This window comes from Colias eurytheme, chromosome 11 (genome assembly GCF_061535395.1).
Source record: "Colias eurytheme isolate Ceu_HAF_F1 chromosome 11, ilColEury1 Martin Lab GWU primary, whole genome shotgun sequence".
Lineage (NCBI taxonomy): Eukaryota > Metazoa > Arthropoda > Insecta > Lepidoptera > Pieridae > Colias > Colias eurytheme.
In genome coordinates, this window is record NC_142990.1 from 6,629,544 (window position 1) to 6,691,895 (window position 62,352).

General features: G+C 32.0%; 5 protein-coding genes and 1 long non-coding RNA gene across 6 annotated transcripts in view; 1 reads left to right on the forward strand and 5 right to left on the reverse strand.

The window, feature by feature from the left end:
- The window catches only part of LOC149904668 (endocuticle structural glycoprotein ABD-4-like), a 2,744-nt gene extending 902 nt beyond the window's left edge, over nt 1-1,842 (reverse strand). Inside the window, exons 1-2 of the mRNA XM_090106985.1 lie at nt 1,780-1,842; nt 815-969 (exon numbers count right to left, since the gene is read on the reverse strand). Coding sequence (XP_089963111.1) covers nt 815-969; nt 1,780-1,791 — 167 coding nt within the window. The 5' untranslated portion in view covers nt 1,792-1,842. The remainder of the gene's footprint in view (nt 1-814; nt 970-1,779) is intronic.
- Nucleotides 1,843-3,267: 1,425 nt separating this feature from the next.
- On the reverse strand, nt 3,268-5,525 carry LOC149904669 (uncharacterized). The gene is made up of 5 exons (XM_090106984.1): nt 5,476-5,525; nt 4,827-5,086; nt 4,628-4,718; nt 4,397-4,472; nt 3,268-3,578 (listed from the first exon to the last, which is right to left on the reverse strand). Exons 2-5 carry the CDS (start codon nt 5,084-5,086, stop codon nt 3,346-3,348), a joined length of 660 nt encoding a protein of 219 aa, XP_089963110.1. The 5' UTR covers nt 5,476-5,525; the 3' UTR covers nt 3,268-3,345.
- A 4,961-nt stretch (nt 5,526-10,486) lies between these two features.
- LOC149904670 (larval cuticle protein 1-like) lies at nt 10,487-11,600 on the reverse strand. Its single transcript, XM_090107170.1, has 3 exons — nt 11,494-11,600; nt 11,283-11,407; nt 10,487-10,879 (listed from the first exon to the last, which is right to left on the reverse strand). Exons 1-3 carry the CDS (start codon nt 11,500-11,502, stop codon nt 10,663-10,665), a joined length of 351 nt encoding a protein of 116 aa, XP_089963296.1. The 5' UTR covers nt 11,503-11,600; the 3' UTR covers nt 10,487-10,662.
- Nucleotides 11,601-19,617: 8,017 nt separating this feature from the next.
- Nucleotides 19,618-26,933, reverse strand: Orc3 (origin recognition complex subunit 3). Its single transcript, XM_090107350.1, has 13 exons — nt 26,710-26,933; nt 25,998-26,144; nt 25,736-25,914; nt 25,230-25,338; nt 24,895-25,118; nt 24,648-24,795; nt 24,099-24,224; nt 23,556-23,870; nt 22,964-23,353; nt 22,693-22,789; nt 22,193-22,329; nt 20,381-20,565; nt 19,618-19,774 (listed from the first exon to the last, which is right to left on the reverse strand). The coding sequence occupies exons 1-13, from the start codon at nt 26,734-26,736 to the stop codon at nt 19,678-19,680; spliced, it is 2,181 nt and encodes a 726-aa protein (XP_089963476.1). The 5' UTR covers nt 26,737-26,933; the 3' UTR covers nt 19,618-19,677.
- A 5,359-nt stretch (nt 26,934-32,292) lies between these two features.
- Nucleotides 32,293-33,892, forward strand: LOC149904672 (uncharacterized). Its single transcript, XR_016457250.1, has 2 exons — nt 32,293-32,804; nt 33,295-33,892. It is a non-coding gene; the product is annotated as an uncharacterized LOC149904672 (long non-coding RNA).
- A 3,790-nt stretch (nt 33,893-37,682) lies between these two features.
- Nucleotides 37,683-52,893, reverse strand: byn (T-domain transcriptional activator brachyenteron). Its single transcript, XM_090107426.1, has 8 exons — nt 52,669-52,893; nt 42,930-43,092; nt 41,191-41,311; nt 40,779-40,922; nt 39,671-39,947; nt 39,254-39,370; nt 38,392-38,731; nt 37,683-38,168 (listed from the first exon to the last, which is right to left on the reverse strand). Exons 2-8 carry the CDS (start codon nt 43,088-43,090, stop codon nt 37,919-37,921), a joined length of 1,410 nt encoding a protein of 469 aa, XP_089963552.1. The 5' UTR covers nt 43,091-43,092; nt 52,669-52,893; the 3' UTR covers nt 37,683-37,918.
- Nucleotides 52,894-62,352: the final 9,459 nt, after the last annotated feature.

The following is a 62,352-nucleotide window of genomic DNA, read 5'->3' on the forward strand; positions in this document are numbered from 1 at the left end:
TTATCGAAAGAATCGACTGCACAATATGAAATTTAATAATACATGTCTTTCAAAATAAACGACCAAAAAAATAAAGTTATAAGGTAAGGTATAGAGTGAAGACGTAGAAATTACAATACCACGTTCGTAACATTTTTGTTCTAAATGAAGACTATGAATCTTATTTTAAACTCATAATAATATGTTTCTACATATATTTCAAGTCTTTAGAATTTTATAAAAACTTCATTTAGTAGAAAATTAATTTAAATCTTTGATTGAAAATATGATACGAATGTATGCAATAAAATTGTTAAAAATTCTTTTGAAAAGATGTTATAGCACTGAACTTTAATCATACGAAGTTAAGCTACCTACTTCTTCATGACAAAAAATTTAAACAAGTTATACAATATTTTAGATAATATTTAAAGATAAACTAAACCTCATCATCGTTTAAATATATGTAGTAACAAGAACTGAAAATTACTAGGTGTGGTCGAAGGTCTCGTAGGCGTAAAGTTGTTACTTATTTCTTCAACGATTTAAATTTAAAAGCTATCATCAAATTGCATAACAAAACACTGATACTATTAAAATTCAAAAGAATGTTTATTATTTTTTTACCAAACTTGTAAGGATGAATATACGCGCACGAAAGCTTTCACATCGTAGTCACGTACTGAAAGCTCTCGTGCGCTCAGTTTTCGAATTTTAAATGTAAAAATGTATACTTACTCTAAACAAATAGTTATGAAGACTTGATACTAACAAACATTTTTACTACTTTAAAATCCCTATGTAAACTTAACCGGTCCTGCTGGAAATAACTTACTTCCATCTATAAGATCCATCGGGATTAATTACTTGTTCCTGTCGTACAATCGGTATCGTTTCTGTTGTATAGGCTTGTTGTTGTTGCTGAGTATAGTAGGGTTGGAAATTGTTGACGTCAGCAGCTACCAGGCATATCCCCAACGTTAAAATTAACTAAAATAAAATAATCTCATGATTATTTTGTTTAGTAACAAAAATTAATGTTATGAGATGAGAATCAATAATTAATTAATTAAGTAGTGTTATTTTTATTAAATTATACAACAATGTATAATTTAATAAAAATAACACATATAATTAGAAAACTTAACTGCAAAGTTTGCAATATTACAACTGGCGACAAAGAATAGATAACAGCAGCGTAAAGTGTAAATATTATTATAGTATTAATAATATTTACATAGTTCAAAGTTATGACAATATGGTATGTACATAGTATTCTATACATAATTGCCAAAATAATTCTGTTTGTCTGTCTTAGTATCTTTGCTATGTTTTTATAAGCATTCGTGGATCTTTCGAGAAGCTTTGGCTAATTTTTTTTAGAATTTAAAAAAAATAAACAATCACGCGGCGGGATTCGAACGGGAAAGAACGCAAAATTTAGGCGAAAGACTACGGTTCGAATTCTGCCTCGTGATCAATTTTTTTCTATTCTTCAAAAATTATGGAACTTTGGCTAGTTGGGTTCCTCGTATAAAAAATGGGGCTAAAGTACGCGAATCAAAGTTTATATTCAATATTTAACTCCAAATAAAAACACATTACAAGCTCTGGACTGAATAGATTCTCCGATCTTTCCAAGATATTATGATAAGATTGTTCTACGAGGAAAGAAATGTTATAGGTTTATCAGTAGTAAAAAAAATCAAGAATAGTAATCAATTCATAACATAAAAGTAGGCATTGAAATTCTATAACTACGCTCTATCCAAGAAGGAGATATCATGTAGGTATACTCACAAAAGATTTCATGGCGATTTTTATGATATCCGTTTACTATGGTTGAATGCTCACAAAATGCAGGAAGGAGAATGATGCACAGCAGATTAACCCTCGTATTTATATGAAACTTTTGTAGCAATTACAGTCTGCCACGTATGCAAAATTCATATTTTACGGTCGGCTGTTGACAAAGACTGGATACCGAGGGGCGTCCCTTATCGAGATTCTACATGCAGCATGTCACTTGAATATGAAACCAGTCTCTGTATGATTGACATTGAAATTTCAATCTTATTTTTACATAATGTAAGTTTCATAGATGCAGTCGACACATCATAAAAAATAAAGACAATAGCGTGTAGCAGGAAAACAGAAAGTGAAAATTTAATGTATGTTTCGTTTTTAATATTCTATACGAAATTCTAGATGTGACCATAAACATTTGTTAAGATAAATGGACAGAAACACCGCTGAAATAGAGCTTTTCTATATCCATTATGGATATTTCCTGCAAATGGATTGTATTGAAGAAGCTTATTAAGTTGCTTTATTATTTATTAAATATAAAATAATAATTAAGAATATGATTACCTACTAAGAGATTTTTAAGATGTTACTAATTAAGTAATTAGTTTCAAGCAACTGGAGTCATGAAACAAATCAATTATCACATTTTAAAAAAAAGCTTTGTGCTTTGCTACCGTGTTAAGCTTATGTTCCCATATAATAGGTACATAGCTATTATATATGATTATTGCTATGTTGACAATAAAGCGAAATTATGACTACAAAAAACCGCTTTATGGTGCATCACTGCAAACCAGTCGCAAGACAAGCGTGTGACATACTTCAACAAGGTTTTTTTAAAAGAAATATTTATTGATCTTGCCTCATCAAGCCTTCATACACGGTAATAAAATATTGATCTTGGACGTTTATTAGCCTGGGGTCAATTTTTATGAACTCATCTTGCTTCCCACTTGAGAATGTGTTCCTAACTGCGGTTGTTGTAATTATTTATTAATTGTATGGTAATTGATTAGATTCCATGATGAATTACGTCATAATATTAAATTTTCTAGCAACAATAGTTTTATCAAACTCGTAATGACTTCAGTATTTCAAAATGTTGTATTCTATTGTCAATAAAGAATTTTTATTTATTTATTTTAATGCTTGCAAAACAGCTTCTAAATCTATATATCTATATATATAAAACTCAAAGGTGACTGATATAGTGATCTATCAACGCACAGCCCAAACCACTGGACGTATCAGGCTGAAATTTGGCATGCAGGTAGATGTTAGGACGTAGGCATCCGCTAAGAAAGGATTTCCCGAAATTCTTTCGGGAACGGGGAAAAACGGGGATGCACGTACAAAGTCGTGGGCGGAAGCTAATATGTAATAAGATTTAATGCTATTATGATTAAATACAGGTAAAAACTGTTATATCGAGGGACTATTAAGCTAAATTTACAACAATTTAAATAAATAAATCATAAGTTTCATAAAAAGTCGTCTTTAATAAATCCATCTATTCCCATATAAAAAAACAACGTAAAGTTAATTGTTGGTTAAGAATTACAGAGCTTTTTTATATCCGTAGGCGATATTTCCTGCGTATGGATGGTATTGATTATATGTAGAATCATAAGGTCTTAGAGGATTATATTGATTGTTATAAGGATTACGATAGTTTATAGGATTATAGCCATTGTAGCGCGGATCGTAAAGGTTATTATTGTAGCCTGCTGGTAAAGCGGCGGGAGACGCTCTTCCGTCCGCAGGTATGTGCACACCGACTGGTCTGAATCCTGTAAACGAATAGTATTAGATAGTTACTTTCTATATGTAATAGATAGAAGATTTGGAGCAACTTAGAATATGATAAATGAATGATTGAACGCTTTAATTTATATAGAGAACAGATAAGAACAATAGATTTGCTCTATATTTGCTCTATCTATCTAATATATAAAATTCTCATGTCACAGTTTTCGTTGCCATACTCCTCCGAAACGGCTGGACCGATTCTCATGAAATTTTCTGTGCATATCGGGTAAGTCTGAGAATCGGCCAATATCTATTTTTCATATGTACCACGGGCGAAGCCGGGGTGGACTATCTAAAGTCTATGTTATTGTTATTGCGTAAAATTATTTCGGATCCTATATAAATCAGGAAGCTCCCTTTAGTAAGTTTTATTTTATCGAAAACTGTGATTTTCTGATTATATTCCCGGTGGATTAACATGAGAATCTCAATCAGATTTTTTATCTATATCCAACTAGCTTTCCACCCGCAGCTTCGCCCGCGCAGTCAAAGAAAAACTCGCATAGTTCCCGTTCCCGTGGGATTTCCGGGATAAAACCTATCCTATTTCCCGGGATAAAAAATAGCCTATGTCCTTTCTCGGGTATCAAAATATCTCTATACCAAATTTCATGCAAATTGGTTCAGTAGTTAAGACGTGATTGAGTAACAGACAGACAGACAGAGTTACTTTCGCATTTATAATATAAGTATGGATAGTTAAGTATTATTTAAATCGTTGTTTGTACAAAAGCAGACATGAACATTATAATACGTATTCTACTGTGCCATTAAATACAATAATTATATATTTTTTTACCATTTTCATCAGCAACGTAGCTCACTTGAATTGGTATACCTTCTGGTGAGGTATACGCGTAACTTCCTTCTACCACCTGAAATTTATTTAAGAATTTCTCACTAATCTCCTTTTAAAAGTTGCGGGTTTTTTAAATGCGGTAATTCTTAATATTGTAGACTATAATTTCAAATTTTAATCTACTTATTGCAATAATATATAAATAAAAATAATAAAAATTCGGAAGCATACCTGTGTTCCTTGAGGAGATCCATGATTATCAATGAAAGCGTCTTTCAAAAATCCTCTTTCTTGCGCTTGTTTTCCATCACCAGTAGCATAGCTGTCCATCAAAATATATTTGAGTCATTTTGAAAACATAATTTCTTCAAAAAAATACTCACATATATTATAAATTAAGTACCTTTTTTGGTGCAAAAATAATACAAACCTGTATGAATAACTTCCATCAATGGCTCGATTATTGGAGTAGCTCAAAATGGGAGCGGTTGCACTAGCTGGATTGTAATAGGGGCTTCTATAGCCATTGTATCCTGGGTATGCGTTATTCAAACCAGCGACATAAGGATTGACTCCTGGAGTGATTGCTCCAACACTAGGAATTGGAACAGGTGCAGTAGTGACTGCAGGGAGAGATTCACTTGCTACCACTTGATAGGATAACGCGCAAATGATTATCGTTCGAAACATCTAGAACAAGGAGACGTTCACTTGATCAGCACATTTTTTTTTTCATAAATTAGCACAAGAACCACTAATACTTAAGGAATTTTGTAACTTTAACAAGACCCAAACCAATATTATGGACCCTAAAACTTCTAATCGTATTCATATTCTTTTTGAATAATTAGGAATTTCCGTAGAAGATCCGACTAGAATGATAGATGAAGAGCATTAATTTAATTGCAATGCCAGTTTTAATTTGAATCACATTTACATCAAATTTTATACTAAATCAAATTAATTAGTGTAGGCGGAAAATCGTAATCCGCGTGGAATAATAACAATGTTTGAATTGAAACAATGCGTAACAATTTCTGAGATTATGAACTAGTGAATAATAATTACATTTAAATTACCTTTTTAAGATCGTTATTTGGAGCCGTCTGCTCTTGTTATGTTCACTTTGCTTCTGTTGCTGTGGGATCTGATATTCCATTTATATTAACAATGTTTCTTGAAGCTGATATTTTTTACTATAATATTACTCAAACGTGACGTTAACTCATATCCCTTTTACTAATCATTTACTATTATCCTCATTTAACTCCAATTTGCTGAACGTGGGTTAAGGTACATTTTACACCTGAAATTGGTTTAAGTGTTGCATGCAGAAATAAGACGATCATTATTATTGGAATAATTTTCCATGCTCCATATTAAGATACATTTATACTGCACCTAGAAGCAATCAGGTAAGTACGTTTTATTTCGTAACATATGAATGTAAGATAAGGCAATTTTCTGCAAATACTTATGACATACAGGGGGGGAAAACGTGAAAATGCTTTTGTTAAGTATTTTATTTTAACAAGAGTAATTATATTTTATAATATTTTTTTAATATTTAGTTTTATACAACAGCAGGTACGAATCCCGACTATTTCTATTCTTTAAAAATTTGTCATAATTTTGTATTTTCAAACAAAAGGAAGATGCGATCCCAATTTGCTCTCCATTTGGAAAAAGAGGAATCGCTTACAAGAACAAATTGTAAATGAATAAAATTATTGTAACCCTTGACCAATAATTTAATGTATTACCCACTCTATTTGTGCGTTCATAGCTCCAAAATCGATTCACCGACATGATAGTTTTTTTTTTTAGTTTTAATCTTAATATTTAAGTTAAATATTCCAGTTAAGATTTATGATTGTTGTTAAGTGACGTTTTCCAAACATATCCTAAATAGAGTTTTCTACTGACCAACTAATTTATGAAAGATCTCCTTGTTCTCGTAAACTTATTACGCAAGCATTTTAAATATTTTTTCTAATAAGAATAGCTTTTTACACATATTTGATAGAGCCATCATAAAACAAATGCAGATGTTATAATAATTATTCTAATCAAAGAAGGTCAAAACATTTGTTCTCATTCATTTCGGCACTTGAACATGATAGATAAAGATCTAAATGTCAATTTAATTACATAATTACATGAGGCTTCTCTTAATTTACTATACCTTGATTAATTTTTTAGTAAAAACTTTACATTGTTGTAATTGTCTTTTTAGTAACTTTTTGTCAGATTATAGTTTTGGTAACTTTTTGCGTAAGTTTGCTTGGGAGTAACATTTTTTATGTGCATATAAAAATAAGCCTTAGGTAACTTAGCCCTTCAATGCAACATGGGAACAAAGTTACTTATCTAAAAGAAACAATTTTATCCATCATTTGTAGGAAGAATTAAGGTATTCTGTATATGATAAATTCTGCGTTATTACTGCGGTAATTTTGATATTTTTAACCTTTTTTTACAATGATTATTATTAATAGGTTATGTTTTTCTTGCATAGGTATAATAATTTTAGAAATTGATTCAACATTTGAGAATTTTTTTCAAAAATCCCCTCGATGTAGAAAATGTAGGTCTGAGTAAAGTTTCATTTACAAAAAAATATAAAAAGTATGGCAGTCATTAATTTAGCAATGACTTCGAAGTCCCAATCTTTTATCTCTACTTACGCTATTATACATATTCAATCATACCGATAATAATTACAACAAAATTCCTTCACAGCATATTTTAGATATGGCATATGAGATATTTTTTTTTCAATGTGACAATATTTTCTAAGCTTTGCGAATAGTGTAATCACAAGCATCCATATTTAAAGTTACGAATTTAATAATTCTACTGCAGACAGAAACAGCGTCCTACTACTAAAAGCTCGCATGAAATAATATTTCAGTACATTCTTAAAAGCTTTTGCACATTTACGCAGTGTTGCTCGTCTTAAGTTGGAGGCGTTGTAAATTGCCTGAATAATTACATTTAAATATTTTAAAGAGCACTAAAAGAATTCTTATTATTTTTTATTATGACTTTTGCAAGGACGGGATTTTTTTAATATTTTATGACCCATTTAAGTACTCTAATCATAATATAGTGAGCGTGAGGTACCATATATTCAATATCCTTTAATTTATTTTGACGAGCTGTAAAATTAAAATATATAAAGGGCTAACATTTTTATATAATGGACTTAATTATACATATAATATTAAGAAACTTAGCGCTCATCGCCAGCCAGCAGGCATAGCCCTAGATTGGGATTTCAATTTCAATTATTAGCAATACTAGCTAATTAAATAATGAATTTAAATCAGTCAATCATAAAATAATCATTTTACTTGTAGATAATGAAAAAAATTCAATAAATTATACTATATAGCAACTAGGTACATAATAAAGATGGCAACATGGCAAAAAAAATCATCATAGCGGTTTGTATGTTTTAATTTTATTTAAAAACGTTTGCATAATATATAGAAGCCAAACATTTGTTAGGTACATAGCATATTTTACATTAAGTAGAGCAATCACAAGTAAAATGTCCCCCTAATGGTAAATGGTCACTATCGCCTATTATAACACTACACACGTATTGCTACTATGGTACTAATACCATAGTAGTAATACAAATACAAATCACTAATGATTTGTCAGTGTTTTATGAATTTAACTACAGGCTCTTTTCATGTAGGTCCCAATATCGTAATGTTCGGGAACACACAGTTTCAAAACTTCCGAAGGAAGTTAGATGTTCGCGTTCTTATACACATCCAGATGGATAGGTAGATAAAAACGTAATAAGTAACTAACTATGTATTAATTACATTCACTATATTAGCATGCAGGTTTCTAACTTGATATTAGACATATTTATTTAAATTCTACACTTCGTATGTTAATAAAACATGCTTCAATTACCTTCAAGAAGGAAAATACTAATTTAATATGGCGCCAGGCGCAGTTCTAAGCCGTCATCGATATCATTGTTTTTTTGTGCAATAAACTAGTTCTTTAGAGGACAAAATATAGGTACATAAAATAATACTTCGATTCTATTTATTTTTTATTTATTACTTAGATCCAATTTATTAAACACAACAAAACAAAAAACTTACATAGCATCTAAGCATTGCATGAACTTAATTAATAAGAGCTGATCTGAAGCTGAGAACTATACCTCATGCCCACAATGGGCGATGACACTTTTCCAAGTCCTGTAAAATGTACTTACTTACTTACTCCTCTGGCGCTGAAACCCCAAAGTGGGTCTTGGCCTCTGAGACGAGAACTCTCCATCTTCCCCGGTCCTGAGCGGTCTCTTGCCAATTATTATTGGCTCGTAGCACGCGCAGGTCCGCCTCTACTCGATCGCGCCAGCGATACCTAGGTCGTCCAACCGGCCGTCGGCCCAGGGGTCGCCCCAAGTATGCCCTCTTCAGTCCTCGTTCCTCACCCATTCTTTCTACATGACCGAGCCAACGGAGCCGTTGTGCTTTTATTTCTCCAAGTATATTTGGCTCGGCCATTAGTTTTTCTAGATCGGCATTTGTTCGGACTCTCCAGCTTCCATCCTCTCGTCTGGTGGGACCAAAGATCTTTAAATTGTATATATACCTAATTCCTCATGGGTATTTTTTTCCTTGTGCCAAAAAACATTTCATACTTTTTTAATAACACATTGAAGCACACAAATTCTACCTAAAAAATTAATGATTATTTATAATTACTATGTTGGTACTTAACATTGTTGATACTGTTCATTTAATAAATATAAAATTTAACATTTCATTGAAGAATACTATACCTAATAATCAATATCAAATAGGAAAGGTTCGTATCCACAACCTCAAACAATAAGTCGCATAAATTAATGTAATGTATTCATAATTCACATATATTTATTACTAAGCCAATAATATTCTTTACTCAATGTATTGACCTTTTACCTTTAAAATAAGGTGTTATTCTTTAACAAATAATATTTTAATAATGTTTGAGTAATTAATATCAGTTTGGACATCGCATCATAGCTTCGGTATTAGATAAATTACGTAACGATTAGTCAACTATTTTAAGTCAATACCTATATTGTAATCACCAGCTTAAATAAATTGTAAAGTTCTTTTAATAAATTACATTCACATTACTTACCATTCGTCCCGTAGCATAAATAATAAATTAAAAGTATTTTATGTGACTCTACTATAAGAAATACATAGTTATTGATTCTGAGGACTCACCTGTATAATAATAATTAATAATATATTATTTATGTTTGTTTTATCTGATTTAGAAACGAACTACTGCTGCTATAAACTCTTATATTAGCTAATTAGCACGAAAATAAAAGTTCGATTTAGGTACCCATAAATACAACATGACGTACAAGACTTGTATATTTTTGCCCTGCATAGTCAGAAGTCAGAACATGGGAAGTATTTATGATAAAATCAAAGATACTTAAAATGATTCTTGTATAGTTATTTATATAGAGGTGGATAAACGGATTAATAGATAATTGGATATCAATTAAAATTTTCTGTCAATATCTACTATGTATATGTATATAAAAATAAGTCTGGTTTTCCTTCCTGACGCTATAACTCCAGAACGCACGAACCGATTTCCACGGTTTTGCATTCGTTGGAAAGGTCTCGGGCTCTGTGAGGTTTATAGCAAAGAAAAGGTGTCTCTGGTGGCGAAACGAAGTTCGCCCGGTTTGCTAGTTTGTTATAAGTATGTATGAGCCTATAGAATAAGGTCTAGCTAGCGATAGAGCGGTTGGATTATTATTGTATAATTTTTCTAAATATAATAAGTGTAGGTCGTCAGTTATAATCAATTAATATATTTTTTTTTAATATGAGGTAGGTAATTTTTATCTGTATTGGTATTTGTATATTTATTGTTTTGTATTGGTTGTATTTATTTATTGCCGTGTGAGTGAGATGAAAAATTTTGTGTTATTGCCATTTTTGTATTTTTTCTATGGTCAATCAATATTTAATATGTATCTTGTTAACTTATAATATTAGATCAAGAGAATTACAAGCGGGAAATTAAACAAGTAAATAATTATACTTCAACGTGTATTTCTATACAAACGTATATCAACAGTAAAAATGTACAAAATATGGCAGTAGGCATCTTTAGTGAGCGACATTATATAGCGGATGCCTCGCTACATAAACTATGGCAGAACTGTACACTGTACAGCCTATATTACAGATCATTCAGTCGGAAAGCGTTTATCTCCTGGCGGCGGGAGACTTGGGGATGGAAGGTCCCTCGGCGTGGAAACCGGTTTCGTCAGCGTAGTAGGTGATGGTTTCAACCTTGCCTTCTTTGTCTACATAGGAGAATGATCCACGGACGACGACAACTTGGTGGGGCTTGTTTTCCTCATCAAGGGCTTCCTTCAGGTCTCCGATCTCTTCACGTTTGGATCCATCTTCAGACTCGTAACTGAAAATTAAAATATGTATAAGCGTTACCCTTATGTTTGTGTGTTTATAAGTGTTTATTACTCAATTTGTGGTGTCACTGTTTATATCCCCAGATTTAGTTTATGAATTTATGATGGACACCGTTTATTTAACAATCGAAGCTTCAAAGTTCAAACGTTATTTGTATGTTTGATCTCAACAGCAAGCTTAACTAACTCATGACAGTTAACGTTTATATTTATTAACTAATTATATATGGATACCTATTATCTGTTAATGTTATTGATATTATTTTATAATATCAATAACATTTTTCAGTGTTATCAATAAAACACAGGATATCTGAATCCCAATATTGAAACCGAATACAATAATAAGATTTACAGTTGAATATTTCTATCGCTTTCGATCAAACTATTCACCTGAAAGCGTATCCTCCCTCGGGTTGTTGATTGAAATCGGAACGGACGATCTTTACTGGCTCCTTCACTACCTCCGGGACGGGGCCGGCAGCGACGATGGCCACGAAGGCGAGGGCGACAATGAGCTGTGGATAGTTAAGATTTCAATTAATAATACTACAAATTTAGTTTTTGATTGAAAATTTTAAATATAGTGTAGAACACCACGTACCAGTTTCATTTTTAATTGATTTGTTATGGTAGCTTCCAAGTGAGCGACTGATGCCGAAACGCTCGGAGCTAATTCTTTTATACATTTCTCCCGGCTTCTTTATCTAACGTAATGTCAAATGGCAGCAAACATACGCCTTAGTCCGACTCCCCGGATGTGTTCACGTATGATCACAAGCATGTGCGTGTTTCTTAGTGTTGGTGTAGGTTCCTCGTTACTTACATATGTCACGCATTCACACAGTGATACGAAGGCTTTTATTCATGACTGTTTACTTTATAATTTGTCACCAAATTCGTAATATCTACTTGAACGGTTTTTCATAATATGTATTATCTTCGGGCCAAGGATTTTTATAAGTTTTTCTGTCATACAAAGGTAAAATTCAATATTGTTTCAAATTTAATGTTTAGTCTTGAGTTTGGAAATAAATATAATATAATATATTATTTCATGCAAACCGTGAATTGAATTTTATTTTTATTCTTAAATTATTTCAAATAAGGTTGAAATATGGTAAAAATGGGAAATATTAGAAAATGTGAATTTCTAAAACGTGAGCTCGTGCAAAATTTTCATTTGCTTTACAAGTTAATTCTTTAAGTATTTCATTCACGTGTGATTGCACTTTGCATGCATCTATTCGAGAAATTGTTTTTTTTTTTTTAATTTAAATTTCATACCTACTAGTTTTTAGATAATGTTTATGAATAATATAACATAAACAATAACTGCATATTTAAGTAAAATTATTGGTGTAAAGAAATCATACTCTAATTATAGGAAAAAATATTGACATTACATAATATTTAATGTTAACTTATATTTAACAGCTTAGTTGAGGACCTAAAATAGCTTTTGGTCATGGGTTATTCTAATAAATAACTTAAAATTACTTTGAGTACCTACAGTAAAGTTTCATCCAAATCTATACAGTAGTTTTTACGTGAAAGATTTACAAACACATACCTACTTATATTATATATCCATCCTTTTAAGCTTTTGTATTATGATATCTATTAGTAGGAAAGGATTAAGGCAGCGAAACTGGGGAGACTTTAACTATGCTTTCCCTTGCAAAAGATAAACATATCAGAACTTTTATTGATTTCGGATTTGCGTAGATGTTAATGATATACATAATATAATAGGTATCTACTTGACTGCATAATATTTTGTTAAATTGTGTACATGATGATCGAAAAATGAATATATGTAATTATAATATTATGTCTGTGTTTGAACACGGAATCACTGATGGCCATTCGACAATTCATCCCCCTTATGGGCCCTCTTCACAATGGGCAGCGTTGGGCGAGTAGCGGCAATCACGATAGTGTAGAGAGCCTATGTCTGAACGGCCGTCGTTGTTGATGTTTATTCGTAAATTCGTAATCGCCGTAATAACGGCAAATATCAACGATCATTTGTTGGACCAACGCTGTCGATACATTACGTTCAAAATGCGTTGTCATATTTTTTAAGAACAATGTAACATACCTACTCTTGTTTAAAAATTGCATAAAAAATAATTATGCGACCAGTTTTTATTATGAACCTATCAATATGTTTTTGTAGACGAGCAGGTATCTTTTATGAGGGCAGGTAAATTCTTTATTAAAATTCAAGTTTTATAGGTCTTAATAATATCTCAAATGCTATCCTATGACCTGCGTGACCTAATAATATCTTAGAATTATCATGTCTTATAGCTCACGAATTAATAATATTAGGTACGTTTGATGCTTGAAATTTGCGGATTACAAAAGTATTACCTATGTACCTTTTCTGTAGGCTTCATTTTGAAGAAAATAAATTGTTATTTTTTACAGAATTTTGGAAGTAAAAAAATCTTGAGTTCTTGTTCCTTCATCCTTCCATTCTATTTTCTTGGAAATTTGCCTAGTATGCAACAAACAGAATAATGGGAAATAAATATTATCTAGTTTAAATTCAAATTATACCTAATTGCCTCATTAAATTAAAGGAAGCCTGAGAATATTCGAAATTATTAATATCTTTCACAATTTACAATTCAGTGCAAGGCAATCATATTGGTTTTTAGTAGGTACTTTTCAAAGCCGATGAGTCTAAAAATTACAAGAAATAGTTTTTATTTTTCTTGCTCATTTTTACCAACAGGAGTGAACAAAGGAGAATGGCGAAACTGGGCCTAACAAAATTAGGGCCTTACAGATATCATAATATATTTAAAATTCATTATGTTATTTTTAATAATTCTTGGTAAAATATTGACTTCTGATTCTATGGGAAAACAAATGTTTGAAAAAAAAGATAATGTGTTCACTCGGCATTGTTATTTAGATTTCTATGACTACCGGTCTTATCAAGCAGAGATTGTCAGTGCTGTCAGGAGTAAAATAGTCGATATATCGATTAAAACGAATGAATATTTATTTTCATTTTTAGTTTTATATAAAATTCAAATGCTTTATAAATCAGAAATATAAGTTAACTGCGATACATATTTTATTTTTAACTTTTTAGCACGCTATTTATTTAGGTAATTCTACACATTTTTACTCATGGCGGCCGCACTTTGTAAGAATATTTCTGAAATGTAGCTGGCCGCTTCAATTTTAATTACAATGTCATGTTTGTCGTTTGACTTTTGACATTTGATTGAGGTTTTTCGTTTCGTGGTTAACTTATTTTCTTCATCTTTATCGACTTTCGCTACGTATTACGGACACTGACGATCTCTGTTATTACTACCAACCAACGCTTGCACACCGGACTTTGATTACCTGCCTTTACGACTCACTACTACTACCCTACCTGGACACCGACTTTGCATCCGATTTTTCATTTACAAATATGAACTGCATCAACTGTGGTATTAATGCTAATCGTAACAATGCTATACGTATGCATTTGTTACAAGATAACGCAATAATATCAATTATAGATACAAGGGTGTGCTGCTCCTCTAACGGTTAGTGGATTAGTATTATCTAAGGTATTTAGTACTAGCTATTGAAATCAAACAAAATCGTAAACACACATTGTTTTATATATATACTAGCGGTCCACCCCGGCTTCGCCCGTGGTACCTACATGTTTAAACTATCCTATCTCTCAAGTTGGATCGAACTCCACATGGTGTGCGAATTTTATTATAATCGGTTAAGTGGTTTAGAAGTCAATTGAGGACAAACATTGTGACACGAGATTTATACAGGGTTAGGTACTTGTAAAACACCGGCAATATTCACTTTCTTTTGTCCAATTGTAATATTAATTCTTTATTTGTAGATCACTCACTCTGATCACATATGTGATGCATGCTGGAAACTTACAAATGATTCTTTGAGGATTGAAAATCATGAAGAAGACACTGTAACTCTTGGTCATCAACGTGTATGCATTTATTGTGGACGTTCTGTATTGCGCACACGGTTTCATTTACTAAGAACTGATTCTCAACGCGATCAAAGAATGAGAGCAGTGGCCAGTGATATTAGAGTGGATATTACCTCGTCATTTAAGTTATTGAGTGTTTTGATAATATTTTAAGTAAAAAGTTGCCAATAATCTTCTTTTTAAATCTCAAAGTAAAAATAAAAGGTGTTTTAACAAAGTATTTCTTTACAGATTGGAAATAGAGCAACATATCTATGTCATTCTTGCTGGGTGAGGGCTCTCATAGGAAGGGAAGCAATAACAGTTTATTATTGTAATTGTTTAGTAGGAAGAAGAACTGTAGGTTGCTGCTGGCACGTTATGTGCATAATATGGTACCTTAGCTGGGCAAGATTTAATGCTGCCAGCACAGTTTCTGGATGATGTGTTAATTGTTTATGATGATAATGATGAATAAACGATTTATGAAAAAACGTGTTTTATTTTATATATAAGTACTTACCTACGATGTTTTGGTAGGTAATCTAAAAGAATAAAAGTTCGATCCAATATCTCTATTACCTAACTGTTCTTCTGTTACACTCTTTATCTAAATAATGTATATTATAGGATATAAACTTACCTCTACTTAGAAAGAAACAAAGCTATTCATTGAACTCGTGCAAACCTAACCTCAATTTTAGTGACGTTACATGCTCAATATCTCTGCTATCCCATAGAACAGATCTTTAATTGTTATATATATAGAATCTGTATATTTTTATCTATTTAACCCCACATAAATCATCAGTGTAACGATCAGGCCCAAAGTCCTATGGCAGTTTGCCATTCTCCTTTGTTTTGAATGTGATATCCGTACTCCGAATGTGAACCGTATAACATATAATAACACTGTAGTCTATTTCCGGGTTTTACGCAAAAATTACTGGACGGTTTTAAATAAATTAGGTAATGGTCTGGTCCGAACTTCCTCGGTCGAAATAATAGCACAATAATAGGGCGCAAATATTAAAAGCACGTAATTTTAAACAGAAATTATCTGCTTAGAATTTTATTACGAAATTCCTACTTTTAGCCATTAACTGCTATAGCTAAGTAAATTATGAAATAAAGTAGGTACCTACCACAGATCACATAAATAGTACCTACCTAGGTAGTAAGTGTGCTACTGTTTTCGAATCTTCAACCATTTCAAAAATTGACCTATATCAGTCAATTTTTGAAATGGTTGGCCACGCTGATCCCATACATAATATATTTTACACCACAACTTCTTAAACTTAGTAGTTAAGTAAATTGCATAAAATTTATGTTTAGGGACGTCTTGTAAATTACTTCTCCCAAAGAATCCCCTAACAAGGGAACTCATAGTGCACTGAAAGAAAAACGTCGTAAATAGGAAGTAAACTGCGGACATTATGTCGAATTCGAAGGATGTTTCTTAGTTTTATTTAAAACTAGCGGTCCGCCCCGGCTTCGCCCGTGGTACATGTTTACGTTTTCTCTACATAAGAACCATCCTCGTACTTCAAGGAATATAATAAAAAAAGAATTATCGAAATCGGTTCAGCCGTTCTCGAGTTATGCGCTTACCAACACATTTTGCGATTCATTTTTATATATAAGAAAGATTACGTAGACCGCGAGAGTGGTATAGAGATTTGGTTGTGGGGAGAGGTGACTCCGCCAGGGCTCCCACATACGCACGTACTGGTAATCCTGTACGTGCCTGTCATTCACCATCTCTGGGAAATCCTGTATAAATAGATGTCACCTTAAATTGTAATCTGTTATACATTACAATTTACATAGTTACTGGCTACGGCTAACAATTTAATGCGTTATTTTTCGGTAAATTAACATCTAAGAATCTTCGCAGCATCAGTACACTTGACCCACTTTTGGGATAAATAAATCGGTTATAATAAATAATCTCAGTTTTACAATCACATACATGACATAGACACATAAAATATGATAAAATATGATTAGCCGTGCCCGCAGTTTTCCCGAATTGCTCCGCTCCTATTTGTCTAATATATATATATTATATATATATACAATAGACTGTGTAGACATAGACATATTTTAAATATATGCAAATGTATCTCCAGGTATTTGTAATTTTTTTTTCTTATTGAGACAGGCTGACGCGCGCTCTCTGCGGTCCAGTTTTTATTATTTGGTCAGATACACGTTAATCATTAGTTATTACTTATTACAATAAGATTATAATGATTAAATTACCAATATTGATGTACTTAGGTACCTATACTTGAAATAGTAAATTGAACTGCTAAAAAGGGTTTCCTTTTTATTACTAGATACACATAAAGATGTCTTTATGTGTTCATAAAGGTATTTATAAGGTATCTCTTCTGAGCGTGTATTTGTCACTGAACCCCTTCTTAACGGCTGAACCGATTTTAATAAAAATTTTTAGTGGTTTCAGATAGATTCGAAAATGGTTATTTTTTAAATTCCAATATATTATGCGGAACAAAGGATTATTACTTATAGAAAAAATCATTTACAATGTCCAATATAGTGTAATAAAATTGTTAGCAATTGATGACCTCAACAACCAGCAAAACAAAACTTTGTGTGGCGGTCATCATAAAAAAATAACATATTTCATAAGACATAATATGTATTTTTATAACGTGCTTGGGCACAATATTGTATCAAAAGCATAATATCAATATGACGCACATAATTTATAAATTTTCCACAATAATATTTTTACATTTATCTTAGGCAACTAGTTTGATTTTTTTTTAATTTACTAATAGGTTTAATAAATGGTACCAAGGCCCATTATGTAAAACAAAAAAAAACTTATAGCTATGAACTTAGCTGTGAAATATTCAAACCTTGATTAACATTTAATTATGTTTTAATGATATCATTTATATCTTGTAGGTATCCTCGTCTTACAGCGGTGTTGCTGAAAACTCTAGCTTAGCCATTAAACTTTGACTAAGAGCTTATTTTTCAATGCTTGGATAAAACTTTATCCGTCCAATAAAGTATTACACGATAATATTAAAATGTCACCTGTAAACTGTCAATTGCGGGCAATAAGAATACATTTTGAAATGGTAGTTTTATACGATATTCGACGAATAAGTTTTAACCAAGGATTGAAAAATTAGCCCTTAATCGTTAACTTAGGGCTTACTTATCTTTTAACCAGGGTTTAAAAAATCGGCCCTAAAGGAAATAAAAAAAATGAAAAGCTTGTTTGTCTACACTAATATTGTTTATTTTACGAACTACGTATTTATATGTACCTACTAAAATCATTCATCGTCATCATCATCATCATCATCAGCCAGTAATTATTTATTTACAGCCCATTATGTTCCCACTGCTACTGCCGGCATAGGCCTCCTGATTTTTAATTAATGTGTACCCTCTTAGAAGCTCGCATCGGGGAATTACGTCGATAGAAGATGGGCATTATAATATGATAGTTTAATTTAAATTGGAGCGAATTCCTATTTGTTATTTAATTTTATTCAAGTAAATTTTCTTAATAATCACAATTCTTACAAATAACAATGTGAATGATTTTACATTAAGACTACTGTGCTTATGACAACTTGTGTATGTGTGTCTACTGGATTAGGTACCTTCCAAGTATAAAAAATATAGATATATATTATATATATTTTGGCGCATGTTTTTTACAAACTGTAAAAAAATCCAGAAAAAGCGTTATCCGCAATATATCTATTGAATTAATAATAGGTACCTCTCGTATCAATAAAACTTGAAAAGGTCAAATGTCAAAAAAAGGTAAAAACGTATAAAATATAATTATCAACTACGCATACGTCGCGGTCGATGCATAATTTTAAATGTTAGAAAAACTTGTCCAGAGAGACGCAAATAAAAGTGATGTGCTCTTAACCTTTCCAAAGGTCGGGTCCATTCTTTTTTACGTGAAATTATAATTCAAGGTCGTTTCGCATATACCTACAGTCAGTACGTTGACAAATGTGTGTCAACAAAGTTGTGTAATTTGACAGTATGAACAAATAACAGACATTGAAAATTACTTATTCAACTATTGACACGAGATGTAATTAAAATCGTCTGCTCGAATGATAAGTCTAACCAAGAGTCTAACACATATTTTATCGTCTTGTTTCAAGAAGTTATTGACCTACACACCTAATTCATATTAATACATACTGCCTATGAATAGTAAGATTGATGCTAATATAATTCATGATTTGTCGTTGTTTAATGTTGTTAACCAATAGATTAATTTTAATTGCTTTGTAACAAGTAGTTCAATTATTCTTGTTGCCAACATTATTATAGTTAAAAATCGTCTAATGGAATAATCACTGAATATTATAATACAAACTTCACGTTACCACTGTGACTACTCTACTCTGTCCAAGTTCATCCATAAAAAAGTAATTTATAATAATTAATCCTTCTCTATGTTTGTATCTGTCTATATTTTCTTCACTTTCACTTATTCAAATGTCGTAGACAAATTGTATTTTTATCGCATTTATTTTTAAATTATTTAACATAAGATATGTATATACTACCTATTTATTGTAATAATGTGAGGTGAAGGACACTATTGAAGTCAAACCAGGGTTATCTCGAGACTTGAAATTTACATAATTTTAAAATTAAAGATGAACTTATGAATAATTTCTTCAAGCCAGATTATAGTTTGATAATAGAATTCTAATCGAAATGAAATAAAGCACGTGAGCAAAACACAATTTATTAAAATAAAGAATAAATAAGTACACACAAAAACTTTCTGTATCACCAAGTGAGACGCATTACATGATCTGTCTTTCGTTTAGAAGTCTTGATAAAACCAAGGAACTGCAACTCGGCCACCGCCCGCGTGAACCTGACCCTGTTAGAAAATAGAAACATCAAAATACTATATTATTACATATTATTAAATAAGATTGGAATAAATAAAAAACAAATCCATATACTTAATTCAGCTTGGCTTTACCGTAGTATATTTTTAAGGAGCTTTTAGAGCCTTAGCCTAGATGCCTACCGCCTGGCTAAATGGTATGACTATAAGCTTAATGGTAATCAAATATAAATAGATTTTAGATTTTTCCTTCAAAAGACACATAAAATAACTTGACATTTATAACATTTGTATTCTCATTATAAATGCAGATCGCAACATAAATTCTAAAACATTTTACCCCCTGTGGCATCCTACTATTCTACTAATATTATAAATAAGATAGTTTGACCGAGATTTCGGTCAGCGCTTCCCTATCGTACAATAATAAAAATAAAAAAAATAAAAGTTTGTTAGGATGGAAGGAGTTTGTAAGAAATTACATATTATGTATGTTTCCTACTCTTTCACGGAAAAACCACTGAAAAGATTTTGATGATATTTGGCAGTGATGTAGCTTATGTACCAGAATAACATATAAGCAATACGAATACTTGCTTTTGCTAAACACACACAGCTAATATAGAAATAACTTACTGAATATTGACATCCTGAGCTCTATTTTCTTCCTCACTTTCTGGGCAGAGCACGGCGGCGAACGCTTGCAACCAATCATAGAGATTTATGTGTTTCCCACACTCCCGGTGCAGTTTGTACGCAAGGCTCACATCTGGCAACGTATCTGATACGCTTTCAACCGAAGGTAAAATACAGCATGAACACTGAAATATAATAAATAATAGCTAGTTAATAAAAACTATAAAACACTTTACCAAAATTGAAATATTACTACATATTATATTGTTTGAATTAAATCTGTCGTTTTAAAGTGGATCACATTCGAGTCTAATGGAGTTAAAAAAAAGCTAAAGAAACAAACACACTTTTTATCCAAACTCTTTGGGTTAACTACTTCATCATCAGAAAAGCTCAATGGTAAGGTACATTGTGATTGGCGATGTGGATAAAATTTTCCTTCCTAAATTATATTATTGAGTTGCATAGTTACAACTCGACGCATAGATAAAAGCAAGTTAACCCTACAGTAGTCGCGTATCTAAAAGTGACGTGTGAGGTCGCGTAGTCTACAATGGTGTAACATTTTTAAAACAAGTACACAAATAAATTAAAAAGTCTGTTTATTTATTTATAAATCTTCATTACTATATATTTTCTATTTAAAATAATCAACAAAACATACAACAATATCTTCTTTGATTAGAAAAAACATCTACAACAAAAAATACCTCTTTTTCAGTCGTAATACCACATAAATCACAATATATGAGGTCAAAAAAAAACATATACATAAAAACCTAGTCTAATCAGTATTTTGCTAACAAAATAACAATACAATTTCAAAATGGTCAGAACATATAAACTTTTTGCAGCCAGGAGGGGTTCTTTTTTCAGCTTCCAAGCCAGCGTCGTCCATAAGCCGGCCGTGCCGCCGTCATTTCCATGGCACTTGCATGGCACTTGCATGGATTTTGTATGGCATTTGCATGGCACTGCGAATTTTGAGGAGCTCCTGTTGCACAACTACGCGCACCCGACTCTCCGCGCTGCACAGAGTGCATGCAGCAATTATTCAACTTAGAGTACACGAAGGATGAAATAACTAGAGCAATTAGATTTATAGAAATTTGCAATTTTGTATCACTGGATTACACGTGTAGACCACGCGACTACAGACTGTAGGGTTAACATATTATTCAAAGTGTAAGCTTGAACGATTTATTTTTTGAATAAATTTGTATAGAAATTGAATATTATTCTTAGAAAATATTACTTACGTATTATAAATGTGTATAAAATAATTAAATATGTAAAATTGTTAGATAGAGCATGAGCTTGTACAAAATGAACATATTTTACTTAATAATCTATACTAATATTATAAAGAGGAAAGGTTTGTATGTATGTATGGTTTTCACGCATAAACTACTGGACCGATTTTGATGAAATTTGGCACAGATAATCTTTAGACCCTGAGAAAGAACATAGGCTACCTTTTATTGCGAAATATGTACCACGGGCGAAGGCGGGGTGGACCGCTAGTTATTCATAAAGCTGCATAATACATATCTTACTAATAATGATAAACATGAAAGTTTCTGAAGATGGATGTGTTTGTTTCACGCTACTACAAAACAACTGAATTTCAATAATATCTATGCCAGCCTGCAGATCCGGCCGCGGATGAAACAAAATAAACCAACTATTAACAATATAGAGATAAAGTTAATTATTTAATAACATATTTTAATAGTCATTCAAATGTTTATGAATGATTTATAACTACTATAAAAATATAACAATGAAATATTATATTCTACATTAACATACCTGTAAATAATACGATGGGTTACTGAGTGCCATGTGTAGAGCACCGCGCGGTGAACCAACAATCTGCTTCTTTACATTTGACACTTCGGTGAAGAATACAATTTCATGAAATGTTTGCGTGTGCGGCGGAAGAAGACCTTAAAATATAAATAAAGATATTTTTCCTTTTTTCAATTTGCATTTCATGATTGTTACTTTGTAAGTCTTAATTACATAAACATAATTTTATAACGAAAATAATTAAGTGAATAGTTAGGTGTAATACTGTAAAAAAATCTTAGTGAAAATTTAATGTTGAAGCAGCTGCTGCATAATATAATACTAGTGTCATTTATAATTCAATGATTCATTCAAATTTGTTTGAAAAGCGTTTATGCACAATACCTGTGAGTTTTAACTAGCAAAAATGCACGAGAGAATAATTTGTGACGCCTATAAAATTTTATCATTTTTATTATTGTAATTTTTATTTTTTTGTTACTTTTTCATTACATTATTACCTTTTTTAAACATTCCCTCCAAATAACTGACAAATCTTGATCTTATCATTTCAAATTCCGATTGTATTCTATCCACTCTTGTTGCTTTGAGCAGTTTCTGTAATATAAAATTTTCAAGAATTATGATGTATTCAAAAATGCTAGTTTTGAAATGGAATGCATAAGACACTTCACATAAGACATTTCACTCAGGGCTTTCCTCATTTAGATTATTTTTTTTCCAAATCTACCCTGCTTTTATAAGTATTTGAGATATTATAGCATTCCTTACCTCTTTCAATTTATAACGATTCCCCGATTTGAGGTCCATATTTTCCAAATCATTTTCAATTTCCATTTCATCATTATTACTTGATTGTATAGTTTCATTACTTGCATTTTCGATTTGCCTCAGAAACGTTATGAGGTATACTCTAACACTTTTTACAAAGTCCTCCCCTAACTCTGTACTAATATTGACTTGATTATTTTTCGATGGCGTGGACCGTAGAGGTTTTACAGGCGATATTGTTTGTAGAACATTGTTAACGACTTTAATAGCACTTTGAATGCTATCTATCAATTTGACTTGAGATTGAAAACCTAATAGCTGCATACATTCTTTGAAACCTTCTGTTTCTGTTACGTGTTCCACGGCGCATCTGGCGTATATTTCACGTATCTGCAATTCAAACATTTTAAATATAATCAGTATATGCTAGCTGAAAAAAAAGTGACTGATAACATGACTCACTATCTTACTGATGATGAATCAATGAAATTGATTGATTCTTCAGTCAATTTTACCAACTATTTTCATAATATAAATTACTTTTAGAATAAAAGTAACTAAATTCAAGAGTAGTAGCCGAGTAAGTACTTACTGACTTCCCTAGTATATTTTTCGGTAGATCCTTCAGAAAAGATGCAAGCAATCTCACACATAAATAAAAACTATAAACATAGTCATGCAGTTTGTGCATTTCCTTCTTTAGAACTTCTCTGAAAAAATTATTGTCTTCAAAGAGCCCAATCTTAGTGTGACAATCTTGCACTTCTAAAAATGGTCGGAAAGATAATAGTTGTCTTATGTTTTCTAAATCTTCAGAAGATAAACTCGCAACCGCTGCATCTATACTCTCTCTGTCACAGCAAAGTGATTTTATATTGTCACCGTAATAATGATCCATCATGCAATACTGAAACATGAGAAGCAATTATTTATTTATAATTATTATAAAAAAAACCTAATAAGATACAATTTCAATAAAATTCAAGACCTTTTAAACTTTACCACATCTCTATTGATTGGAATTAAAATTTTAAACTAACAAAAATGCAAATATTATGAAATTCTTAACACAGTCTATTCTTATCTATTTAGATTTATAAAACATTTTTTCATTGAATAAGTATATAATATTTACCTTAATACTTTGAATAAGACCAGTAACAGAAAAATCGTAGAACAAAAATACATCTGTCAACAGTTCAAAAGCTTTTCCTGATAAGTGAAACGGGCTGGTATGAGTCAGAAAAACATTCTCTAATACCTGTAAATACCATATTATACAGTAAATAAGGGATGATAATTATAACATATACAGACAATATTAATTAATGCAACAATTTTTTTTGAAGTGAAAACTTCTTTAGCGGCAAAAAATGCTCAACTTTTTCTGTAATGGGTATAAAATCTTAAACTCGCGTCAGGACACGTGACGCGAGTTTAAGATTTATTATTAGAAGATACCATTCCAAAATATCAAACATGCTCAACGTTAATAATCAAGTTTTCACTTCTGCCCGCAACTCCCGGAGTGCAACCCGTCTTTTTTGTTTTTTATTTAAACATATGTTTTAATTAAAAACATTAAAAACTTATAAAAAATAACTAAAAATACAACTACAACTAAAAATAATATAAAATCATATAATACCAACTAAAATTAAACAAACATACCATGCAAACTTACTTGATTCATATAAACATGGGAAGGATGGGAATGAAATACTTTTATCAAAAGTTTGGAGGAAACTTGATATGGGAACGACTTATGCAATGCTGACACAGATGTAGCAACACCAAAAACTAATACTATGGGCAGTACAGCTACATACGAACTAAAAAGAAAAAAATCATAAAAAAACACAAAGTATAAGTATTTACTAAATGCATACAACAAATTAGATATCAGACATAGGTACCTTACGATCTCTTACCTTACGATCATAACAAAGTCTTGTAATATATTACAGTTAAAGCTTTCAAAGTCAGGTATTATAATAATTAAAGTTTGCTGGACAACAGTATGCTTCTTTTTCTTTGGTGAACATGTTTCCTGTTTGTTTTTATACCAATTAAACAATGTCTTCATAGTACAGTGACTCTTCTTAAGCTTAGGCTTTGGTACAGAATCCTCATCAACACTCTCCACAGAATTATCCTGTAAATAAATGAAGCATTGCTGGTTATACTCATTATCATTATTAACAATACCCTTAAACATAATCTTGGGTATATTTTTACATAAAAATATGTATATAGTTTAACTTACAAATTCATTTTCCCCATTGATCAATTGCCAAACTGCACTTTCCACTAAATGTTTCACAGATGAAGCGTCTTGAGAATTTACCATAGCTACATATGGAGTCACTTCTTCCCTATAAAAGTAATCCAGATTGATGTAAAGTTTTTATTTTTGAATGTAAATAATTTGTCTTCTTATTAAACAAATTTAAGACACAGTAAAACAATAAAGCGCGTTACCTACGGTGAAGATACTATAATATTTTATCTTAAGATACGGTAATATTTTATAATATAGTATCTTAAGGTATCCGGTATCAGCTTTCGGACCATCATTTTTCTTTTTGTCATTGCGTACTAAGACCCCTGTAGAACCGCCATCACACAAATGACCCACAAAATTGCGGGTCAGTAGATACCTTAAGATACTTACTGTAATATAAAATATAACAGTATCTTAAGATAAAATATTATAGTATCTTCACCATGTGTCACGCGCTTAAGCCCATGCAATAAAGAAGAAATTCATACCTCAATATACTAATGAGAGATTTAAACTGGTTCACATGATCAGGTTGGTTGACTCCCGTTAATAAGGTTGCACTTGGTATAATTCCCTCTAAACTATTTAATTCATTGTCTTGATAAGATGTTTTCAAATAACTTACAATATCATTTAGTAAAGTACTGTATGTTTTTTCATGTAGTTCCTGTTAATTGAGATAAAAATAAAATAAAAAATCCAGTTACTTAGGTCTACCCAATATTTATGCAATGTGATTTAAAGTATTACCTTCAGCTGCATCTCAACAGAATCCCAGTTATTCTTAAATGTAACAAACCATTGTTCTTTTGAAAAAATAGCATCAAACATAGAAAGCCGGTGCTTTTTCTTAGACTTCTTTACATTTTTGAATCCATTTGGAAATAAAAAGACTCCCTGTAATTATAAATAATTTGGAAAATCCAAAAGTGCACGCCTCATAATTTTTTTTAATAAATATTTATTAATTATTATTTTTGTTTATTTAATAACAATTAAACCACATCGAATCAGACCCTGAAAAATGAAAGGGTTCTATTCCTGAGCATACTCAAGCGTAAGAGAAAAAAAAAGACTCGATTAGTAAAGTATTTCGGTCGCTATCGTGTTAACAAGAAAAAGGATCCGCACATACAGACACACGGACGTCCAAGACAGAACTTTTTTAAACTGTTTTTTAACTAGTTTAAATAACAAAAATGACATCAAAAATATCATGAACGTTAAAAATAGTGTTTTTTCTTAATATGTGTGTGTATGTATTATCTTACAAGTGCAATGTATGATACATAAAGACATTTTAAGTTTGAAAAATCAGATGTTTTGCGCGAAGTGACAGTAGTACCCACCTCAACGCTTCGCTTATGAGGCGTGCAAAATCCAGATGAATCATACAAGTATAATAAAAAAAGGGTTCATTTAATGATTATTAGCTCATAATAATTATTGATGATATTTTTACCTTAGACACTGATATTGTGGATTCCATGACAAAAACATATACTTCTAACGTATAATTATTACAATACAAAACATTGATTCTTAACTTCTTTTGTACATAAAAGTTATATTAGCAAACGTTTATTTAACCAATAATGAATAAATACAATATACATATTATAATGAAATAGGTTTTAAATTTAAATTTTATACTCGCACTCGCAGCCAGTTTCTTCATCGCAGCCAGTTGCAGCTTGATATTTTGTTTTGACATTTGACAGCTTGACAATTGACATTATGATTACATAGAATATACAAATAGGAACAGAGTGTGCTAGTACGTTATTCTCTGATTTCGCCTTCCAAGCACAAAACATGTAAAAGCATTGAGGTATTATTACTAAGTATAGAGGGGACACCACGAACAAAATCTGTGCGAAGACCGCGGCCGCGTGCGGCGCGCATGGGGCGGCTAGTGATGCACTTTGTAGATATTCTGCCTCATATCCATACTAATATTATAAATGCGAAAGTAACTCTGTCTGTCTGTCTGTTACTCAATCACGCCTAAACAGTAAACTACTGAACCAATTTCCATGAAATTTGGTATGGAGATATTTTGATACCCGATAAAGGACATAGGCTACTTTTTATCCCGGGAAAATGACGCAATCTCGGAAATCCCACGGGAACGGGAACTATGCGGGTTTTTCTTTGACTGTGTGGGCGAAGCCGCGGGAGGAAACCTAGTTACTTATAAATTAAAACCAATCAATGTAAAAAAAAATATTGTTTATCTTATTAAAAAAATATGAATAAACTTATCAATTAAAACCAATCAATGCAACAAAAAAAAATTATTGTCTGTAATATTACTGACGATTGTTGAACGTGACAACGTCCGATTGTGCTTCTTTGTCGCTCGTTCTGCGCTCTCGCTTGCACTTCAAGCCTTACCTACATGGAACGCCTCAGAGCGAGGTAACGCCGCATTAGTCATGTTTTTTCGTGCGTGCAGCCGGCTCTATCGAATTATAAGACGTTGTAACGTCAAAAAAATGGTTTGAGACTATTGGCTCGTGTTTCAAATAGTATAATAGCGATGTCCTCTCTCGTAGTTCGTACTCGTAGTACATAGTAACTCAATGTGTAAAAGTGATATAGTACGACATAAAAGAGATGAAATTAATTATTTTGGAACTAATTCGTTTTTCATTACCTGGCAACCCTGAATTGGCAATGTAGCTGTCAAGTTGAATAAAAATTTGTTGTTTTTTTCGTGAAGTGGAGAATTATTGAGATAAAATTGTTATTTAGAACAAGAAATTTAAATAAAAAAGGAGACATCATGAAAAAGGTTAAACGTAGCGGTGTCCGTGATGTGGTGTATAAAGTTTTTATTCGGTGTTTGTCCGAATTTCAATCTGGAAATTTATTGACTGATTTGGAAAACATTTACAAACGTACAGCAGAATATACCGGTGAGATTCTATTTATTTTTGCTCAGTACTACGTAAAATAGAATATTCCATTAGTGACGAGTGTTTAATGTATGTATGTATGGCGATTATTACGTTTTCGCAATTTAATTTGAGGTTATTTGTATGTAAACAAAAACTAGTTTTTATAGTGCGACCAGCACAATTTGAGTCAAGAAGTTATATCCAATCCAACCAGCCTGAAATAAAGTACCTAGTTTAGATTTTACTACATAGTATAGTGATAACTGTTTTCATACAGCTATCTATCTATTAATCAATAAAACCATAAGAAAAAAAAAATCATATTTACAGATACTGAAGATGCCCCGTACCCTCTTGCCAGTACTTCGAAACAGAGTGATGATCAGTCCTTTGAAGGAGTAGAATATTTAGATTTTGATGAATTATATTAATGTACAAAATTTATCTACAAAAAAAATAAAAATATGTGGTTTTCAAATCGCCTTGTTTTTTTCTACCCGACGGACCCAGAAAGAGGGTAATGTGTTTGAGCTGCATGTATGCTTGTTTGTTTGTATGTTTGATTCTATGTGCGCCTCTACAGTCTAAGCACTTGATCGATTTTTATAAAATAACTAATTCCAAACACATTTAAGTAAAATTTGACCTAGGTAGGTCAATTAAAATACTAATGTATTTTTGTCTTAAATTTACACTATACTTGCTATATGAGCGACGGTGGCGCCCTCATTTATTTTCATCTCTTTTGTGTCGCACGTACGACTTACGAGACAAGTCATATTTAAAGTATTTCAGTTACCGGTAGTTTACCGATATGGAAGATGATTGTAATCGCGAATAAATTCAGCTTTTTCACAAGGATGTCGATTGATACCTATTTGAAGCATCTGAGTTTTTTCGTAGTCAAAATTTCTTCACACTGCATGAGCACAATAACCTAAGACTAGATTACTAACATAACTAAGCTAAAGAACATGTCCACTTTTTGTATGGAGTTTGGTTTTTTATTAAAATTATAAAAAAAAGACGTGTGGCACTCGATTACTGCCGCGGTAAAGCTATTGCATAGCGTGCCTTCAAGCCACACCTCCGTGCCCGTCGGAGTGGCGAGCGTGAGGTTGTTTTTTACGTTACGGAATTTCTGGAGTCAGTCCCCGCGCTCGAGGCCCGCGATAATTATAAATCTAAACATAAAGAAAATAACAAGTAAGAAATGTGATAAAAATGTAATACATAATTAAGCATAATTGAAATAGCTTAATATTTTTAATATTTATATTTTCATATCAGACCATCAAAACTTATCAGTCGAACTCACAGATTGAACTCTATGTTTTGCCAGATTAATATGTGTGTATGCGGAGCGTCTGTAGATGCATTAACAGTTGCGTCCTCCTTTTATTTTTCATGGCTTTCTTTTCAGACTGTAAACTTAATTTGACAAGTCATCCATATAAAACAGGTCTAGGATTTGCCCTCCACCAATGTAAATTGTGACCTATAGAAACAATATAGGCATCTGAAAGTGTGAGATTATGTGAAACGAAGGTTTGCAATTGTGTTTGCAATGAAATATTCATATTTAACCTCCTAAGGACCAATGGCCTCATATAAGTACATAAACACCATCACCATTACAACCCAAAGCACCAAGAAGTTTTAACTAAATTACCAACCACTGTCCTCATCCGTTGACAAAATCGAAAATTCGAAATAACTTAAAAAATACCGCGCTTTTCTGCCTATGATCACTGTGTAACGCGATTGGCTGAATTGAACTATTAGGTTTGATAGGTAAATGGGTTATCCAATCACAGAATTTTAAAATACTTTAGTTAAAGTTTTTAAAATGGCTGGTCAACATAACAGAGGTATTTAAAGTTAAATCGTTAATTATCATATTAATCTCTCACTTGATTTTCATTTGGTATTGAAAAATGAATAGTAAAAACAGTACAGGAACGTATTTTAATTAAATTTAACGAAACAATTCATATTGTATTTTTTAAATTCACGGATAATTTTTATGTGATCATGTGAGAACATTGGTCGTTACTTACAATATTATTTTCATTTTTTTGTACTCAGTTGAAGACATTGGTAGTCTGCAATGACTATAAAACATTTAATTAGTTAATAATTTATTTTGTTGTTTTACAGTAATTTTGAGTGTAATTGTCCTGTTTTATGATTATAATTTATTTAAACTGTCAACAGGAATTACTATTGCAATCAAAATATACAGTTATCTTCCTTATTTTTTCAGTTACTCGTGACGATAATATCATCGATTTCCTAGCCGACTGACGGAGATTTTATTCCTAGTGATGAAGACTTAGGAGACCCACCATTTGTTTCCGAATCGATTTTTAGTTAGCTCATTGATATTTCAAGTTCCTAATATTGTACTTCCAATGTTTTTATTTCTTTTTTTAACATAATATGTTAAGATAGTTTAGATATTTTATTACCTAATATGTAGTAAACTTACACATTTAGAATTTAAGAAAAACTGTTTTTAATTCTTTTATATACTTTGTAGAGGTTTTTGTATGATCTCATATGTTATAAGATAAGTAAATAAAAAAGTCTATAAGTAAAACCTTATTTTAATAAAAAAATTTTTGGATCCACTTAGGTCTGATGTGATCACATGAGAACAAAATAAATCGAGTTTTTTTTTTCAGAAATGTATTCTATAGCTATATTTTACACAGATAAAAAATCCCACAAGTAAATTTTAACTCTAACAATAAAAAAAAACAAAAAAATACCATTGGGTGGCAGGTCTATTGTATTTTAGGTGAGAACAATGGGTGGTAATGCAGAATAGGATTTTTTTAGGTTGGTTGGAGGTTAGTCAAATGTGTGTACATAATCCACACTTTACACACCACCATTACCAATTTGGCTGTGGATGCTAAATAACTGTAAGAAAATCCTTAAACATAATGAAATAATAATCAATGATATTATAGGGGAGAGGAGGGCATGACGGGGACGCGAGGAACGACGGGGCCATCCACACTTACAGAAAACTATACGATCTAGATGTGTTTTGTTTTCGCTAATATGTAGCCAATTTATATCTCTCTTAAATCTGAAAGTGACCGGCGAAATGCTACGCGCGTTTGATTTTTAAAAGGAAAAACGATTTTCTTTTACGTAATCTATACTAGATATCTATACTTCTATACTAATATTATAAAGAGGAAAGGTTTGTAATTATGTAAGTATGTATGTATGTATGTATGGTTTGTGGTTTTCACGCATAAAGTACTGGACAGATTTCAAAAATTCTTTCACCATTAGAAAGCTGCATCTTCACTGAGCAACATAGGCTATATTGCATCTAAAAAAAATTAGAGATCCTTACCAAAAATGCAATAATGTAACCCAAGGTGTAAAAAATTCCTTAATAAAAATTCTGTCATCGCGTGCGCTGCGGAATCTATTGAAGATAGAACAAAAAAATGTTCTACGCCCTACGGTATTATAGAATGGATCAATATCTAAGTACAAGAAAGTCCGCGATACCATATGTCCATCTTCAGTAGTTATGTTACTACAACAAATTTACGTTTTCACAGTAAATAGAAGTGCCGACAGTAATCAAACCATGTTATCCATACACATATATTAATCCTTATCCCATTAAATGATGTTTTATTATAGACTGATTCAATACCAGCAAAAACTTTTTAAATTAAAAAAATTGGATATTCCATTCAAAAGATAAAACGAATTTTTAAAAGTGTCAATCTACAGAAAATAGTAGGTATGAGCAGGCGTAGTGCGGGACGGGGTGAAGGTGATTTTCATGTGATTAAAAATTAAACCTATAGTCCGACCTATAGTAGACTTTTCACTGTCACGATATCGCTATCTATGCGGGTGAAACCGCAGGGCATTGCTAGTATATTATATGTATTATGGAACTAGCTTTCCGCTACAGACTGTATTGTTATTGTATGCATATAAATATGTTTTGTTAATTGGTTCAAAAAATTCGCAAGTCGTTAACATTAACGTGGTAGTAACCCATATATGGACAACTAAGAGTCACAGTAGATAATATCCCACGAGCGGCTTCGCCCGCTGCGTCTAAAACCTAATATACCGTTTACCCCATGGAACTATAGTCATACTGGAACCCAAACTCCTAAGAATAAATAAAAAACTGATAGAATGACCGCAAGTAACCCCTGTTTACCCCATAGGGTAGCCAGCGTGATTGTAAATTTTTCCCCTATTGACGTGCATTAAAAAATCGACTGTCAGTAATAATAGTCTATATGACATAAATCATTAATAAAATCCGCTAAAAAAATGAAATTTAAACGAGATTCATGCAGGTTTGCTTTTCCATTGAAATAACAAAGGTTTACAACTTTTAAAATGGACTGCTTATCGAACACGCTCATAATTTTTTTCCCATATTTTGAATTATGTTATGAAAATCGTTGCGCGGCAGCCCCAATTTTAGGTGTCAAATAATGTTTACTGCAAAATGGCGGATGTTTATGTTCATTTCGTGAGTTTGTTCTTGTATTTTGGAATTATTCTGAGCCAAAATTAATAGAAATGGTTGTAAATATATTGTGCGCGGTTGCAAAAGTGAATGGCATCCAGGATGTGATATTATATTTCATTCGTAAGTACAAAAAACCATGCATAAACTACGCTTCATGTAAAATTGTAGTTTAGTAATATTTCTACTTTAATTGTTGTTAAATCTGGAATAATAGATCGAAGTTGTGATTATAATGTTAATTTTGATTAGGTTTTTTCCATTTAACATCGTTATTTGCTTATTATTAAATGTTTCATGATTGTAATAAATATTAGACTAGGGTGTCCATACTTTATAAAATTGTGTACATATATTTCGGTATGGTATTTTATATGAGGAGAAGTCTTTCTCCACTTGAGTTAGTTCAATTGGCGTGAAAGTTAATGGTATAAAAACGTTGTTTACTACTTTTATATAATGATATATTGTAAAATCAAAAACTCAAAGTACATACATATATGGTACCTACTGAAATAGAAGCACAAGACAACAGCACAAATTTTGTGTTATCTGTATCTAAATGACAATTTTTTTTTTATATTTTGCAAATAATCTTCTTTTCTCTTTACAGGTTTCCGTCCAATCTAGCGGAACGTAATACATGGCTAAATATAGTAGAATTAAAAATATCCTGTTTTGAAAAAGTGAAGATATGCAACATTCATTTTAAACCCGCACTTGGCCAGTGTGGTGGATGTGGCTGTAACCTCATAGGAGGCCATGTCCCAGCAGTGGGAACGTAATATATACGTTACGGGAAATAAAATGTATGGGAGGGTTTAAAGTTACATTTTTAGATATTTCTTGTTATATTTAAAAAAAGTTATTATTGTTATTTTACTCATTAGGTAAAGTATCATATCAGTATCATATCGATATCAGTTTAAAGTTTTTTGATACCTGCAATAGTTACGGAATAATCACCTGTGCACACTTAACGATTACACCCTGAATATATTATATTTTGTTTTTTATTGTATGATAGGGAAGCGCTAGACCACGATCTCATATTTCAAGTACTCTTAAAACTATTTAAATACTTAAGGGTATGGAATGATAAAAATATTTTCAGTGAACCGATTTCGTTACTTTTTATTGTTATTATCTTATAATTTGCAAATTTGTAAAGGCAGTTGGCATTGTAATGATAAATAAATATTATAAAAACACATTGATATTTTACTTCATTAATTCCTCAAATGACTGGACGTAACGCCAAATTATACAGCAAAATGTTGTCATAATTTATAGCGGTCCTGTGTTCTGAAGATGCATTACAGATAGCGGAAGACGCAAACATGAAAAAACGCTGAAAGGAACATTACAATTTTCCAATGTTAAATACTTGAACATCTATTTTTTATCTATTTGCAAAAACTCTACAGTAACTATCTTAGAATAATAAATGCAATTACGTAATTTATTTCCGCCGTAAATCATCAACCATCAATCAATCAATAAATATAAAACTCTCCCGTTACTTAGTGACTGACAGACAACGCACAGCCTAAAATCACTGGACCTAAAGACATGAAATTTGGCACACTCTGTATATCTAGAGTATCCTAAAGGTGCACTTAGAAAGGCTATTCCGAAATCCCCACGGGATAAATGGGATTTTATGTTTTATGACTTCAACGAGGACGAAGTCGCGGGCAAAATCTAGTATTATAGTAAAATTTTAATACGAATAAAATTGATGTATCCGTTATTTTTTTCCTTAATATCCTGAATTTTTTACATTTATACTCACCCCACGGAAATATAGACATACTATATATATTTCCATGACTCACCGTAACTAGAAAGAGACGGAGGGGAAACGATAAGATTCAAGGTCAAATTTTTTGACTTTACTTTTTCTTAGGGAGTGTGGGTTCCATACGTAGTATATATAGTTCCATGGTTTACCCGTATACCGTTGCTGTCCCAGCAACGGTATACTAAGCCCCAAGGAGGTTATAGTTTTGCATACGCTGAGTACGTAAAAAATACTTATAAAATTCCAGACGAATTTTTTTGACAAATAGATTTATTCTTAAAACTCTGTATCTGTGTCTGTGTACAGCCCTAACAAGCAACCCGCTCAACTTTGCCACTCGCACGTGAGCTATCGTTTAAGATTATGTTTTCATAGACAAAATGCTCACATTAGCGAAGCGGTATATGCCGGCTGCGCGAAGCTAGAGACGAAAACATGGATTTTAAGGAAAAATTAAGCTATAATTTTTTGGCGTAATTTTGTTGTATTTTTTTACGAGATCAGTGTATGCAAAACTACAAGTCACTTCGCGCTTAGTATACCAATAGTGGGACACCCTGTATACATAAAACCTTCCTCTTGAATCACTGTTATCTATTAAAAAAAACACACCCAAATCTGTAGCGAAATTTTGAAGATCTAAGCATACTATGTTGATACACACAGTAGATAATATCCCCCGAGCGGCTTCGCCCGCTGCGTCTAAAACCTAAATTAATTATATACATAAAATCTTCCTCTTTAATCACTGTTATCTATTAAAAAAAACACACCCAAATCTGTAGCGAAATTTTGAAGATCTAAGCATAAAAACACACAGATGACAGAAAGAGACTATTTCAAAGTGATGCTGTTTTATTTTCTCTAAATTACCTACTAGCTAACCCACAAAGTCCTGACTTCACTTCTTTAGGCGACCAGCAATAATGCTATTATCATTAATTTAAATTATTTAATGTTAAAATATATGAAAAAGATAGACCAAATAAAAATAAGGGGAAATTAAACATGTGTGTTTTTAACAAAAACATTTATTACCTAACTACGTAATTTAAAGTTTGCCTGATAACACTGATCATTTTATTATCTATAGACTATATTTTTACAATACTAGGTATAACTTAGGGGAAGGGGGCCTAAAGTGGGCACAGAGCCTAAAGAGGGCACTCAGTATAGTATCGGAATTTTAAATAATTGGCGCGCGCGCGACTCGTGAGCACGATCCCCACACCCCTCCCACCTTGCGGCAGTCGTTGGATTCGCTTGCGAGCACGCATTTACAAGCTGCAACAAATAAATGTTTTTCGACGATTTTTGAAAAATATTGCAAGGTATGTAATATGTGTTCTTTTTATTTTGGTGTTTACAATCCTTTAACCAAAATTTGTTGGTTATTAAGTGGCTATCTGGCCATATTTTGGTTCCATAAAAATCCACGTGTCTAAAAATTTTGATGTAGAATTTCGTCTGAACCTTTCAAATGTTGAAAAAGGCAAAGCGGGCAGGGTAAAGCGGGCACGCGCCCGCTTTGCCCCGTCCGCTAAAATGTTACATTCTTTTGTTAATTTGCTTTTTCCTTTCAGATGACCGCTTATAACCGGCGTAAATATAAGCGTAAAACTTCACAAGCCTCATGGCAACGCTCAACTATGCAGCAAGCAAAACGAGAAGTGCAAGAGTTAGGAAAACCTGTCAAAAAAGTAACAACTAAATATGGGATTCCAAGAACGACATTGCAGACATCTTAAATTGGGTTCGTGTAATGTAAAGCTTACTACTTACTGTCTTTTCTACGGAACAAGAAATGGAGCTTTTGGAATACGTATTCCACATGGACTCTTTATTTTACGGGCTGTCTAAACAAGAATTTTTGGAACTTGTATACCTACCTATTACATTATTTTAGGATTTATAAAAAAAATATATATGAAATAATTGTATCGCTTATTAGAGACATGTTAGAGACTAAATAATGATAGACTGTAAACAGGGCGTTATTTTTTTAAATATTATTTCAGATATATCTGGAAATATTGTACCTAAAAGTTTAAAGCTCCTAAGAAGTTCCTTTGTTTCATATATTCATTTAAAAATAATTGTATGACTGTTTGAAATACATAACTTATAAAATATTTTTGTGTCTTTTACTCTATTTATTATTGTATATATTATTTATGGCTGTATATTTTGAAATCTACTGTTTAAATCCAGGCCTGCCCGCTTTACCCAACTACTGCCCGTTTTGCCCTAAACGAAAGCCCGCTTTAGGCCTCCCCTTCGGGCAAAGCGGGCAATCGTAGGCTTTTAGTAATCTGTTAATAATTATTATATACTTTAACTTTTGACAAATTTAACCACTTAGCATTCAAAAGTATTTATTAATGGAACTTTTGGCAAAAAAATAAATCGATTAACTTCTTTTCAAAGTTCATTTTTTTTAATTTTCCCGTAAGGTGCCCCCTTTGGGCCCATCTCCCCTATAAGTACATAAAAATATTAGGTATATAAACAAAATAGGAAGTTTTAAACGCTTCTGGCTTAAAGGTAAAAAAATAATATTTTCACAGTTATTTATGAATTTAAGCACTATTTAAAATAATATTAATAGAGAAACACTGTGCCTACCTACTTACTCTTAAAACAAACGGAATAAATTATACTTATTTAACGGAAAAAGAACCGATAAAATATATATGTTAAGTATCTTACGTAGCGCGCAGGTAGGTACGTAACCTGTAAGCTGTTTGTTTTATATTCAGTGCTATTATGGGCACGCCCAACATAATTTTATTAAAAAGACATTAAAGAAAAAAATAACATAAAAAAACATAAGAATGAGGATTTAAATATTCTATATTTTAAGAATAATATATAAACAGTTAGGTAAACAGAGTAGGTATATAAGTTTTCACTTTTCAATATACCCTGCGTTAGTTTAAAGACAATATAGTTTCATAGAACTTTCATGAATAATATAATACAATTTAACAACATCTAATAAGGTTAGGTAAACTTTCCATGTAGGTACCAATAGTTAAATAGTAAAAAGGTAACAATAGCTGTCAAAATATTGATTACCTATGTAGTGTCACAGTATAAATATCGAACAGTATGGAAACTCCCTCCTAAACTTTTGAAACGGCTCACTCAAATAAGAATGCGTTTCGATGAACAACTTTGTGCTTGTTAGTTTTATTAGAATCATCATTTTTTATTTAAATATTTATTGGAATAATAATCAATGCATGATCTTTTTGTACAACAATATAAACCTACCCAACTTTCTTTCAAATTTTCTTTATTCAATCAATAGATTTGTCTAAAAGCATTATGAATAATAATTATAATTTAAATTAAACATACATTTTACAATTATCAAGTACCTAAGTATTATATAATTTATTTATAAAACTATCTTGAATTAACTATTCCGTCACTGTGGTGGCGAACGCGAAGGCAGAGTCGCATCTTCACATGGAGAGTGTCGTTCTTCGTCAGCGTTGTATTTGTATTCTCTGTCACCCGACTGGTGCTCAGAGCCTTGAGGTGTGGCACGTTCGTCTTGACTGGCTGTGTTGGCCTCAAGCGCTGCTCCAGAATTAGCGAAGGACATGCCTTCTGTAGAATAGGCAACTTCACCAGTACCGACACATTCTGATGGCTGATAACCGTAGCTGTTTAAGCTGGAATGTGAAATGAATGTATTAAAAAACTAACTGACCTACATATCGCAGTTTTGCCATAAAACTTACAGATAAGTTATAAAAAGGTTAACGAACAATTTTCAGACATACAGTTATAGACAATTTATTATAGATAAGAATCATTATTATGAGTTCGTAATAACTTCCGGGTGTTTTTTATCTGTATAAAGAAAATTTCATCAATGCCAATATAATATCTTACCTATTGGGCCAATAAGAAATATCCTCAATCGCATGATGAGCGTAAGGTGTGTAAGCATGTTGGTAATATGGCGAATGATGTTGGGCGGGAGCATCATACTGCAACGGGTAGAGAGGAGCAGTAGACGTCGGTGCTGAGGAGCTTGTAGGAGGAGCTGATGTATACTCTAAGGGTGCAGGATATGCATGCGGCGGCGTTCTATACGGAACGGGTGAAGTATTGTTGGGTTGAGGTGGACTGTTCCCTTGGGAACTCCAGTAGCTGCTACTTCCAGCCCATGTGTAACTGCCACTGCTGTTTGTGGCAGGTGCTGTCGACCTTTCCGTGGTAGAGTAGGTAGCTGGAAATATGCGTAATTATAGAAATAAGAATATTAAAAGCTTATTGTAAAGGTGAACAACATTTTTCACAAATAACTTATACCATTGCCGAAATTAATTGCTCCATGCCTATTCGATTGTTTAAAAAATACATATTTGAACTTAGAAATATATGAAAAACTAGCGGTCCGCCCCGGCTTCGCCCGTGGTACATATTTACGTTTTCTCTACGTAAGAACCATCCTCGTACTTCAAGGATTATAATAAAAAAAGAATTATCGAAATCGGTTCAGCCGTTCTCGAGTTATGCGCTTACCAACACATTTTGCGATTCATTTTTATATATAAAGATGAATATCGATCAACAAAATACAAATAGTCCCTAGTAAATTTCGTGGTTTTCAAATACGTTAGATATAATGTAGGTATTGAATAATACAAAAAAATCTAAATATGTATTACCTAGATAGGTTTTATTTACGAGTCGCTTTTTTACTCTACATTATTCGCATAAACAAAATAGTATTAATTGTAATACTCACATGGTGGTGACAATGTTCTAGGCCGTGATGGAGGTCGTGGAGGATAGGGTGCTGGTCTTCTCGATGCAGAGTTACTACTACCGTACAATGGTTGCGAGGTGACGAACCAGCCACCAACTGAAAATAAAAAAAAATATTTAACAAAGAATAACATGATACGTTATAGTTACCTACATATAATGATTTTTAATTAGGGTGGCCATTGATTAATATTTTGAAACTTGCAGTTTTGGCATTAGTTTTTTTTTGTTTTATAATAAATAAATTTTTATTTTAGAATACCGATTACTTCAGTCTCCAGACATATTTCTCAACATTACTACATATTTCGTGGTGTCAAGGATACATGTCTGGTATAAAAGTTATCATAGAACCGCTAATTATTATTGTTCAATAACAGAAAGTAATAAAACTCACATTGCGGATACTGGTGTGGAGAAGAACTCTGCTGCGGGTAATGAGTCCCAACAAAATCTCTTTGATAATAGCCCTCCGGTCTTTCCTTAGCATCTAGGAATGCCTTAGCGAAAGGGTTATATTTGATCTTCAGTGACGTCACTTCTTCATTTTGATATGCTGTTACAGCAATGAACTGGGTTTCAGGAAATGGGTACGTCATTATCCGTCGTAAATCAGTACCAACTTTTACTAGGTGTACTCGTGGTTCGTACTTGTGTAGCGAATTTAACATTATCTGTAAGGAAAGAACTCATTAAATTTAAACCTGTAACGATCATCTTAATTATTTTTAATCAAGAATCTGGTAACTTTATACTTCCTACACCTTCCTACCTACCCTTCCTTCCTTCCAAGTTCCTACCCCGGTAAACAAATATTTTTCAGTATAAAAATATTCTCGACATGACCAAAGTTTATTTATAAAGTATAATTATTTAACAATTTAAAGAAATATAGCTTTTGCATGTGATTTTCAGTAGTGTTACTGAAATAGTCAGAAACGACATGTTAAATAATATGTTTGTAGACTTGAACTGTGTATATTAAATAATTGGTATTATCAGAAGTAGAATACAACATTAACGGTATCAGTAAATATAGCGCAGAGACAATAATTATTACAAATGATAGTGCGTACGCACACCCGCTAAATAGTTGGCAAAGCTACAGATTTCACACCGAGCCGTCAACATATGGATCTGGATATATCAGATGTTTGCTTTCATATTCATTCGCACCATATCGAAGCGTGAGAAATGAATATGAAGTAGCGGTAGCATCGAAACTGTAGCATTGTAACACCTTCTTATAACTGACTTTCTAATGTCTAAAATCAGTATTCTGACAGTTCTTTGAACTGTTAATTAGGTATGCCACTTTCCTAATGAGATCCATACTCCGGAGGCTCCATACAAAGAAAAGAGGTTACGGGTAAATATAAAATCAATGGTAGCTCAAACAATATACCTAACGCAAGCGCATGCATCTTGTTATTATTCATCAGAACAGTAGGTTTGGGCGGTTTACACAATGTTTCTGTCATAAAAAGCTTAAAATGATCATTTACCTGTCCATTGCCGTTTGTTTTATTCGTAAGTTTGACTTTAGCAAAAGATATTGGCTCCTTCATCCAATGCGCTCCAAAGTTAGGACTTTCCGGGTGAATGTATATTGCGTTAGACGGGGGAACTTCTGCTTTCCCCCCGGGAACCTGAAAAATATTGATTATTTATAGTATCCCATTTTTATTCCTCGTAATATGGTTGATTGTGCTAGTTGTTTTTCTTAACACATAAATTAAAATTTTTGAAGGAATATAGGCAATGTGATTGTACCTTCCCCAATTCCCATTAAATTTAAAAAATAATACATATAAACATAATCATGCAATGTGATACTAAATATGCTTTGTTCAAGATATGTATTTTTAATTTATATACAAGTCCTTGTAATTTCGCAATAAAGAAAACAATACTTACCCATTCTCCATTAACATATTTCCACCGATGGCTATCAACTTGAACAAATTCAAGTAGAACGGTATACATCGCCGTCGGGTCCAGCCCACTGGCTGTTACTTTAACTACGGGAAACATTCGTCTAAAACAAAAGATTTATGAAATGTTAGAACCACATAAACTCACAAATGTGCATCTCGAAGATTTTATTTAACGACTGTGTACATATTATATTCTGTTGTACTTTGAATAATGTTTGAAGCGGATCACCGTTTGTATTGTTTTACTATCGGCGAGTGAACGGAACATATACATGATTACTACCTTCTGCCCACGGCCTCGCTCGCATGATACCCATATAGCCAAATGCATGTAACTAACTCTCCAGAACGGTTATTATATCTATATGAAAAGACCATCAATCAGATAGTCTATTGCAGCTCGACGGAAGGGCAAACGCAGGAACACGTGTTTTTGATTACAGTCCTATTTTAGTATTATTTTATTGCCTATAGCTATACATTTTGATGAGATTGACCTGGTTATTAAAAATTAAAACCTGATGTTGTAAAAATCAACGCGTGGTTGATGTAAAGTTATCAGTAAGTAGATAAATTTATAATCAATGACATATATTTTTTTACTATTTTATTACAATAAGACAGTCCTATAGATTTATTTCACAGATCATTATCGCGTGTGGTGCATAATACATGTGTGTACGGTATGAGGCAGTCAAAACATCAAAACAAAGGGCAGATCATCATATCATATATATCTCGAGCGGTATCATTTAGAAGTCTTGCGCTAATCAGCAAGACCTACAGTGTTAATAGCTGAAAACTAGCCGCCCTCAGCACCCTGTTAGCACTCGCGAATGTGTGCGTTGGCAGAACACGCCCTGTACGTACACAAATAGTGATACAAACAAATGAACAGACCTTATTTATATATCATAAAATATACAAAGTTGATTAGCCCTCAGTCATTTCGAATAATTTAATACGGCAGTTAATATAATTACCAAAGGAATATAAATTTAAAATTATATTGTTGCGGAATGCATTGTTTCAATTTATACCTTACTTACTCGCTTCAATGTTGTATTTTAACTTTTAATACTATTATTATTCGAATTGGCAAATGCTTAATGAATTGTAAGCACATATAGGTCTACCCATAAGAAGTTGATTGGAAAATGCTTTTACAAAGCCTAACAAGTTGTTTGTTATAAATGAAGGTATCTTCCTTTACAAAGATTAACTAGTGGGTATTTGTTACAATATTATTTTCTATTTTATCCTATAAATAGGATTTTGTAAAATATACAGTTTAATTACTACAGCTATTTCTAAATTGGTCAATAGGCTCTTCATAAAAACCTCTTACATTGTAAGCGGACCTTCGATCGAGACCGAATTAGTAATGCATTACTAATTCTGTGGTAAGCGTGCGGGGATATCACCACGCAATTTTCTCTCAAAAGGTAGTCCTTTTATTCCCTAGCTAAAACTATTTAGAAGCATGCCGCTATTGCTGGGGCACGGATGACGAGACGCAAGAACACTCTTCACGTTGTAGTTACAGTCAGAATGGTAAAATGTTTGCATCTCAATTTAGTATCGTAGTATTGTAGCGTAATGTAGAGATACTTATCATTTAAAAATTTCCAATATAATTATGGAACAAGAACTATAGACTGTGCTATAGTGAGGATATAGAGCTAAAAATGCAACATCTATCAGTCAATTTTTACATACCGTCCATTTTTGGTGACTATCATCTCATTTGTAAGAGTCTGGAAGCGAATCCACAGCTCACGGTCGTCTAGAGCGACATTCACTTCCCGTTCTCGACCGCTCCGTGATCCTCCACCACCAACTGTTGGTTCCACAGCGCTTAAAATGTGGGATGCAGCCATGTCTACAAACAAAATTACTATTAGCAGAGCAAATAAGAAGCTTCCTACTACGGAGAGCTTTCCCGACAATATCGAAGTTAATCAAGTTCAATTTGATTGAACCCTGAATTGCTAATTTAATTTAATTGTATTAATAACTAAGAAGGCGATCGTGTTTTGATTGTGTAATTTTTTAAAATTAATCCCGATCGAAAATATAGATCTACTGCGATAATACCATTCGATCTCGATTTAAAAAAATCTCTTGTTGCAGAGTAACAATGCAAAATTGAGGCTGAACCAAAATCATAATAATAAATAGTTATTAAATAATAATACATATATGTATGTAGTATCTACAAGATCCCACTGTTCGGTTCTGTAGGATGCAGCTATTTCAGAAATTAATTTTGAATGAATGTTGAGGGATTATGCAACATATTAGCGATGACCTATGTACCTAATTATTTTTTGTATAATTAACTTGCTAATATAAATTGCAGCTACATGTTATTTAAAATAAATTTTACTTAATCAAAATGACGTAAAGAATTATCTACTCAACTGAAACAGAAATTAATTGACAACGTAATACGAAAATCTACTCTACGGCAATATTTCGATCAGAAAATATTCTATTTCAATTTTTGATATCATAGGAATTCCTAATAGTTTCTACTGAGTCATCAGTATTGTTACTATGCATTTTCACTGAAAATATCTGTATATCTCGTAAAAAATATGACTCGAACAGTTTTGTAGGTTTGGTTTGGCTCACGATCTTCTCCTTGGATGTTTATTGTGTTCATTATCGTTGACTGACCGAACGTGTAGTTCAATGTCCTGGAATTTCTCCCAGTGCTTTTTTTAATAATTCGATATTACCTACTTGTTTACTGATTCTTTGATATTAACTAAAATTATGGAAAGTTTATGATTTGTACTGTCTGACTGACGAATTAAAGAAAAACATAAACGTTTACCTTAGATAACTACCTAAAATAAAAATAAAAATTGTATATTGATAGATATCTACAATTACTAAACATATATTAAATTTTGCTTCCATCGAGTGAAAAAAGAGGAAACTATAATTACCTAATAAATGAAATTTGAACTAGCTAAGGTCTATTAAACTAGAGTTTTAAAAATTAAACGCTATTTACATTCGTTTTGTTTTTACTCTTTTACAACGATGGTTTCTTTGTAAATTACATAATTTGAAGAACAGGATAATATATTGTGATTATGTGCATTTTACTAAATAACAATGTTGACCGTCTAGGTCAGTATCATATGGCTACATTATTGAAGTCTTAAACAACAAGAAAACATCGGATACCTAAGTATAAAAGCAAAGTAATTACAGCACTAGCCAACTCGTCTGCAGCGTCATTATTCATCGTTTTACGACTCCATAAGGTATAAATATTAAAGTTGAGTCGTATAGATGAATTGCGAACATTTTCTTTTTAATGGTGAAGTAAAATACAGTGTACGACTATTGGTCCTAGTTTCGTATCTAAACTCACATAAAACGTACCGCCTTACAAAATATATATTCCTAGTACACCGCTCGATAGTTTTAATTACGTGCAATAACACTGCTTTTCATCGAGACCGGTGCTGCACTGGCTGCGGCCCTAAATTGAGTTCGTGTCGATCACCGATGGACACATGGAATGTCGCTTAATCGCTTCGCAGTGCCGTCGTTTTACAGATCCTATAAAATATCAAAGATAACAACGAATGGCCCGAAGGTTACTTCGAAAGGATCTCGAGACTAGCGATTGAAGGTTTATGACACACAGCTCATATAATATGCGATATGTTGAGACTTGAGGCACAATTGTCCCGTTCATATAATGTACGTATGTAGGTACAAATATACACTGTTCTGTAAGGCGAGAGGTGCTAATTATCAAATGCAAGACGGACCAAACTTAAATTGAAACTATTGAAACAATATAGTCCGTGTTGTCTTTTCCAATTTCAAAGTTTGCAGAACGACTGCGTAATGAAGGCCGAGAGGCTATGCAAATGGAATGATGCCGAAAACTCAAGTAAGTATTTTTAATGGTCTTGCGTCATCGCCGTTTCAAACTTGAAATTTTATTATCACTTGGCATGTATACAACCGTCAGCCTTGATATATTAATCAAACAATAGGTAAAAATCATATAACGCAACATGTGATCAATAAGGCTTGAATCTTCAAATAAAAATTATTTTCTTCTATTGACACAATAATTTGATTGCCTTGGGGAGCCATAAATACTATTTCCTAGCGGCTTCATTGTGAAGACGTGGCAATAAATTGATTGCTACCTACACAGCTTATAATACCAGATGGCTCTCCACTAGTGTAAATCCATAATTTTTATTGTAATATTTAAAACTCTTTGTTTTACAGCTAGTTTTATTTTTGAGATTATTTGCTAAGCTGTGGTCAAGCTTAGAGCGTATACGCACTATGCGGGTAGCCGCATTGCGGGTAGCCGTCCGGCTGACCGCAAGCACAATTATGTACGGAATATTCATTTCTATGCGCACTGTGCGGTCTGCGGTAGCCGCATCGCAGTGCGCCTGTGCGCATAGAAATGAATATTACGTACATAATTGTGCTTGCGGTCAGCCGGACGGCTACCCGCAATGCGGCTACCCGCATAGTGCGTCTACGCTCTTAGACTCAGTTATTCTGAAGTATAAGTTTACTTGATACGCGTTGATGTCTTTTACTCTATTAAAATTACACCCGGGACAAAAAGAACCGCTTTTAAACGTTACTGATTTATCGTCCAAAAGTGAGATAATATTAATTAAATACCGTATAATTAATGTTCTATCACATGTAAGCGGAGTCAATTACTTTCACTGAAAATATTTAATGTAAATATTCAAATTCGGAAGCCGATAACGGCAATCAATCTTTTTTTGGGGGCTACATTTCAATTAAATTTTATTCCTCAATTCTGTGGTTGTCATAAAACTTTAGAGTTTGACGAGTAAAGCCCATTGAGGAACTCCGAATTGATATTAATTCAAATAACTCGGGTTAAAAAGTCAGGATTTTATGTGAGCTGTAAAAGTTTATTGTGGGGCTTTGTGGTGAAGCGGACGCGCCGATGGACCTTCGGCGGCTGACGACGGAGCCCGGCCGGCGCTCATTGCGCCTTTGTACAATACCATACTGCGCACCCGTCCCTACTTTGTCTTATCTGCCACATAACTCTATGGGTGCAATAAAACGAGTTGTGACTCGTGGTGCTATTGCCTACATTTATAGCAATCAATCGAGGATAACGTTTGTCTTCCGTATCATTGGAGGCCTTTTATATTTTATTTTCAAACCGATAAAATTTATGAATAACTTAAGAAATTTTTAAAGGTTATTTTATTCAGAAAATTTACATATCGATTGACATACATTAATTACCAGAAATCTTACTAAAATATGATAAACAATAAAGCTCGTGGGAATGGATTTTACTCTTTCACGTGAAAAACTTGGAACAGATTTTGATGATACTAATAATTTGTGATGGTAATTTTTGTTACTTGGTTTTCACGTGGACGACCTAGCGCGCTAAAAAAGAAATACCTCCGTGGTACATCTAGTATTTCATATTCTATTGAATTCCTGTAAAATTCATTTCGCATATTTTTTTTTTTTGCTTTATTGAAATACAATTGGATCGACTTCATATAAATTTGGTATTTTCTTTAAACAAAAACATAATATGTAGTTACTTGGGTGAAATGAAATTTAACAAAAAAATTCCAATCTTACATTTCGTAATTTATACCTACTCTTCTCTACAATACCTATGTATATTTTAGAGGAAAAATGATAAAAAAAAGGAGAGATTAGTTTACCTTAGTTTAGTTTGGAATTTTAATTGAAAGTTGAAAATGTAAAATCGAATAATATATGAAATGTAGGAAGAAAAGTGAAGTCCCATGTCCCCTAGTGGGGTAAGGGGCAGATGCATACATTTGTTTCACTGATCGATTTTCTTTAGGGACAAGTAGGTGATCAGCCTTCTGTGTCCTACCAGACCAAGACTTTCTTTTTTTTTCTTCGTCTCCTCCGGGAATCGAACCCAGGACCCCTCGGTGTTACGCTCACGCGTCAACCACTGTACGGAGGAGGCGGCGGGAAGAAGGTATATGTATATAATATCTGTAGCGCCAATGAAGATTCCTCAATCAGCCGAATTGAATAAGTTGTGTAGTTTTTATATAGCGATAATTTTGTCGGAGAAAAACTTCAATTGCGCTATTAGAAAATACTATCTTTGAATTAAAATATATAAGGACAGAACACAGGACCGCCTCTTTTTGTTTTTAAAAGTCGGATAAATATAATCGTCCACTCTAAAATTACAGTTTAAAAAATGATTATAATAAGGCAACCTAAGTTAATTTTCAATTTATAATCTATCCGGAGCAATAAAGCTTGATTAAATAAAGATATATTTATTGTAATTCCACTAACACAGTTATGACCAGCCACCATGTGAGTACCTACTAACAAATAGTCCACTATAACATGGGCATTTCATTATAATATCTACCTACTAATCGAATTTCAGAAATAATGTTTTAAAGTTATAATAATAACGCATATTATCAAGTAAGTATACAAATGATGGACAAAATCCATTGACCTAAAAAAATTATAGAATTAAGATCAGGTTTCAATCCTTTCATAATCAATCCTGCCATTTCAGATATCACCCAAGATTTGTCTTGATCATTACTAGACTATGTTTTCTTTACTTTCAGTCGATTACTCTGACTGACTAGCATGATTTACCTTTGATTTGACTCTAACATGTGTTAGAATTATAATCAAACTAGCTTTCCGCCTGCGGCTTCGCCCGCGTTTTCAAAAAAAACCCGCATAGTTCCCGTTCCCGTGGGATTTCCGGGATAAAACCTAGCCTATGTCACTCAGAAATGATGTAGCTTTCCAACAGTGAAAGAATTTTTCAAATCTGCCAAGTAGTTTCGGAGCCTATTCAATTCATACAAACAAACAAACAAACAAAAAATCAAACCTTTCCTCTTTATAATATTTGTATAGATGTATAGACAAAAAAGTTTTATAAAAATAGTAGCTGTCCCGGCAAATGTTGTTCTACCTTACTCTTGTTTTATTCTTACTACTTTTATGAGAACCGGTGCAGCCGTTTTGGCGGAGTATGGTTACTAACATAGTGACACGAGAATTTTATATAGGTAGGTATATAGAGATTATATGGAAAATAAAAATGTCGTTGATAAAAATGTTGAACTAAATAAATACTATACAGGAATACTCTACCTACCTTATCACAAAATGACTCTTGAACAAACAAAAGCACCTAATAGTTCATCACAGTGAGGTTATATTAATTTATATTATCCATATTTATTGAACAATCAAGCCTCAGTGCTTAATTCTCGTCGAACAATAACAATACTTATCTAGTGATTTACTGTTTATCATAAAATGAAACTACAAGGAGACATACCAAATGATAATCTTATATTATGAGCGACGATAACAACATTGGCATTGAATATTTGATTATTAAGTATAACTACAGCTAAAACGTTTTAATTAAAACTTCTCAATAAGAATCTTTCATTTCGGAACACTATAGTGATGAAAATAACCTTTCTTAGAGCAATAACCTTCTATCAAATAACATTATACATATTATCATAACGCGACAGCTCTATAACACAATGTCAAACAGCAAACATACTCGTATATACGAGATCCTATTTATTCATTATGATCAATTATATAAATCAAAGTAATCGCCAAGTGACTGGGGAGAGCCTGCTCCTCAGATTCTCTTAAAAAATCTGAATTATCTCTACTTGAATTTTTATTTATTTTAGTAAATAATTTATTGCTTATCGTGTCCTTAGATATAAACACAGCTGTTTATAAAATTATTTACTTACAATGGCTTATATTAATTTTATGTATTATAATATGAATTACGCCTGACTGCAATTGCTTTAATAAAAAATACTGACGTAGGATCGTAACTTTGATTATAATTAAAATTCAAATTGAATTATTTATGCATTTTACTTTATAGCAAGTCCATTATGAACGTCCATTTTTCATTATCTTTCATACTAAAATTATATTAATAATAATTTAATTTAAGGATTGTAAAATTGAACTGAAATGCGCAATAACCGGCCACCTAAAAATGACAAAAGAATCTCTACATTTTTAAAAGACTATCACGTAGCTGCTTATAAAAGCTCATGCTATAATAAACAATTCAAATATACATTTTGAAGTTTTATTTTATAGTTTTCTCTTTCGAATTCGAATGTAAATTCTATTAAAAAATTAAAATGGTAAAACTTACATACAACTTCTTAGAAAATAATTTAGAAAATTTTTGTAACATTAGTAAACTCCCCGTGGTTGCCTGGCAGAGATCACTGCATAGTGATAAGGCCGCCCTTTGTGCTTTCTAATCTTATTTTTTGTAACCTTTATGTATATTTTGTTTTTTTGCACAATAAAGTGTTAAATAAATAAATAAACCACAGCCCATAGGCATCTACAGACGTGTCCGAAGATGTGTGGCCGACTTTTTAAGGTGGAGGTATATTCTCTTTTTAAATGCCTCGATGTCATAGGCGTTCGGAAATATCGCCGAAGGCAGGCTGTTCCACAATTTGGGCTATTTTATGTGTGTTTTGGATTGTGCGGCTTATACTTTTTTAAACGAAGCAAACTAGTAAAGAAAAAATTTCCCCAATAAGTGACACCACAAGTTGCCTATATGACAGTAAAGCCGCCTTTTCCAATCTACAAGATTCAAGGATTGATGCATCTTAGCTTGTCTCAGATTTATCTTAATTATTGTGGCATGCCAAAATTACAAAAAATTTATAGGTGAAATCATTGTCTTCAACTTTGTCTTTAAAATTATCAGGTGAAATGAAATAACATAAGGTTTTTTTAGTTTTCCGTCTTTCACGCAATTGCGTGCTTTAGCTTTCCATTGATAAATCACATCTTTAGTTTTAAAATGATTTCAGTGTTGAAAAAATACTCATGACTGAAAAATGTATAACAGTTAAGTAGATAGTACATACGTGAATCTACTTATAAAATAGATAATAAATAAGATTATTAATACGAAAACGATCGCAGTGCCGCCTATAAATTTAGGTACCTAGGTACCTACCTAAAAATTGACTGCACAACTTTTACACTTTGTTTTTTTTATCGAGTCTTTCTCGCTGAACGTATCTAGTTAAAGAGCAATTGCATATCTTTTAATTTTATCTTATAATTTTTAAAACATCAAAGAACCACGCACGCATTCGGAGAGTTTCATAGATGCTCTAAGCAAAACTTAGGTATATAATTGAAATTAATAAATATTAAATATATGAATTTATTTAGAAAACAAAAAAGATATCAAAACTAAGTCAGTCTCTGCATTTTAATGAGAGAGCAAAGAAGATACATGGTACGAAATAATACAAAGTCAGCCTCCTCATGAATCTTATTTCTTAGACACTGAAATGAGTAGGAGTGATTTACCGTATTTAGAACTCAGACGGGGCACATCCGTTGAATAAATTTTAATTCCTTCAACTTCCACAATAGAAGTTATTGTTACAAAATAGTGAAGTTTACTTTTGACGATGTGCAACATTTGTTCATGAAATGAGTTTGGTAGGGGCAGAGGCAAAAAAATCTACTCTTATTTTCTAGCTATAAAGGAAAATAAACGTAAGGTACGTTTATTTTTCTTCTTAAATATTACTACTTTTTATCTATAGTTAGGTATAATATAAAGCTGAAGAGTTTGTTCGTTTGAACGCGCTAATATCGGATTTGAAAAATTCTTTATTATCTGATAATCCTGCATTTATGAAGGGAGGCTGCCAATAGGTTATAGGTATATTATATTATCATGTACTACGTTATCACCCACGTTTAATTATATAGGCTAGGTAATACTCGTAGGTAGTAAATTTATAAATCTATGTTCTATGTAAATTTAATTTAAGTTTAATTTAATTTAATTTAAGTACCTACTTAATGTACAGCAGAAGAAGGTATTTTACAATTGTAGTGAATACCGGAATTATAATTTCTCGAAAAAGAGCGATTAAAATAAATATAACAATATAGGTATGCTACTTACTTAAATAATATCATTAATCATAAATTAATACTAGTTACTAACTTATCATATGCATATAAGGACATTATCTATTATGTAACTATAAAAAGGTTTCGCAATTTGGTTTAACTTAAAATTTACATACCTAATATCGCAATACATTGTAAATTATTTTCCCAATTATTATAATTCATGGCATGTTTGTATGTTGTGTAAATATGTAATTGAGTAATATTGTTGTTATTTGTGTTTTATAGTCACGGAACAAATTTGAATTTTGACGAAACATAATATATTATTTAAGACCCAATGGAGTCCAATGGAGTTTTCCATCAATAAACACTAGTTTTCCGTAGTATATCGTATATAATGAGAGTTTCTGAGCACCTGAATTGCTATTATGATTGATACACAGGCAATGTAGCTACACCAAGCACAAACAGTCCGCCCCGGTTCGACCCTGGTATACATATACTGCACTGGCCTTTACCCGAACAGTGAAAAGAAAATTGTTGTCAATCTCATGTGCCTTATAAAAAACGTAAAAAAATAGCCGAACTGGTTTAACCGTTCCTGAAAACTTTTGCAACACATTCAGCGATTCATATAAGTATATTTTTCAATACTTGTTTAAAACTTATTCGAATAACGTATTACACAATCGTTTTAAAAATGTATTCTATTGAAGGACTTTTGATTTTTCAGGTAACTTTTTATATTATTGTGTAATAATTTATTGTGCGGATAAGTTTTAACCAAGGATTGAAAAATTGTCCCTAATTATGAAAAATGCGTTATTTAGGAAGATAGAGAAGCAGCAAGGAAATATATTTTGATTGTTGCTATTGCTTTTTACTAGATATAGTTCCTAGTACCAGACATACCAAGGTTTTATATGAAGTACATTGCAGCCACATCTTATCTACATATACATTAACAAAGGTCTATTAAAGAACATCCTGTAAATAAATGTAGAGCATAATGTAGAGTGTCTACCTAACTATCCAGCAATTGCTTTTTCTCGCTTTCTATAAATTCGGAGATGAAATGCAATAAAATAATGCCTATACATATCTTTAGATATAATACAGAAGACGTATAAATAAAAACCTTACTGATACATCTAGTGAAAATTACAACAGATATATTCTAAGGCGGGCGTACAAAATTTGAGTACGTACCTACCTATGCATGCAGAATAGGCTCTTGATTATTTCTAAAGTATTAATGAATAATAATTATATATCATCATTTATCAATAACACTTTGGTTATTTTCTGCGTTAGGTACAGCTACAGTTTGGGAACTTTCGAAGGTCCTTCATTGAAGGATATTTTTATCGTGTTATTATGTATTATGTATCTAAGCTTAATAACAAGACAATTATATACTTAATATTATATTATCTACAAATTATACTACAAAAAGACTCACCGAGTATAGGTTCCAAATATTCCTGCTGATCATAAATATATTACCAAGGATAATATAAACATTTCAGTTCACTTCACTTCACAAGTGTAGTTTGTAGCGCAGGCGCAGATTTTTAGAAAGTTCAGTAGATATATAAGTGAATAAATTGCTATATAAATTTGTAACCAGACGTTTTCTATATTTTGTCACATATCACAAATCATTGCTGACGTGCCATCTGCATGAACAACGATCACAAACTCGACCGCACTACACTTCATTAGCATGTGTACAAAATAACGTACCCACTGCCTTCGGAAGAATACAAACGAGAACCAACTACATACCCTTACGATAAGATACAGAATCTCGATCCTTGTTAAAATTCAACTTATATATAGGTACGTAATTGCAGCGCTTACGGCGCGGTAATACAGACCATTTTTGTGTTTTATATCATGTGGGACATACTGATAGACGGCTACTCAAGCCACGCCCATGGTATATTGACATACAAACTGATTGGTGGCGATCCTCAGGCCGCTACCGCGACAATCGTGCGCAACTTCTATGGTTAGTCAGCTGAATTTTTTTTTATTTCCTTATCTACTACTTATGCAATATACTATGCATGCACTTTAATAAGTATTGAATTATAATAAATAAATACACATTCAAAAAAAATGTTATCTATGAATAGATTTATTTATATTGTTTTTTGTGGATTCATTATTCAACGTTATCGTAATAAATTATTTATAATATGTGATGAATCAATCATGATAATGTGTTTATTATACAATATTACGTGTAACAAGTGTTTTTGTTTCAACATGATTTTAAAAAAAGTGATTTCTTCAAGTAATTACGGAGTATAAGAATAGATACCTAGTTTATGGAGTAGAGCCAATATCCATCTTTAATAAGTGTGTAAAAATTATTTTCTTTTTGCAAACAAAGTTCTAGAAATTTCCAGACTATTAAAAAATTTAAATATTTAGGTAGGTATACCTATCATAATCAAGACAGAGCTTGAAGGCGCTGTAACACGTAAGTACAAATTAAAGGAATATTATTCACATAAATGATGATAGTTTGGACTGTTCTATAATGAAGAAGTATTTGTTGCAATCACCCTAGAGCATATTTTAGCTCTACCTATTCTACTTCTACTTATATAAGTAAGAAATATACAATAGTCATCTCAATACCTACATTGTATTGGTAAGATTTTTACAAAACAAAATTCATATGATCACAGTAACACAACAATAAATATTGTTAAAAGATAAAAGGGGTGCATTGACTAAGAGAATTTAAATGAAAATCAAATCACTTTACGAGATTTTGTATATTTAAGTGCTTACCTACTATCCTTACCTATCTATAGGTATATTAATTATTTCAGTTGTTAGAAGAATAAATTAACTAAATTAACTTTTGTAACATAAATATAAAATCAAACTCTTTTTATTGGCTCTACCCTTTTTCAGTAGGTCATCTTATCAATTTACTTTCATCGTGGAAAGCTCCAGATAAATTTTTCGTGGGAAAATTTATTATTGCATATACCTAAGTATATATTTGTAACGAAAACTTTGTTGATATTTCACATTTTAAATGTGTTAAAAGCTAAACAAATGATACGAAAACAATAAATGCATTAGTCTAAAGAACCATATGATGCTTATCATTAGCGATAATCTAATCACTTCCATTCAATTCCATACCTGAGAACTTTAAGTACCGAGTAAAAAATCTCGAAAGGAAAACACTCATTCAACCCTTTGTTATCTATTTCGGCGGGAACATACACCATTGAAGTTTCACAATGAGTGCAATGCGTGTGTAACCTACTTATTGGTAATGTTCTAAACAGCAGTCAATTATTGCTACACTCTCAATAACCTCATCAAAAGTTGGGTTCGTTTTTTCTTGTAATATCTGATGAGTGATGACTGCTATTTATTCGTCATAAATAAAGTTACATTAGGTATTTTAACTTGAGTCATGCGTGTTTTATAAATCTATAGGAATATAAACATACCTATACATAAATAAATATACAATAAAATTATAATGGAAATAGGCACATTACATTTTTATAATCTTAACCGATGAACTTCACATCAGTCAATAGATAGTCTGTTTAAATAAAACTGGTTTACAATTCAACATTTATTGCTAGCTTTTCTTAAGAACACGTCCAATTTTAAAATAAATAGAGTGTACTTCGGACGAAAAGTAAGCAATATATACCTCCCGTGAAGAGGTTAAAGTCTCGTCAGCATTCCATCGCTTCGCCCGCCTCACCCAGTTACGGTCTACCGGCCGAGGGGCGCTAATTGGTAAAGGAAACCTCAAACAACGATCGAGCTCAGTGCTCTCAACAGAAACGTTTCATTTTTAAACACTCGACCGTTATAGACGATTGCAATACCTATGTGGTATCTATTTGTGTACATACACGTGTATGTTTTTAAACCGGACACTAAGGAAGGCTACCTTTATATCTCTACACACAAATCTACTAGATTTATTTCAATAGGTATATCTATTCTGAGGCAACGCAAGATTTATATAACAGACTAAATAAGTATAAAAAGAAAAGAAAAAGGATGATGATAATCTAAAATCTTATTTAATCTATCTATTTGCAATGCCTGACCATTCTCCGTCTTTTCTTAGAAACTACTGAACCTAATTCTATTTAATATCTACTCGAGTTTACATATTTCATTAGACCCGGCAAACAAACTTCGGATTTTTATTTATTTTTTGGAAACCTTCGAAACATTTTGATACGAAATATATTTCTTAGAATATATATTATAGCTTTCAAATAGCTTCGTTAGCAATTGAAAGAGATTATAAGGCACCTAAAGATCATTCAAGACTGAATTAGGTACTTAAATTAGTTTTCAATTGATATTATGTCATGTGCTTTTTTGTAGGTTTATATTTAGTTAAGATATTCTAAGACTTCGTTATTTTTTGCATCCTAATCAGCGCATTCAATAAAGGTAAATCATCTTATGACAATTCACCAGAATATGCTTTATTTGTGATAAAAAATAAGCACAAAATTTCACAATTTAAATACTTAAAAAGATCTGTGCATTGTCACAGAATACATAACAGTAGCTAGCATTGTCTAAAAATTACCTACACACAAACTATTAAAACATTTTTCTGAAACATTTGCTAATAAAAGGGTTAGCGCCGACAAAATATGACATTGATGCACCCGGTGCCAACTGCCAAGTGCCAAGCCTCCTTAGACCTAAGCCTCGACGGAACTCTGTTTATTCGGAGGTATATGTTAACTCTGTCGTTTAAACACTACGTGCTAGCAGGGCATGAATTAACTTTCCATATAAATAAAATTCACGCTACTCTAACCTCCTGAAATTAACACCTTGGCGTAAATACTATTTAGTCTCGTTATCTCCCACATGAATGTTTGGTAGTAATAAACATCTTACGGTTTGAGATTAAGTTACACAATCGTTCATTATAATTATAGGTAAAATTACTTACAAGTACTGTTCCTGTACCTAAATGAAAAATATGTTTGTCACGACATGGGCAATCTTTTAAATAGAAATGGCATGACATAACAAAATTTCGACTTTGCTGATCGAATATTTAACGCAATAATCATGCCTGTATTGTTTACTTAGATTGTATTGCGAGAAGCATTGCCCAATCATGTTTGTAGTGTGATTTGTCCTCAATAGCTTCTGTATATACTAAATAATATGAACAGCACGTAGGTAAAGCTTGTATTGCTACAATCAAAGGCCACACTAAAAAAAGTAAAGAGATATAAAATTTACTATCAGAATTAAAATAATTATTCTCCATAATTTAATTATATAGGTATAGTTACTTAGCAGATTAATAAGGAAAACTGTATATGTATATATTTTTTTTAAATCAGCATCTTAAAATATTTTGATAGTACGGACGTAGACCATACCTACTCAACGTAATATATGTACCTAACTACCCATCTACTATTATTTTATTTTATATTCAATAAATTTCAATTATAAATACCATTTTAGTTATAAGATAATAATAAATATCATTTCATTACCTACATTAATTTTACATGTATAGTGTACTGTGTAGGTTTATCCCTTGTTATCCTTATAGGTATTTACCACTCGCATATTTAGTTCATAAACACTAAATGTTTCGTGTTGCTTTACAATAAATCACCCGCTCCTCTCGCATGGTTTAAGAAATATTGAGAGCAATTTAACTTTTAATTAACTGTAGAACAATACATAGATAGGTACTGAAGGATGAACCTATTTTTTAAGCCAGATTGCAAGATCTACAATGTAGGTACCTAATACCTATCGTTAATCGCTCTTAAATTAAAGTATTGAATTCTTATATCTGAAATATTAATTGACTACTTAACGGTGTAGTTAAATAGGCGGTAAAAATATTTGATGACTTTAAATGCGATCGGTAAGTGTCGTGAAATTTTTTGTGACGTTAAAAAAAGCAAATATTTCGTTACCATTAGCGATAGGTTAACAACTTGCTAAAAATTACAGTTCATAAATGACTTTATAGAAAATCAACATTTACGTACCTACATCGATAATAATTGTTAAGTTTTACGCTTCATTTACCTAAGACGATAATGTTAGAAACTTGACAAAATAGTGAAACACCAAAACAGTTACAAAGAAAATATTTATTGGGTAGTTGGTACGATTACGGAAAACAATATACCAACTATCAAATAGGTACCATCTGTTTAATTATATAAATCTACAAGTGGTGTAAATAGTATGAATTAATATTGAAAAAGGAAGTTAGCAATGTAACTCGATTGATTAAATATTTTTTGTAATACCTACCTACACGACAATGTTGTGCCAACACTACAATTATTTCAAAGGACAAGTTTGTTAATGAGGAAATGAACTCGAAAGTCAAATTAATTATTCAGTTTCAGAAAAGCGATGATAGGTAGGTACAGGCAGGTAGTATCACTCATGAAGTAAATAAGAAATATCGTAGGTATATGTAGATATGTCGCTGCTATCGTGTTACGTTTGCTCTTATAAAAACCTAATTTGAATCCTTATTATACAGCGTGATATTATATTATCTATCATCATGGGCCTTTCTGTTAGCTCTACCTACCTACTGCTTGCCTACGGTTCTGTTCGACAAGCGACAAACAAGCATGACGTGGTCTCCGCCATGCTCGTCGACGTTTATGTTTAAACATGTACTTAAACATGGTGACATGAAACGTGTTCGATAATTATTAGAAGGATCAATAACGCTACGCCAACTATTCGTGGTTAGCAAACAATTATGTTTTACGACTGTCGCCTGTCGGGCTGTGCTTTACGTTTCTATTTGAATCTTAATTTCAAACTCGGTTTACTTTAAACACGCTTTCAAGGCGCTTATTTGCTTTGAAACTAACGTATGCTTTGGAATAGACGTGATTGAACTGATTGTCACGAAGTAAAAACAAGTATATAAAATAAGTATATCCAATATAGGATATACCTACTTGTTCAAAAGAAATTTTGGGTATAATCTGGTTTCTAATCTCACTCTTACCAAAATAGCATCTTACATGCATTTAAAACTTCACAAAATTTTAACGACTAATTTGTTTACCAAGTTATAGGATAGCTAAGTGTGTATAATTTACCTATCTTATAAAATCTTATTATATGTTCTGATTTATTCTGATCGTGCTCTACGAGGATCAGATTTGATCGATATTATAACCAAATGTAGGTATTTTGTCTCTACAAGCAATCTTGATAGGTGAAGTGTAGGTACCTTGTGTTTATAGAAAAGATACGTAGGTACGTACAAGTAGTTAGAGCTCCTAGCTTCCTAAACATATAGGTAGAGCTCCTAGTTACTTAAACTATTTCGATCGATAACCAATCCTACAAAAACAGTCACGTTATAAAATGTTATGGTTCTAATATTGCTAAAAATTCATCGTGGGCGGCATTATGCAAATCACATTACCTGTAACCCTAGCAGCGACCAAGGCAAATACACCTTGTCCTGTCTGTCTCCGGTTTGCTTAGGTTTACGATGCGTGTGTAAAGTACGATTATTTCCCTGACCATTAAAGGTGCCGAATGCCGACGGAGTCCAACTTAGTTACGCCGACATACCATTGTTATTTTGTCAATATTATAATATTGTAAAACTTATCGCTAGAGTTTTAACTAAATTTCATACTTTTTACTTGTTTACATTTGATATTTGTGTAGGCTTGAGCGCTTATGCTGAGTTTACCAACTATGACATGAGTAAAAGAGGTATCGCCATTATAAGAAAAAATCTAAGTTATCAACGTACCTTCAAAATAAAAATTCTCTATGCAATGTGTCTAATGATCGTCTACGATGTGGTTTCCTGTCTTTTTAAGGCTTCAATTTTCCTCATATTTTTTCCTTCCAATTTTCCACAACTGAAAATAAATAAAATTTAGGTAACTTTATGCAGGTTCAATAAAAAAAAACAATAAGAAATGAAATATCTCATCTAAGTACATAGATATTATCTCAACTAATATTATAAATCCGAAAGTACTTAACTGTCTGTGTCATCTACACGCCTCAAACAATGAACCGATTTGGATGAAATTTTTTACAGAGATAGCTTGAGACCTGTGAAAGAACATAGAATAGGAACATAGGTTTTATCCCGAACATCCCCCCGGGAACGGGAGCTACGTGACTTTTTGATTGACTAAGCGGGCGAAGTCGCAAGCGGAAAACTAGTACATAGGTATTATATACAAAAAAGATTATAAAGCTTTTGGCATTCATATATTTGAACTAAGGACAAAAACACCCACGTAGTTATGTACCTATATAATAACATTTTTGCAAATACCTTGCCATGTGATCCCATCAATGCATTTTATCTTAATTAATTTTTAGTAGTTAGATGTTTTTTTAAATTTTTATCTAGGATGTCGATGACAAAAAATGATGTAAAAATATACTGAGATTATATTATTTTATCGGTCATTGAATGTAAGATTATTACAGAATCATTTTTAAGGGTTAGGTAATCAATAAAACACTTTTTAATAATTAATGCATATATATTTTTAATAACATGACAAAAAATAAACTGTTTAAGTGAAAATGATCGCAATAGAATGGAGTTAGCCTTCAATCACCACTTTCGTTCCTCGGAATTACAACAAATGCCTAATCAACATAACTAACTAATAACATAAGTTTGGTGAAAGTGGTGTTTATAGTCGATGAGATAATTATATCAAATAGATTACAATCTTTTATCAGCTACAACCCTTACGTTAATTAACACAGTCTATACAGAACCCACTGCCACATACAGTCAAGCCCGAATATAATACTCAATATATAATGATCAACACTAACTAAACATGATTATACTGTACGAGCCTTATAATATTTATCAAAACCTCTGAGTAGTTTCAATTTTGCACGACCCTTTACTTTGTTGAAAGGCATCTGGTACTTGAGCCTTCACAAAACATCGTAAAATATAAATCACAAAAAAAAAACAGAGAAAACAAATTAAAACCTTTCTATAATCACGTTAAAATGCCTGTGCATTTCCAATAATGATTATTATTTTGGTAAAACAAATAAAAATAACAATAAATGCATTAGGGTCATGTCAAGCCACATATTTGATATCCAACATTACATAGACCCTTAATTTCTAGAAGCGGCATTGTAAGGGTCGTACGAAATCAAACAGGCAGTGAGCGATGTGCACCGTTTATACACGAGGACGCAACAAGAGATAGTGTGCACAATTACAAAGTATCGCCTTATAGCCGCATTATAATTGCAGTATTAACACAATACTTCTATATTATTTAAGCCGTAAGCTAGCTCGTACTACGTCACCAGCAGCAAGGAGTTATTAACAATAATAATTTAAGTAACCTTTGATCAGACCGCCTATCTGTTTATTTTTAATTCAGTGTTTTGAAAATTAATAAATAAGCTTCAAACATACTCCCATTTAAAGCTGTTTCAGGATTTAAGGGTTATTTCCAATTAACGCCCTAATACGTTCATTTTCTAAGATTGTATTTAACATACTTTATATGATGCATTCGTATAGATAAGCGATCAGATCAATGACATAAGATAGAAATTAAATTTCCAATCCTTAATGTTTTCACAATTATTACGGGTGAAATGTCCGATAGCTCTAAGTTTAAACAAAAATAGAATAAATATATTTAGTATCAAAAACAAATCACATGAAACAAACATTAATGACGCCATCGTACATGGGACCCTAAATAAGACAATTCAATGTGTTTAGTAATGCGAAAAAGAGCTCCAATTTTCTTTAGAAAATAAGCGATTAAAATTGTTAACTATAACTACAATATATTAAATAAAGAAATAAAATAAATAGAAGTAAAATGAAAGGCTTCCTTGAGCTTAGGTACATTTTGCCCTTGGAACAATGGTTTGTAATTGTCGATGTTATTTAATATAATTTAATTGTTTTTATATTATTTGCACACATTGAAAATATCCCGCCTGTCATATATCGCACAGCCATAAATCTATCAGTCCTCAATCCAAAAAATAACTATAGAAAAGATATTAAAGAAAAATATAATGACGTCATAAATTATTTAGGTAAATATTGCGTAAGTGCATTTGCTTTGCAACACTCAGATTTTAAATTCGACAATTTACAGAATCATAAATATATTGTTTGAGAAGTTTAATTTAAAAAAATTCGACATTTCGAAATACATACAATTTTAAAGAACGTTCAATTAGGTATTTAGAAAGATCAATTTTATTATTCAACACTTGTTCACAAGACACACTTTAATTTAAGATACCTTATGTATAGATAAACAATTAAACAGACAAAAAGCAAGGTTACAATATGAGAAAGCCATAAACAGTCTTTGCATATTAATATTGTGCTGTTAACGTTCATTATTATAAATGAAAACATTTCAGATCAATCTTATTGGGCGAAATTTTGAAATGATTATAGAAATAAAATATTAAAAAAAAAATTACCTGTTAAAACGTCAGCTTATGAATAGGTAATCCAAGACTTTAATAAATATCTAAGGTAAAGCCTGGTGACAAATATCTTCAATGTTAAGGATAACTAGCAAAATGTTAGGTATGTTTTCCTAATTTTGTTCTGAGCCTCGTGAATAAAACCACAATAGATTTGGCTGGCAGCATCATGGCAATACAATGCCTGATTATTTATTATCAAATTGGTAATATCGACAAAGTATGATACAAAATGATGTATACAGAATGCAGTTTATCCCATTGACCACCGAGCGGCCCGATCGGGCCGAGACACAATAGATTTTCTATTGTGTCTGTGATCCGAGGACTGACGGATTAAGTTATGTACTTTTTTTTGACGTCTAGAAACTGCAGCCAGCATTTATATTAGCGTAACTTACTGACGAAATGAAAAGTACCACGATCTTATTTTGATTTGGCGGAAAAGTAAAACTGCAATGCAATAGAAATAATTCATTAGCACACGTTTCCATAATCTTTTGCGGGTATAATTCTAGCTGGCGAAAAAGAAAATTTTTAATTCAGTACACTCATATTTGTACTAGTGTTCATATTTGTAGTATTTAAAAGTCGTCGCGGGTAAGCCAGCTGACCAAAAGCA

Bases quoted from the DNA above. Each gene is read 5' to 3' on its own strand.
- LOC149904669 (XM_090106984.1), bottom strand. From the start codon at position 5,086: ATGTTTCGAACGATAATCATTTGCGCGTTATCCTATCAAGTGGTAGCA. The intron at 4,719-4,826 runs GTTTGTATTATT...TTTGATGGACAG, and splicing joins GATGGAAGTTATTCATACAG to CTATGCTACTGGTGATGGAA. The intron at 4,473-4,627 runs GTATGCTTCCGA...AATAAATTTCAG, and splicing joins GATCTCCTCAAGGAACACAG to GTGGTAGAAGGAAGTTACGC.
- LOC149904670 (XM_090107170.1), bottom strand. The intron at 10,880-11,282 runs GTGAATAGTTTG...TTTAATTTTCAG, and splicing joins GAGGGAGGATACGCTTTCAG to TTACGAGTCTGAAGATGGAT.
- Orc3 (XM_090107350.1), bottom strand. From the start codon at position 26,736: ATGGAATCCACAATATCAGTGTCTAAG. The intron at 24,796-24,894 runs GTAAGAGATCGT...TTTTCTTTTTAG, and splicing joins GACTTTGTTATGATCGTAAG to TTCGTATGTAGCTGTACTGC. The intron at 23,871-24,098 runs GTAAATATTATA...CTCATGTTTCAG, and splicing joins GTCTTATTCAAAGTATTAAG to TATTGCATGATGGATCATTA.
- byn (XM_090107426.1), bottom strand. From the start codon at position 43,090: ATGGCTGCATCCCACATTTTAAGCGCTGTGGAACCAACAGTTGGTGGT. The intron at 41,312-42,929 runs GTATGTAAAAAT...CTTTTGTTTTAG, and splicing joins ATAGTCACCAAAAATGGACG to ACGAATGTTTCCCGTAGTTA. The intron at 38,732-39,253 runs GTGAGTATTACA...GCATATTTCCAG, and splicing joins TAGAACATTGTCACCACCAT to CTACCTACTCTACCACGGAA.